Here is a 62,520-nt window from a genome sequence, read left to right on the forward strand (position 1 = left end):
CAGTGACTTTCTTTGCTCCTGATGGCCCTGCTCGATTGTCAATCTTGTGTTTCTTAGATGCAGTGTGCTGGTCTTCTACAGTTACTTGGACTAGGTCATTATCTTGGCTTTCCAAGATAGTTGAGCTAATTTCATGAACTTGACCTTAGAAAGTATCAATAAAGTAGCATAAAATAAACAAGTCATTTTAATATAGTTTGGCGATACACAACTATATAACAGTTGACTAATATAACTTAGTAAATTTATCTTATGCCTTCAGTTTGCTTTCCACTTGTCCTTGTCACGTGCTTCTTCAGGTTATTCTATAAACAAGCACAAACAAATAAGGTAAATTAGCTGTCATCACATGGACGGAACATAATTCATAACATAATTTAATCTTCTCTTACAAGTAGACACACTGACCTTATATTGTCTTGTTGTCTTATTAGCATTTTCAGGGTTAATAGGACAAGCCCTTCTGTTGTGTCCGGATCTCTTGCAAACAATGCATTGCATCTTTTATCTCTTACTATGTGCTGGAACCTCATCATATTCTTTTTTTCTTGTCATCTTAGGCCGTCCAAGAGGTCTTCTCACTAAAAGAGGTAGTATTTCATCAGCAGCAGCATCTACCCATGAGGTCCTATCTGAAATTGAATGAATCATTCCAGAATATGACCTTAGGTAAATATCCTTCTTCAACCATTGACTAATGAACTCAGCTTGATCTTTTTGACTATTCACAATACACGGCATTGCATGTAAGCATGAAATCCCACTAACTTGCCACTGTTCACAGTCACACATATGGTGTTCAAGAACAGCGATATGAGTCTTGTTATTCTCATCCACTTCATATATCAATTCACTAGCTCTACATATAGGGTTTGCACTTCCAATCTGTAAATGCTTCATCATTTGTGCATAAACTCTTCTAGGTATATCACTGTCCCAAGATTCTACCTTTTTTCTTCTTCCAATCATTCTTTTTATCAGCTTCCTCCTGATCTACTCCAGCATTGAGATTATTGGCAACTTCCTTTGAATCTCAATCCATGCATTAAAGGATTCAGTGATGTTGTTAGTGCAATGATCAGACTTACAATTATTGTCAAAGGCATGCCTTGACCAGAACTTTGGTGGTATCCTCCTAAGTGTCTCATAGACACCCTCATCTGCTGCTTTTATGTTTTGCATAGCATCATCAAATGCCATTTTGTTTTATGCTCTTGTTGCTGCCTAGAAGTGTGCCTTAAAGTCAGATTGAGGATGCTTTGACTTCATATTTGCTAAAATGTGTCTAGCACAAAATCTAACATGTGCATTAGGAAACTCTAAGGCAAAAGCATTCTAAATTCCTTTCTGCCTATCACACATAAAGGTTAGCTGCCTTGTATCTTGTAAAAATTCCCTAAAGTGCCTTAGAAACCATGTCCAGCTAGTTGTGCTCTCAACACTACAGACACAGAACGCGAGTTGGAAGATTCCATTATTTGCATTAATGCCAACAGCTGATAAAAGAATCCCTTTATATGGACCCTTCAAATGGCATCCATCAATACCAATGAAAGGTCTACAGCCTTGGTTGAAGCCATCTCTAAGTGCAGGGAAAGATATAACAATATTGTCAAAGTGAGTCTCAGCCTGTTAACCATGCATCCTGAAAACCTTAACCAATGCCAAGGCCTGTGGCATCTTTGTAAGTATGGCCTCAGCATAATTTATAATTAGCTTGTAACTAGACTCATAATCAGCTCCTTGTCTCTGTAAAACCTTCTTCTTTACTCTATAAATTTTATACTTGTGTATCTAGGCCCATACATCATTCTAAGTTCACTTTGAATCCACTCAACCTTTGTATCTAGATGCTTAATTATAGTTGCAACAAACTTGGCAGCAATAAACTCTACAGTGGTTTCAGGATTCTTTAAATCTCTTTGACATGTATGCACATTGTGAAGCCTTTTAACAATAAAGGTTTGCCCAAATCTAGTCTTCGCAACATGTAAGAACCATGGGCACCTAAAATAATTACATCCAACAGTAACTCTCGACTTTTCAAACTTGTGCTTGTAAACCTTAAACTTGTTCTCCACAGTATAAATTCTTATTGCCCATGCTAACTGCCTGAAGTTCCTAAAAAATTGCCCAATAAAGAATTGAATAGGTGCATCACTAGGCATGTACATGTTTTCTCTCATAACAGAATCCATTTTGACTAACACTCGATCAGACTCTTCATCATATTATTCCCCAAACTCATTATCATCACTCTCACAATCAGACAACATACAATCTCCATCACTGTTATCAGAAGGCATACAACCTAAGTCAACGTTGACAGAATATTTTTCAAGAGTATTATTAATGTCTGGAGCACCTAATGGATGATTTGGATCTTCATCACTATCAGTTACACTATAATGGCTATCATCTGAGTTATAATCTACCAGTACTGGTGTTGTGGCTTTTGGTTGCTGGAAATTTTCACCTTGTACAACTTGTGACTGAGGGTTTTGAGTTATTAGTTTAGATTGGAACTCAGGTGGGTGAAAAGGTATATATTCATTTTGAGATGCTTGCTATTCATGCTGCTGGATTGAACCATGCTCGTGCAATGAAAGGGATAAGTAAGAAGATATGGCAAAGTTTTGTTGAAGCTACTCAGTAAGAGTCTTATCTGTACAAAATGAAGATGTGTTATCACTATCACTATTTTCGGCACTGGTTTGGGCAGCTGATGGTGTTTGCGGTTATGGTGATGATCTGAAATAGGTATCCAAAAAGTCTTGATACAGGTCAGGGTTGGTATCTGGTTTGGTATCAATTTTATGTGTGGACTGATATGATGGTACATGTGGTTTAGTCTGTAATTGAATGCTATCATGTGCAACCACATACATCATTATGCTGCTGGTGTTCTTCACAGGGGTTTCATGCTTTGAATGGCCATTGGTGTCATTTTCAGAAGGATCTGTATTGGTGGTTGGAGCATGTGTATCAGGTTTGTTCAAGTCAGTAATGGCTGGAAAGTTTGTTTCAGGATTTGGTTCTAAACTTCCTTCTGAGTGTTGAAACAAAGCCCTTATAGGTACAAACTCATGAGGTGAATTGATTTCTTCAATATACAGTTGCATGTAGTAGAACAACATCTTGTTATGCTCTCTCAGTTGAAAAATAAGGTCATGATCAGACATAATCTCTACTTTCTTATAGTCCCATGGTACCCAAACACTTAGCATAAACTTCTCATGAGGCATCATCTTTCTTCCATAGGATCTAACCAGAACCTTGTTGATTAAAGAAACTCTATTAAACTTGTCTCGATCAATTACACCAAGATTATGTGTCTTACCATTGAATGTACATACAATAGTTGTACCATCACTATCATCCATTTTCACCTGAAATGATCATTTATTTTTTAATTACTTATCATGAACCTGGTGTAATTTGCATGAGCTTTGGATTGATTGCATGAGCATCGTATTTATCCGAGAATTAGAATAAAAAACACTAACTTTTACAACAAAATCACTACCATTTACAACAAAAGCATTAGCATTAACATCCAGATCACAAATATATACCTAAAAATCACTACCATTTACAACAAAAACATTAGCATTTACATCCAAATCACAAATATATACCTAAAAATCACTACTATTACTTATAGATAGTAAACCATACCCCAACGAAAACACAGTTGTTGTGACATATATGCATGAACAATCATCCTAAATAATAAGATTTGGGCAATATGTATACTCATAATCATCGATAGAAATTGAGATCAATAACGTAAACACCACATTATTAAGGTATAAGAGAACATGACTTAAACTTACAAACCACATTAAGGCGTAAATTATGGCTGATTTGATTAACAATGATTCAAGTTTTGTAGATAAGCAAAATCCAGCTAAATATATCTAAATAATTGATATGCAAACAAAATGGAATAAATTAAAACAATTCAGTAAGAAATGAAACTGACCTCAGCTTCTTCAGTAGCACTGTAAATAGATTCACTTCCCTTAAAGACACAAACAAACTATTTTTTTAGAAATTTAGTAATGTCTTCGAAACAGAGCAATATCATTTACTATTGCAACAAAAAAGTATTTAAACCATGAAACAAGCTCCTTGTACATCATAGATGAACGATTTTGGCGCCAATCTATCTTCACCCACCTCGATTTTGGCATCAATGGAGGTATGGCCATCTTTCTTGGCCTCACACGTAAACTCAGTGAATATAAGCACGGTGATGTGAAATGATTTTGGCACAAACATCGAGTTTAACTCTTTTTTAATTTTAAAATTTTGATGCGTTATTCCAATTTTACCCTGATCTGTTACAATTAAGTGAAAAATAAACAGAAATGGGTGCGCGGTGCTCATAGGCAAAATACTTGGGTGCACTATGCTGTTTGTCAAAACATTTGGGTGCTGGGTAAAAATTACCCTTTAAATATTTAGTAAAATAATATGTGCAATATCTAGGTACTTGATAGAGTCACCCATTTCTACAGCAAATTTCTGAGAACCTGGGAGGTAGTTATTTTCAAAATTAACTTTTGAAAATTGGTTTTTCATTTGATATATTTTCATATATCTTAACATAATTCTGACATGATAACACTTTTCATGCTCAAAAGTTCAAGAAAAAGCTAATCAACTCAGGATTTTAAGTTTTAGGAGATAGGTCAATTGGTTTATCCTTTTTCGCAAATACAATAAATCAAAGAATGGATTTATCTTTACACTAATATTGGAATGAGAAATTGTTAACTTTTGTTGTGCATGAGGATGGGTGAGGTAAACATGATTACGATCATTTTTTATTTTCTATACCCAAATGGTCAATGTAAACATGGTCTCAGATCATCCAAATACTGTAATTAAAACAAAAGATTTGACTGATTTGTTTTCAAAGGCAAATAAACACATTTCAAAGATTTGGAATAAAAAAGGGGGAAAAGACAAATAAAAGAAAACAAAACATGGATCTAAAATCTAATTCATGATACCTACCACCACAAGTGCACTATATGTTTTTAAATTTCATTAGGTTTTAAAAGAGTAGATTTATAATCCTGCCCTGAAAAACTTTATGAATTATAAAAATAACTACACCAAATTTTTTCTATCATAAATAGCCAACGACATGACTTTTGGACGTAATTACCCTTATCATTTCTAAACAGAAAAACCCTAGAAGATTACAACAAACAACCCTAAAACTTCTCTCTTTAGTGTTGATAACACCAAACTTCAATTGGTAGCCGAAGTGACTCGATGGCAATGGCAAATTGGAGGTAGAGTATATTAGCAACTACCATTTTACATATTTTATACATTTTCAGTACAATAAATTACAAAATGGTGTTGTGTTGTGTAGGGTGTTGCGATTGAGTTGTTCTGGTATTTGTGGCAATTGTATTGATGGTTGTGTGAAGTTGTAAATTTTGATTTTAACTGTTAAAGGTATTAGATATATTAATAAATTGTTGCATTTGGAGAAAATGATATATTAATAATATATTGCAAAAATATAATGCACACTTAATATTTGATAAAATTCAGCATAGAGTTATTTAATTTTGGTTTTTTCTTTTAAGATTCTAGATTGTCTTTATATCTTTATATATATATATATATATATATATATATATATATATATATATATATATATATATATATATATATATATATATGCATGCTCGTTGTTATTGGCCATCAGCAAGCTTGCTACCGTTGTATCAATCGGCTGCTATCTGAAACAACCTTTTATTAGTTTCTAACATTAACATGTTAGCTACCATTTCATTTATCTCTTCTCTTTCATCACTCTGTTCAAGATTGGTGCAATAGGCTACCATCAAAAAGTGCAGCAACTATACTTGATGCGACAAATACTTATTGCGATAGGTGCTTATCGCGTCAAAACACAATATTTATTTTTTTATTTTTTATTATAATTTTATAATTAATGAAATTTGGATTTGGCTGTTTAAGTGTGGTAGATTCGCGTGATAGATTGGTGTATGCATCCATTTGGTATGCTAGACATCATGTGTGTCTTTATTTAGATGCCTATCACACATGTGGGCTGTGTTTTGGTGCGACAGGTACCTGTTACACTAAACATAAGTGTGACAGGCTGTGTATTGGTGTTGAGAGTGTTGAGATTTGATAATTTACTAAATAGTACTGATTTACTAATTTATTGAGAATATTGTGGATAATTGTGTCTAAAAAAATTATCATTGGCTAGTTACGAATGAAAACGTTAAAGTGGCCAATTTTATAAAGCTCAAAAGTTTTAGGTTATTTATGTAAATTTACCTTTTAAAAGCTCTAGACGTTTTATTTTATTTCATTTTTGACTTTTTCTTCATCGTAGATACATCCAAAGTCATCAATATTCTCAGGAAATTTCTCTTCTGCGTTCTCTCTTATCACTTCACCGTTTTACATTTTACGGATGAAGTTGTACCCCACGTGTAATCATGATCATTTTCTTTTTCGAATGAACATGTGATCGAGATTCAATCTGTCGTAACACCTTCCAAGGCCAATCTTGTAATTTAAGAGCACAGAAGAAGAATCACTTGGTTCATCAAAACATGCCCCACAATTTTTTCTTATATTGTTGATACATACTAGAAAGCTTAAGTCATTTATAACATATGTATCTTCAAGAGTGAAAGAGAAATGTACGTGATTGATCGATTTGGTTCAAAATCTACTAATTTTAATAGGGTTGATTAGTTAGCTCAATAGATAATAAAGAGTAATCTTATTTACACTTGTCAATAATTAGAATACAACATAATTCATATTATTATGGCATCTAATTGTGCCGCTTATCAATTACTAAAGCTTGCTTTTCAGGTTTGTTCGTTATTCCTGTGCGCTAGTTTGCTTTGAATAAATGATACTACATATGTAATTGGGTAATTACTGTTACAAAATTATAAAAGACGAATAATCTTCTTAATACCCTCCAATTATGATACGATTAAATTTTATTTTATTAACCTCCAAATATTCCCTCTATCTTTAATCTACGACCTGCCAAAATTTCGCCGAAATTCAAATTCCAGTTATACCCTTCATTTACCTCGCATCTCCCAGTCCTCTCTGCCTCCCCTAATAACACGTAACGCACCGTCAATCTCCGCGTCGCACGAGATCAGACCCCCTCTCAAAACCTTGTCAAATTGCCACGTGCCCCTCAAATTCCTCACTTTATATTTGTATATTCAGACACAAACTCAGCTCCACACTGTTGGCCATGGAGATCAAAAACCTCCTCCTCTCACTCTTCCTCCTCCTTTCTATCTCCAACATCGCTTTCGCTGTAAGTTTTTTTTTTTTTTTAACTTTTCGTACGAACATTATTAAATCTCATATAAATTGTTTCGTGTTTTATGTTAACCTACTTGAACATGATAATAAGCAGGATGACAGCGATGATTGTGTGTATACGGTGTATATTAGAACCGGCTCGATCTTCAAGGGCGGGACTGATTCGATCATCGGCGTGACGCTCTACGATGCTGTCGGTGATGGCGTGCGGATCAGCAATCTCGAAGCATGGGGCGGATTGATGGGCCCGGGGTACAATTATTTCGAGAGGGGCAATTTGGACATTTTCAGCGGGAGAGGGCCGTGCCTGGGTGGACCCGTGTGCGCGCTGAATCTTTCATCGGACGGATCGGGGGAGCATCACGGGTGGTACTGTAACTACGTGGAGGTGACTTCGACGGGGGTCCACACGCGGTGCGCTCAGCAGCAGTTCACGATCGAGCAGTGGCTGGCGACTGATACTTCGCCGTACGAGTTGAGCGTTTTTCAGAATTATTGCGACTATGTGAGCAGCGGTCAGCGTCGTGAGAGAGTCGTGAAATCTAAGCCTTTGGCTTCTACTATGTAAGATCGTTGTTGTTTGTGATAATACGTGTGCGGAATTTGAGAGGACGAGTATTTTGATGAATAATCTTGTGATAATTATGGTTTTTTTTCCCCTAAAATTAATATAATGTATTAATATGGTAAAAAATTACTAACAATATATTACTATATAACTGTAAATATAAGACCCTGCTTAAGTATAATACATAGGGCCTAAGACTCGAGTTAGGAAAAATTTAACCATAAAATAGCTCAGAATTATAAATTCTAAAATTAAAATGAGACTAAATGACTTCACACACCATAATCATATGAACTTCTAGAGAAATTTTGCAGTACACACACAACACGTTTTTTTCTTTTTGGTGAAGCATGCATGTGATAAAGAGTGGATAAATAGAGAGCCGGAAATTAAGATTTTATTTTAAAGATCTAAACATGAGTTTTTCTGGCACATATCTCGTTTAATTTGAACGTCTCAATTTTATTGGAAAGTAAATTTGACCTCGGCTTTTACTGTCGCATTAAATCTTACGGTAAGATTTTTTATGAAATGGCTTGTATATGAGTTGTCATTATATTGAAATTGGATTTAACTGGTAGGTCAATTACCAACTTGTTCAATGGACAACTGTCGTGTCGTGTAATGTGTGGTGTTATGTGTGAATCATGTGATACACAATTGGTAAGTATGTTAGTAGCAGTTGATGATGGGAGATTGAGAGTTGAATTTCTCGGTTGTCGGTAGGATTAGAATATCATTTCATTTTCAAAGGATTAAGTTTTGTCGTTGCATTCTTTAAATGGGGACAGGTGGCACAAACGTACCATAACTGCTTGTTTCTTGGGAAAATCGAGAGGGCAAATGGGGTTGGGTCGGCCACACTATATCAAATTCAACCTTAATGAGATTTGCGCAGGTAGGTGTGTATAGTCAATTGGAGCAAATGCTAAGAGAATGGCTTCATGGTCTTACGCATCTTGGAATATCGATAAGCACATAACACATGCTTAATTAACTTTCTTCTCCGTTAATCCTATTTTCTAAGCGTGCAACCATGAAAATGTATCAATAATAATTCTTCGTTAATAAATTAAATCTAAGCATGAAAAGGGAAAGAAGATCGATGATTCAATTCTCATCAGTGACACAACGTCGAGATTTGTTTAAGGCGTATCATTCTGGACTGTTACAAAGGTAACATCAAATCGGGAAAAGGGAAAAAGAAAAAAGAAACTGAAAAAAATTGCACACATCAAACTATACATGCGGCGACTTTCCTGTTGATTTCGAGTCAAACAAAACAAAATTCCCTTTTCCTTTTTGTTATAAGACCCGAAATTAGCAGAAAATAATGAAAACTAAACATGAAAATTAACATTATAAACATGTACCAATCCTTCCTCTTACTTAGTCTTCCCCTTCACTTCCTAAAAAAAATCGAAATTCGAACAATTTAGCCTCCCACCATGAATTAATTTCTTCTTATAATTAAGCTCCTCCACCACTTCAACAACCAAAAATTGCAATGCCAAATCAACAGGGAGCCTTCCTTTTTCTTCTGCTTTTGGCCTGTTTTGTCTTAATTTGATCCCTTTCTCTGTCTCTCACTATAAAATGCTTCAAGCTCCGCCTCTTTGTTTTTTGAGCTGTGCTTGAACCTCTTGCAAGGCTTGATCCACTTCCTCATCATCCGGTGCTTCTTTTTTCAAGATTTCATAGTCTTGCATTGAAGCTTCCCATTTCTCAATCTACATGAATAACGAAAAATTAAACAGTAGTTATTACATCAATCATAAGCATTTTTTAACTGTAAACAAGTGTTTTAATTTTTTATTGCAAGATTCAATAAATGTGTCTAATGTAGCATCTTCAAAATGGTTATAAAAAATGAATTGAGCACCAACTCATACTCATACACACACACACACACAAATTGGACGACACCATTGTTTTATAATTCTCGCCCCTTGGACTCAATTAGGTGAAGACCAATTAGGAAAGAGCCATAACTAAATATCTAAGGGTTGGAGCCAAAAAAAAGTACATGAATGAAAATTTGTTGAGGCTCAAATCCAAAAATGAATAAATCAATGGGTAATTGGATTTAAGAAAAGGGGTTTAATTGTGGTACTCAAGGATACCGTATCCTTCAAAATGATAATAATAATAATAATAAAATATGATCATTTAACGGTACTCACACTGTAGGATAGAGTATCCCTGTTACTATATAAGGTTTTAAACTTATTCTTTATAAATTTTACTGTTTAACTTTTTCACGACTCTTTTTTTTTTTTAATTTTTATCACCCTATTAGGTTTGTGATTTTTATATTATAAGTTCGGCTAAACTAAAATCTTGATACTGCCACTGAATGATGGAATGGATGCACAAAATGCAAAAAGGACAGTCACCTTGGCAAAACAATCGGCTCTTCTTAGTCTGGCCTTGCTGTAACCTGGCCGCACATTAAGGGCGGCATTACAATCCTCGATTGCTTTCTCAAATTGGCCAAGCTTCGACCGGCACGCGGCACGATTACAGAGCAAAACTGAGTTGTAAGGATCGAGCCCTAAACCATCTCCGTAAGCAGCAGCTGCTTCTGAGAATTTTGCTTGCTTGAAAAGTGCATTTCCATTTGATCGAGCTGCTGCCACTCCCTTAGCCTTTCTCATTACCATGTTCACTTCTTTGTTATTTGAGTCTTGCTTTGCTGCCTTTTGTATTGCCGCCAATGCATCTTCAAATCTATATAATCGGCAATTAATTGGAAGCCTTATTATATTAACCAATTTTTATTATCCATTTTTAACAATTAGGAACTATTGAATGTTATTTTTTTTCCCTTAGTTTGTTTCTTGGTTTTAAAAAAAATAAATCATATGCATTTTCCTAAAATTTTAAAATGCGGTTCCTTTAGCATATATTATTGGCATATAATTTTTCAATCTAATCTACCCTCAATTTAAGAAAGACAAAAACTAACAAGGTTCAATAATAAACAGATTAAAATTGAATCGTCCACCAATAAATTTCTATTTCGAGAATATTTCTCTCTTATTTCTCTGAATAACTATCGAATCATCTGAATAAGGAAATTTAATAATTGATTCAATTAAATTTAATTTTAGGACTCGAAATCCAATCAAAATCATAGTGCTAGTTATCAAATTTTAAATTATCCTAAGTTTGGTAGGTACAAACACTAGGTTGGATGCCACTAACACAGAAGACTTTTTTCCTTTTAAAAAGAACCAAAATTTTTTTACCCAAAACCAATCATTGTGGGAATAATATTAGTGCTAGTTACATGGGGTAGGGTTTCATGATATTTTAACATCTTTTTGTTTCCTCTTTCCGCAGCTAAAATTTCCCTTTTGAGTTGTCTGCAATTCAAGATTAGGGTCAAAATCACTTTAATAACCTCAATTTTATTTCCTTTTCCACGCAAATTATGCTTTCTAGTTGCATATGTAATTATGCTAAACTCTAATCCGCAATCTCATCATTAAACGCTAACTAAAAATTATGCAACACTAACCTGCCGCACGCCAAATTAACCTGAGCCCTCACCACCAACAAATTGGCATTACCAATAGGCCCAAAAAATCTTGTCGTCTCATCGACATCAAAATTTGGACCATTCTTCAATGTCTCATCAGCTTCTTGATGCTTGTGCAGTTTCAGCAAGGCCTCTGCTTGTAATGCATATATCTTTATAACAAAACAAAACAAATTGAATTCAGTCAGTGATTTTTTTTTCGCATGTTTAATGTTTCAGATTATTAAACAGATTTGCGATGTTAGTAAATTTGATACTGACCTGTGGAGCTGAATCTGCACCACCAGCTATAGCAGCCCTTGTTTCTTGAATTAAAGTGTTCCAATCTCTTGTCCTTTTAGCATCCGTACATTTGTTGAGATGGGCTTGCAGAGATTTCGCTTTAGCAATATCAACCTGATCAGCCTCTGGTCCTGCATGTTTAAAATGATATATTGCCTTTTCCACTTCCCCTAACCTGTAGCACACATCCAAATTAAAGAGCACTTAATTAGATTGAATATCATCAGATGCACCACTTATAAATTTAAGGCTTAACAGGCACGGACACGTGAAATACTAATATGATCTCCAGGTTCGGTAGATTCCAAAATATCGAAATAGGGTACAGGAAATGGGCTAGAATGAAACAAAAATTAGTTGAGGCAAAATGAACACGAAATCTTGGCTCTGAAATCCCGAAAGCTTAAGCTAAGAGTAAGACACAACAATGGACTAGAATTAAAACACAAATTCAAGAAAAGCTCAAGAATTTTTTTTTTTTTTAAACTTTTACCTGAGATACAAGTTTGCCAAACGATGATGAGCTCTATGATAATGAGGCTCAATTCGGATGGCTTCTCTGCACTCGAAAACTGCTTCAAGAAGCCTACCCAAAGCTGTTAATGCAGCAGTTTTGTTACTCCTGTAAGAGGCCTTATTGGGATCAATAGATATTGCAGCATCATACAAAGCCAAAGCCTCTGCAAAATTCCCAGCTTTGTAATCTTCATTGCCCATGATCTTTAAAGTTTCCGGGTCCATTCTTGTCGAAAGAGCCCTGCATAATGAAGTCGGCTCGGCACTAGAAGAAGAAGCAGGCTTTGGAGGATTGTAGTTGTAATGATTTTGAGGATGATCATTTTGTTTCTTTACAACATTCCCCATAACACTATTCGGATACCTATTATTATTTTTATTAGTATTATTATTTCCTCTAACTCCTGAGCTTTCATTTACATGATTATATGGATTCACATTTCCTCCTCCTCCTCCTTGCCTTATGTTCCCCAAATTCCCAAAAAGCATCATGTTGCTTGATGAAGCTCTAACAAGGTTGCTACTCCCTCTTGTTTTTTGATGATCAGCGATCATACTTTCAAGCTCACCCGAAATCCCAATGGCCTCTCTAGGCACTCTCCTTCCTTGGTTCACATACCCTTGATTTGCAGTGACTTTGTTGTTGTTGCTATTAACATTATTGTTAACTGCAGCTGCGTCTTCAGGTTTTTTAACATTATTCTGCTGGGGTTTCGGATGATGACCTGGCGGTGGCTTTGAGCTTGGTTTCGGCTGTGCTTGTGGTTCTTGAACATTTGGTGCTGCGGCATCTTCTAAAAATTGTGTCTCATCAGCACTACTGTTTCTTCTCCGTTTTGAATTTGGTGTGCTTGGTACTTTCACAAGTTGATTGTTGCCGCCGCCATTGCTGCTTCCATTTACCATCGGAAGTGACCCCGTTGAGGTCGTTCTCCGCGGCCAACGCCGCCCAAAAACCGCATTCAACAGGCCACAGCCTGACTTTTTATCCGGCGAGTTCTCGGCCATTGCTTTAATGTTGAATCTTCAGGCTTGTTGCACAAGTAGCTTCCCAAGAAAATTGGAGAAAAATGCAGCTCTTGTTATGAAAAATTGCAATGTATTTTTAATAAAACAAATAGACGAGACATTGGTGCATTCCCAAAATGATTAGCACAAAGATTGAGAATTAAGAAAAGGGATTGGATTTGGATTGGAAATCAATTTGAAACAGGCCTTAGCCCCAGGAGATGATAGGCAAGGAAGCTGGTTAAAACTTTCCTCCTGGAGTGTGGCTGTTAAAGAAGAAAAAGATTGATTCTTTGTTTAATAATTATTCTCTCTCTTTTGGTTAAAAAGACAATGAGAAATGTCATAATTATTTTGAAGGTAAAAAGAAAAAAAGAAAAAGAAAAAGAGAAGAGTGCTAATTTTTCAATTAAATTTGTAATTAGTTAGGTAATGGAATTTTGAAATTTTTTGAATTTTTTTCCTCTTACTTTTTGTGTTTGCTTTGCGTGGTGCACAGAGGGAACCAAGAGACCCGGTCTTTGGATAAATGAGAATCAGTAAATTTTTAGAAAGAAAATTTAAAGGAGAGGAAATGATTTGCTAATTGTTATTTGGTCTTAGCGAGAGTGTTCTGTTAGATTAAAAAACTTTAATTTGCTTACAGCCAATAATACAATGGACATGCCCTTAAAGATAAAGAATTTGAATATATTTATAAAGAGTGATTGGCATGCACGTTGTGGCCAAGCCAGCTATTGGGCGTTGATTTTCAACTTGAGAAATTTAGTCCAAAATATCAAATCATATGTGAAGATTTGAGCATCAAGATAGGTTATAACTTCTATAATGATATGTCAAAGCTTAAATACGAGGGGAAACGAAATCTGAGACCAAAAATTTGTCTCATAGACCACCATAGTTTTAGTCATACATAGCTAAACCCCACTACCTTAAAAATGTACATCTGGATCTCTTTTTATTAGTAAACATCATAGTACATTAATCTTAATGGACATTAAGTACTCGATTTAATTAATCTCTATCCAAATACATGGAATCCCAAACGAAAAGGGATTTTGATGTTTATTTTGAAATGACATGAATTTAATTATCTACTCACCAAAATTTTGGAAGGATTTGTGTTTCTTTTCTCTAAATATCAACGTGTGAGCCCTTAACTTAAGCTAAATTACTTTTAGGTAACTACGATATGTTATCAAGGCATGACTTTACTTTACCTTAAGGTCAATAGTGAGCTAGTTGAGTCTAAATAACTTAATCCTTACGAAAAATTTATATAATCTAAATAAACGTCATACTCAAGTATAAAACATTGAAACTTAAAAATATGAAAGAAGCACCTAAAAAGTTTTTGAAAATATATTTCCAGAAAGATGTTTAAATATTAATCCGATAAGACTTTGATTCCAACGTGGACTTAAAACCATAATTTATCCAAAAATAACTGATTAGTTAAGGTCAAATCTGCTAGTTGAATTTCAAGTTATAAAAAACAGGGCCACAATTTTCACCCTAAAAAGGGAAAATATTTACCTATAATTAATTTCAATACTCTAACCAAAAATTAAATTATTTACACAGAGCAAAGTGAGTCATTTTTATGCAATATTTGGATCAACGCAAATCACAATAAGTCTAAGACCCATTTGGAATTGCTTTTGAAAGGATTAAAAAGTGATTTTGAAAAGCCAATAGTTAATTTTCATAAATTTTTTAAAAATAATTTTTGGCAAAATTACTCCATTCTACAACAGATCTTATAAAAGCAAAAGGGAATAAATTTTTAAAATCAGATTTTGAGAATTAAATTTATATTTAAGACAATTTCATATATATCCTCACGTATATTATAAAAATCAAAATTGCCTTTATTTAATTAAAAAATAAGGTCCCATTTGGGTTTAAGATACAACATAAAATGTTTGGTAAACATTAATTGATGTAGTTTAAAAGTTAAGTTGATTTGATCAATTATTTTTATAATGAAAAACCTATAATATCTTTACTATTTTTATTAATTTTATTATTTAAAAATTATATTTACTATACACTATTAACTTTTATTTTATAGTTATAGCTTCTTTTTTTTATACAACAGCTACAACTTAAAAGTTACAACACATCAACACCAAACAAGATCAAAATCATTAAATTATTATTATTACCAATTATATTGAAATACCAAAATAAAAATAATAAAATAATTTTTTATTATTTTATTAATATATTTTTATATGTGTTATGAGTTTCAAAAACAATTGTATATGTATCTTATGTTTAAACTACTGAAAGAATACAAATGAATAAAATGGATAAATATTGAATAAAATTTATTTACATATTTATATACATGTACATATAATTTTTTTTTAATAATGTACATAGAAGAGTTGATAACTCATAGCTTAATTAATAGCAATTATTTTAAAATTTACAGTATGACCAAATTGATCATAAATAACCTTACATTTGAAATTTATTGGGTCCACCCAATAAACCTAAATGAGGGAAATGTTAGTATTACTACATTACTACATACTCGTGCTCAATTATTATATATGTAGATCTGAACATGAATCAAGCATCCAAAAAAATTGAATGATAATTGAAGGCCCTTTAAATAAAGATTTTAGAAATGGAATAATGTAGATTCAAGGTGATGTGGTTGAAACACATCATATTAGTTAATTTCTTTCTCAAAAGTAAGTTATTAGGTAAGGACTCAAAACTAACCTTCATATTCGAGTCACATCAGTAGATGAATTAAAAGGAATTATTACTCAATGCTACATTTTTCAACAAAGAGGGGGGAAAATATTAATGTCAAAATTAATTCTAATATTCTAACCCCTAGATTTAGCTAACGATTAGTGGCTATCACGACATTTTCAAATCCTTCAATGCTTTACAACTTTGCAAGGTAATTATTGAATAGACAAACCCACCATCACTGTCAAATCTTAGTTTATTATTGTTTTGATCGTTTAAAATCTTAACCAAATAGCTTGTGTGAAAATTACTGCTTAACCAGCTTTTTAAAAAAATTATCTCTAATACAAGGGAATAGATTTAGGTAAATTTGGCAATCAAGAAAATTGGAAGCAAATGAGGGGAAGCATAACGAATTTTTAACGAAGGTATTCATTGCGGATATGAGAATTTAATCAAGTCAAAGGGTCTGAAATAACAAATATTGGAAAAGGAAAAAAAAAATTGAAGATGTCAAATTGAGAAATGAATTTGACTAGAGAATTTAATTGAAGATTTCGAATTCATTTCTCAAGACGTGGGTCAGCCAACTGATATCATATCAAAGAAAAGTGGACGGTAGATGCACGACATTGACCTATATCAATCCTAAATTCTTGTTTGACATTATGAAAAAATCAACCCCAAAAAAATTTAAATTTATAAATTAATTTTTTAAAGAGAGAGAAGGAGAATGTGTGTGAATGTATGGTTTATTTTTCTCTAAAATGTTAAAAACAAAATCTCTAAATTACACATCTCTTCATCCTATCATTAACATCAAACATTTAAATCTATCAAGATGTATTGTAATAATAGAATTTCTGTACATTTAGTAATAGGTCTCACATTTGTTAAAGCATATTTTCATCATACAATTTATTGGTAAACACTAACTTTTACTTGGTAGTTAATGTTTACCACCAACCACCACACTTGTACTCGACATTTGGTGATTTCATTTCCATCATGCATCACCTATGGATTATAATACCTTAATTCTAAGTAAAATACTAAAAATACAAAAGAAAGATAGAGTGAACGGTGTGATAATATTAATTGATTATTTTATTTTTTTTCTCTTATATCATATGGTGTAATAGTTAATTTTCCATTTAAACTTAAAAAGAAGTAGAAACTGTTGCTGAGTAATTCCAGCTACTTACTCGCATCAAAATCAGATGGAATTCATTCTTTTGGACTGTAATCTTTCCACCAAGAGGACAAGAATAAACAAATGTTAAAGAAAAATTATATTGACCTTTCAACCATGAACCTGTTTTCTTCACTATACAATTTATTATCAAATTATATCCTTTTGGGACTGATGCTGCAGCTCAGTTTTGAAAGGATAACAACTAAAATTTTTCATAAACACCCCATTTGCACACTTAGTAGTTGGTAGTAAATATTTATCACCACTCACATATATTAGACAACTAGTGATTACATCCCTTTGCAGCTGTGGCTGTGGATTAAAAGCCACTGCTGCTCAAACTAATCATACCCTAAATAGGTTTCAAGTGCAAGACAAGATCAACCACAAGATAGATAAATAATAATAGCCCTTCCAGTGAAAATTTTCCATATTTCCCGTTAATTTGTTTATATATGTTCCTACCCCAGAAAAGTGATGATATGACATGAAATTGGCCAAAACTTATATATCAGTAAAGTTAAACGAAAGTTAAATGAAGTAACCCAGCCTGGCTAACAAAGCGAGGAGCATTTAAATGAAGTACCCCAGCCTGGCTAACAAAGTGAGGAGTACGGACTTTGTCAAGGGCCAGTTGATTCAAATGACAAAGTCTCATGGAAATTAACATTTCTGGCCGAAAATCCATGGGTAATTGCAGAAAAGAATGGAAGCATATTGAAAACGTCAATCATTAAGTTGAGGTTCTCTTTAGTTCCTTCAGTATTAAACGGCTAGTTCCTCTGCATTGTACTTGGAAAATTAGGTTGATGCTTTCTTCATTTCCTTCGAAATTTCTTCTGCTAGTTCCTCTGCAGTGTATTCAACCCCAAAACATCTCACAACCTCCAAGCTTGGGTTCATAAAGTACCTGCTTGTTTTGAACATCAAATCAACCATGAGCTCAAAAACCAACAAGAACTTATCAATGAGGAAAACAATACAAAACATGGATTTGGGCTCACATGTTGTGGGAAGACTCTACAAGATAATCATCGCCTTCGTCTTCAACTTTCTTAAAGAAAACACGGTATTCCTGAGCCATCTGCCTTATAGCACCAACAGGTCCCGTTAATCCCACTATTCTTGAGTTAAATTCTACAACACTTGACAGAAAAGCATGCCATGAGAAAGTCAGCCAAAGAAATTGTGCATGCAACACATTCTGCAAATTATTATAAATGTAATCATTTGAGGGAACCCGAACCTTTAAGGTAAGCACGTAGGTGTGCAGGAGTATCACGCTGTGGATCGATGGTGACAAATATTGGTAAAATCTTAAGATTCTTTTTTGAATCTTAACACCAAGTAAAAATACACAATGTGAGAGATGTTATCCAAATCCAAAAATAAATATCATACTCTTTTTAATATAAAATTCCAGGTCTGGGCTATTTAACTCGAGTTTTCTTCATAGAATATTTCGATTTAAATTTTTTACTTATTTTGAGTCATTGATCTCATGCAACCCAATGGCATATATGCAAAGTCAAAAGTACCATTTAATGATGTCAATTCCTTTAGTATCTCTACTATTAAATTGCATGAGAAGAATGAATCAAAATTTGTGGCAAAATCTTATATAAAAATTAAGTTAAAATAGTCCCACCCAGAATTTTATTTCTATTTAAATTCACAAACCTAATATATCAATAGCCTTGGCCATCATCTGGACTTGCTCTGGCCCAACATCAGGGGATGATGTATAGCCAAAGTACAGAAGAACCCAGTTCCCTAGAAAGTTATTTTCAGTTACTAGACGATTCTCTGTATCAATTAGAGTGAATGGACCACCTATAATTGGACCCGTCACCCTATTGGGACCAGAGTTCTCGCCCTGTCCTGGTTGAACCAAAAAGGAAAATGGAAATTACAATTAGAAAATCATCCTCCAACTGCAAAACTGAACGTGGTAAATTGCAATTCTGCAAGCTCAAAAATTTCTCGCTGATCCTTGGAGAGAAATTTTTTGACTCTCAGAAAGAAATTTTTTGATTGTATGTAAAGAAGCATTTAGTGGAGAATGGATAACAATCAATAGTTTCCAACAAACATAAGCACTCTTGCAAAGTAAATCCTTTTAGCTTAAATCCACATTCACGCTACTAAAATTAAATAATAGTAGATGAAGTTTTCTTCTAAAACTATATTTTTTATCCTCAATAAATGAGTTTAGATATTCTTCTGGAGTTGCATTAGTTTTACCTGAAAACACCATTGAAGGCAGGGCACTCATTGTCCTAGTCAACAAGCCCAAAAGCGAAAAGAGAACTGAATAAATTCTCACTTCGAAAATGCTAAAAAGTATACATGTAATGGGGTAAAGCGAGTTCAGCATGCCTAAAATTCAGGAAACGAGAAATGCCTACTTAGAAATACCCCTTAATTGACCCAACTACTACTACTTAATGGAGAACAATGACTGTAACATAATAATGTTGACACTTGTTGCAAATCAAGGACAGAGCTCAAAGGTAAATATTCTCAAAAGTACCCAAGCAAGGAAAGTTTAAAATATGATTTAGAATTTCATAACAAATGCCAAAGAGGTCGGAACAATACAGTTTTAGAAAAGGGTCCTTTTGGCTTTCTCGTGTACAGGCAGTCAGGCATTTGTTAGAGAATAGGAAAATTTCTCAACTGCCATCATATGATGTTGTTATGTCTATTTTAGCAAAATGATGTATTAGTGACTAGTTTTGCGTGTATCTAGTATAAAACAATGCAAAATCATGAGATATTTGAAATAAAGTTCGAAGATTTGATAATCAAATAATTCCCGACTTGTCTGTTTCTTTCTTCCATGCCCCTTCAAAAAATTACTTCCTAATTTGTACCAGTAGATATACTGGATTTTTAAAGGCTACTCAAGATCTAATAACTATAACCATGCAAAACATACTGCCATCATTTTCACCTTTTAAATGAAAAACATAGTTACCAAAACAACCACCAGAAATGCTGTAAAGAGCTTCTCGAAAATTGAGACACTTCATCGCTAATAATTTCAAACTAAAGTCCCCAAGGGTACAGCCTAGCCGCTAGGATATTTTGTTTGAAGCAAGAGGATAAATTCAAAAGCTATAAGAAAATCTGTTTGATTCTGAAAAACTTTGATAATGTCTCGAAGTGCATGAGCAGGCATGTGTCAGAAAGACTAACACTGAATATGGGCAAAGAGCGGAAACTGAATAATCCCCTAATTCATAATTAGCCCAAGTGAAGATAAATCGCACCTCAAATTTTTTCTCCTTGACACATTGACAAACTGAAGTTCCTGAATCTCAATCATGAGTGAAAACATAAAAGAAATTGATTCATAAGAATAGAACCTAAAAGTTACCAGCATACAATCATGAAATTTCCAGATCCAGGGGAAAAATAAAAGATGGGTAGGAAGACTGAAACTTAAAACAGTACCTTTCCTCACAGCTCTTCGTTCATCATTATAATGGACAAAAGTAGCTATTCCAGCTAATCCCAGTAAACCACCAGCTGGCTGCAACAGCAAATTGATAAAGAAATAACAAGTCCAATTTGTTCAAGTAATAATAATCTCTCTTCCCAAGTGAAACTTGACAACTAACGTTATTAATCCTGGTACTTGAACAACTATCAATAACAAATAACAAAGGTGTCTAAGGCAGCATACAATAACATAAGTACTCCACGAGCGAGAAGCTTTCGTCTCTTGAGGCGATAAAAAATAATCAGCTGGGTTTCTATGACTCTGTCTTGACGATTTCGTGTAGCTACAAGACTGAGTTCTCTTAGATAAATCAAACCTACACCAAATACAAGCAACTCAGCTGAGACTCGTATAATCAATTGTCTTCAAAAATTAACCTACGCCACCAAAACTGAACGTGTTTCTTTAACAATGGTTAAGACTCTAGCATCAAACTCCTATTTCATCCATAAACCCTAAACCAAAAGACCCCATCACGCAAAAAATTCCGTACGAAGTTCAATTTTTGCACAGATATACAAACTTTTTGCACATTAACAATTAAATTTAAGAAATTTGTTTTTTGGCGCTCGGGGGGTTGTTTGCAAGAGCAACTATGCATCACTAATAACCGTAGCAACAAGCTAAATGAAACAGAGTTATAATGAAAAATTAAAAAATGAAAGTAAAACAAATGGGGTTTTAAGGGTTTAAGAGATTGACCTTCGAATAAGATTGAGCGGCTGTCTGAAGCGGTGCTTGGAGGAAAAGAATAGAAAGCGAGATATGGGCATTGTGTTTTAGCAAAATTTGTTCTTAGGCTTCGCAGCAATTGACAGTTAAATTGAAAAATCAAAACTCGTGTCGATTTTTGCCAACTTAAACGCTTAACATGAAAATTTTGCCTTATTGCCCAAGGTTTTTGTTTTCCTAAAAAAAAAAAAAATTAATAAACATGGAAGTTCATTAATAAATAAGGACGTTCATTAATTTTTATAGAAAGAAACCCAAAAAAAATAAATAAATAAAAGTAGGACAAAAATCACATAGATAAATCAGGTGGGGTTTTACCATATTTTTAATTCAATAAATGATAAGACAGTTTGCACGATATTATTTATGAGTGATGATACGGTCACAAGTTTTTATATAAATTTATCTTGTACAAACTGATTTGGTATTAATTTTGAATGAAAATAAAAAAATAATAAAAATAGATCATGTCGACCAAGAGATATTTAATTCAATCAATTTTATTATGCCACATTAATTTGTACAAAAATTTGTGACTATATTATTACTCATTATGTATATAGATGTTAAAATTAATTAACCAAATTGTCTTTATTTCTATTATATTCTCTCTCATTTACTATTAGAATTGATTTAAGTTAATAACTAGTGAGCCAAACAATTAAATATTGAGAAATTACTAAACATACCTATATTTGGTGAACAAAATTCTTATACAAAGTGGCGTGAATTGTTGGATTTTTAATCTAACATTATTAGATCCTTAATTTAACGTTAGACTTATATGTGAATAATTATGTGTTACCGATTATCGTATACAGTTAAGCCCAATTAAAAGTGATCTATTAATATTTTTTGGTAATATGAGTTTTAATGTATCTAATAGGACGTGGGTATTTAATGTATAGATACTTAAGGGTAATTTCTATTTTTATAATGAGTTGAAGCAAGGATAGTAAAAGACAACAGTAAAAGTTATCTATATAAGTGGTTATGGTCTGTAGGTCACACGTATCATTCTATTTTTCCTAACATCCTATCATTAGAGAGAGTACAGAGAAACTTAAAAGATCTTTAGGAGAGCGTGTTGATCTAGAGACAAATCATACGACTCTAAAGAGTAATTAAGCATTATGGATTCAAATACGTTTCTGCATATTTTGCTATTGATTCTTGATAATACAACGTGAATTTCTTAAATTATAGACAATGGTTTTCACCAAAGTTTTAATTATGTTCTAACGAGTCGTATCAAAGTCTTTTCATGTTGAATCATTGAGAACAACTTGTAATTGTTTTCTAAGATTAAGATTACAAAATTTTGGAATGCGATTTTCAATATCAACAATTCGATTTTTTTTTTCTAAAAAATTCAAAAATTCATAATAATTTTTGTTTTCAAAAATTTGGTATAAAAAAAATTAGAAATTCATATTTAAAGTTTAAAGTTAAAAAAAATTCAAATTTAAGGTTTTGCGGACGGCGATAGTAGGAAGCCGCGACCAAGTGGGTGAAGTGGCCGTCACTTTTTCCTCATGCGGTGGCCATGGCAGTAGCATAAAGAAAAAAAAGTTAAGTGAAAAAAATTAAGGTTTTGGTGATTTGGGGTTGTTTTAAGATTCGGTTCACGACCCTGATTGGTCCAGCCCTAAACCGATCAACGGTTTGACCAGTCAATAGTTGATCGGTAAAACAATTGACCATTTGCCTTTTGAATTTGATCTGAATTTTTTTGGATAATTTTAGTGCAATTTTAAATTCCAATATTGGTATGTTTATATATTTTGAAATAAACTAATTGAAGTAAAATGTCACCAAAGTGACTTCTTTTGTGAAAATTTAATTTTTATAAATATAAACGGTTGTATATATGTAAATTCTGTGAATACCGATTAGCCCAAAGGAAGGTTCGTATTTGATAGAATTGCATGTGCACCTAAAGTAATAAATGCATGACGATTATTTGGTTTTACATGTGAACAATAATTCGGCTTAAAATAAGATTTATTGTTTGACATGTTCTTATTACCAGTGTTTGATCACTATATCAAGATATCACTTACAATTTAATATTTTGTCAAGGATAAAATATTAATAGATAGTCTGGTTTCTCAAGATGAGGTTTACTTTTATTTAAATTTATTTTTGTTTTAAAACTTGTATAAGCTTGTTTTGTTTGGTTATTTGTTGTTCTCTGTTCAGTTATGTATCCTGCTAGTATTACTACCAACATCAATTCTATTTATATGCTAAATGACTCTAACTTCAAGTCATGGCAAGAGAATCTTTTAACAGTTCTCGCAGTCATGGATCTCGACCTTGCATTAAGGGTTGATTCTCTCTCATCTTTGATGAAAGTACCCTTGATGATAAAAGGGAAATAAAAATGAGAAAGAGATCAAATTGCATGTGTATCATGATCATAAAAAAGGTCATTCCACAAGCATTCAAAGGCTCAATATCTGAAAAGATAATTACAGTTAAAGAGTTCTTTGCATAAATTGAATAGAGATTTGCTAAGAACAAAAAGACTAAAATTGGTACGATTTTGACAAGTTTAACTTCAATAAGGTATACAGGTAAACGCAATATTAGAGAGTACATCATGGAAATGTCTCATCTTGCTTTTAAACTAAGAGTACTTAAGCTTAAACTCTCTGATGACTTGCTAATGCATTTGGTTTTAATATCCTTACCAACATAATTAAACCAATTTAAAGTGAGCCATAATTGTCAACAAGAGATATGGTCTATGAATGAACTTATATCATATTGTGTTTAAGAAGAGGACAGACTGAAGAAATATAAAGCATAAAGTACTCACCTGGCCTCCACCTCCAGGGGCAAGGAGAAGGGTAAGAAAAGGAAGAATGATAAGGAAGCTGCATGCACAGCACCTTAAGAGAAACAACAAAAGAAATTGACTAATCCAAAATGCATTAGTTGTTTCTTTTGTGAAGCTGAAGAGCATGGTTTGGTTTGTTCTGAAGTTAATTTAACTTTAGTACCAAGACACGCGTGGTGGATAGATTTTGGTGCAACCATTTATCAGTGTTCAGTGTAGGATTGCCTGAATTGCCGAAAGCCTAGTGATGGTGAAAGATAAATCTATTTGGGCAATGGCAATGAGATTAAAGTTGAAGCAATTAAGAAATTTATATTATTATTAAAGACCAAATTTTATTTGGATCTTAATAAAATATTTATTATTCCATCTTTTAGATGGAATTTGATTCTATTTTTGCTTTGGACAGGTCTGATTTTACTTGTTCTTTTGAAAGTAAAAAATTCAATTTATTTCATAATTCAAAACTAGTTGGTTTCAGTTCTTTATTCGACGATGATAATCTTATACGCTTGATACAATTGTTTCATTTAATGAATCCATGCAATTTAGTACATGAAGTTTAAAGAGAAGTTAACTAATGAGAATTCAGTTGTGTTATAGCACAAGAGATTGGGTTATATCTCCAAATGGAGAATAGAGAGACTTATGTCAGACGAAATTCTCGACCGTTTAGATTTAAAAATTTTTTATATTTACGTTAACTGTATTAGGAGGAAACAAACCAATAAAAGGATATTTGAAGCTAACAGAACCTTTGATGTCTTAGAACTCATACATACATATATTTTGGGCTATTAATTATGGTTACTGGAAATGCTCAACAATATTTTATGACGCTCATAGACGATTTTTCAAGATATGAATACATATATCTCTTTCTTGAAAAGTCACAATTCTTGCATATGCTAAAAAAATTTTAAGCTAAAGTTGAGAACCAACTCGGCAAAATCATCAAAAGCGTCAAACCATACCATGATGGTGAATAATATGACAGATATGATGATTCAAGTGAATAACGTTTAGGGCCATTTGCTAAATTCCTATAGGAATGCTGTATCGTCCAATAACACATTATATTGGGTTCGCTCACTATGAATAACGTTGCTGAAGGACGAAGCAAGGCGCTTAAAGATATGGTAAAGTGTCATGACCCAACCCAGACCTGACAAGATATTGTCCGCTTTGGGCCTTAACAAGGCCCGCACGGATTTGTTCTTGGGGCGCCCATACACCCCAAAACGCGTCTTGCCAATTAAGGTGTGGATCACCCCTTATAAACCCAGCATCTCTCCCGTGCTTTGCCGATGTGGGATTCGCCCAGGGTGTTACATAAAGAGTATAATTTGTCACTCTATGCAAAAACGCTTACAACTGCAACATATATTCTTAACAGGGATCTAAATAACAGACTGTCAAAGCCCTTTACAAGCTTTGGACGTATAAAAAGCCTAGTCTAAAACACTTGTAAGTTTGGGGATGTCCAGCTGAGGAAGGACCTTATAGACTTAATGAGAAGAAACTAGACTCAAGGACAATGAGTTATTATTTTATTGGACACTTTGAAAGATCCTGAGAGTACAAGTTTTATGATCCTACAATTAAGTCTATTTTTGAGTCAAAAATTACTCAGTTCTTTGAGGATGTCGAGTTTGCAGGGAGAGATAGAATTAGAGACTTTGTCTTTAAAGATGAATACATTGATATTCCTATAAATATTATTGACATTGATCAAGATCTCATTTCTGACTTTGTTCAAGACCTAACATATCAAGATAATGTTGGAGAGCCCCCAATACAAGAATTCGTTTTAGAAAAACGAACTCTACCACCTCAAGAATCTATGGCATTGAGGAGATCCAATAAAGAAAAGAGAAATGCGGTGCCAAATGACTACATTGTATTTTTGCACTGCATTTCTACAAGAACGTGAGGTAGACAATGAAGTGATAAAGGATGATTCGATTATTTCTATCAAGCTATGCAAAGTTCTAACTTTCATAAGTAGATTGATACCATTAATGAAAAGATAAAATTCATAAAGAACAATGACGTGCGGGATCTTATCCCATTGCCAGATGTGCGAAACCTATTGGTTGTAAATGGATATTTAGACTAATGTAGGAAGCATCTTAGATGAAATAAATTAGAATTTACTAAGAATTATAATGTTCGGGTCACTTTAGTATTTAGTATTTTTTTAGGATTTATCTTATTTTATTATGCTTATTTAAGTCATATTTGTAATCCTAATTTAATTAAGATTTTAGATTATTTCTCTTATTTGAGGAAGATTAGAATTAAATTAGCTACTAATATATATAGGCTTATTATTCAGAGTTTATGGTAACACTCACAAACATTTGATTAATAATATTCAGTATTTCTCAATTGAGATATTTTCTCCTTTGTGAGAGTCCCCTTCTTAAGTTTCAAGAATGTACGTTAGACCAAAATCTAGTATTGCTTCCGCCCTGCGTCAAATTCCTAGTAAATTCTATGGGCTCAAGCAAGCATCTTGACAATGGATTCTAAATTTTATCAAATGATCATCTCATTCGGTTTTTAGATGAATTTAGTAAATGATTACATATACCATAAATTATGTAGGAGCAAGTATATTTTCTATTTTTATATGTCGATAACATTTTGTTTGCTAACAATGATATAGGCTTATTGCATGACATCAAGATATTTCTAACTAAGAATTTGAGATGAAAGATCTTAATAACGCCTCTTTTGTATTCAGAATACACATACACCGGGATCATTTCTAGGATGTTATTGGATTATCACAAAAAAACTATATAGAAAAGATTCTCAAGAGATTTCGCATGCAAGATTGCAAGCCAAATGATATCCTTGTGCCTAAGAGAGATAAGTTTAGTCTCAATTAGTGCCTCAAAAATGATTTTAAGGAAAAAATGGAAAAGATTCCTTATACGTCAATAGCAAGAAGTCTTATGTATGCCCAGGGCTGTATACGACCAGATATTGTATATGTTACTGATATGTTCGGCAGGTATTTAATTAATCTAGGAGTAGGCCATTAGAAAGCAGCTAAATAGGTGGTCATACAATACCTATAGAAAACAAAAAACTACATGCTCATGTATTGAAATTCAGATACTGACTTCGATTTTGCTGGATGCCAATGTAGGATAAAGTCTACATCGGGCTACATCTATTTACTAGCTGTAAGTGCTGTCTCCCAGAAGAATGCTGAGCAGGCTTTTATAGCCTCTTCTACGATGGCAACAGAGTTTATAACATGTTATGAAGCATCCAATCATGGTATATGGCGACGAAATTTTGTAGTGGGGTTACATTTAGTAGATATTGTTGATATATCACTCACGTTATTTTATGACAATAAATCAGCAGTGCTATATTCTAATAACAATAAGAGCTCGACGAAGTCAAAATATCTAGACATCAAGTTCCTAGTTGTTAAAGAAAGAACTTAGAGTGGACATCTATTTATAAAGTACATCGACACAAACTCCGTGATTATGGATCTGCTTATTAAAAGACAACCATCAAGACATTCGATGAGCACACTGCTCATGTGGGTGTCGTGTCATTAAAGAAAATTCAGTTTTAATAGGAGTTTGTGATTTCATATGCTCTTATAATATATACATTTTTAAATATTTCGGTTTATGGATATTTAAGGTTGTTTTCTATAAAAATAAAGTTTTGGTTTATTCATGCTCTGATTTTTTATATGGTTTAATGTCATTAATGTTTAAGGTGGATCAATTGGAAATAGGAATGTTAAGATTACATTGTATGAAATTTTCATGCTACACATCCATATCTTGATCCATGTCATTTAGTTGTATCGACACAATAACTACTGATAGATCGAGTTATGATAGTTATAATAAAGGTCGGATTAGTTATAGATACATTTTGATAATGACAGTATGGTTAAGCTCATACAATTACCTTTGCAAAACAAATTATAATGCCACATAACTAGCCTAAGTGGAAAATTGTTGAATCTTTAATCCAATATCGTTGGATTCTTAATCTAATATTGGGCTTATACGTGAATAATTATGTGTTGCAGACTCTCGTATAATATTAAATACAATTAAAAGATATCTATTAAGATTTTTCGGTAATTTGAGCTTTCATATATTTAATAGGGTGTAGGCTTTTAATGTGTAGATATTTAAAGATAATTTCTATTTTTATGATAGGTTGAAATATGAACACCAGAGGATAATAGGAGAAGTTGGTTATACAAGTGATTATAGTCCTTAAGTCACACATATCATTCTATTCTTTCTAACATCCCATTATCATAGAAAGAGTATAGAAAAACTTAAAAAAATTTCTAAGAGAACGGATTTATCTAGAAGATAAACTACACATAGGGATGACAAAAATCCCCACGGGGACGAGTACCCTCGGGGATTTTCCCCATTCGGGGAGGGTATGGGGATAATTTCATACCCAATTTCTTATTCGGGGAGGGGACGGGGATGAGGTGGAATCCCCATCCCCTACCCATTTCCCCATTTTAATTTTTAATTTTATTTTAATTTTTTAAAATTAATAGTAAATAAATTATAAATATTGGTAAAAATAAAAAATATCAAAATATTTATATTATTAAACTTTTAGGCCTAATTAACTAATTAAAGTCCTAAATTTTTATTTAGGACATTAAAAAGACCGAGTAGATTCTATTAGCCAAACATTTTTTTTAATTTTAATATTCTTTAAATATTTTAAACTTAAATCTATTTTTTATTTATTTTTAGATGTTATAATTGCCCACAGCGAATCACAATTTTAATATCTAATCTAATCTAATATTTGTTTTTAATTTGCTCCGATTTAACTATTGTGTTGTAAAGGGAATAGTCCACATTTATAAAGTGCCCACGCCACCATTGAAAAAGTTAATTTTCAATCTAAATTCGATTTTATTTGTAACAATTTTGTATTAAACTATTAATTTGTTCATGATAGTTTGTAAAAGAAGTTTGTATTCCTTGCATGTTGCGTTACTTACTAATTTAATGTATGTGACTTTTGTAATAGATATTAATGTAAGATATATTTTGAACTTTACTTTTATTTGAATTTTTTATTTTAATATGATTAACTCAAAATTGAAAAAAAAATGTATTAGTTATTCGGGGATCAGTGATCCTCGGGGATCCCCTGTTATTATTCGGGGAGGGGATGAAGATTCTCTCAAGTAATTCTGACGGGGACGGGGAGGGGACGGGGACATACACAAAATATCGGGGATGGGTACGGGGATATCGGTCCCCTCCCCTCCCCTCCTCATTGCCATCCCTAACTACACAACTCTAAAGAGCATTTAAGTATTATAAATTTAGATATGCTTCCACGATGGCTTTCACCAAAAGTTTAATTATGTTCTAACATCAGTGTAACTTAAAAAAAAGTGTAAAACCTCAAAATCGAAGTAATAAAAAAAATGAATTCGATTATTTAATTTTATAATTTTCAACTAAATTAATAAAAAAATACACAGAAGCGGGCAATTTAGTCATTTGAATTATAATAGAAACTATACAGCATATTAATAATGAGGACATGACCACTCATCGTAATCTTTTGAAGTTTTTTCATCCTTACAAATCTTTAGAAGTTTTTAGGTGATAGAATTATTCTAATTTCCATTGAAAAAAATACTATCTTTTGAAGAAAAAAAAATGATTTGTTCAGAAAATAGATTACTTTTAATTCCTATTAGAAAAACAATGAAGAGAAACACTAGCCCACAAATATTTTTCGGCACATTTCAATAATTTCACGACATGTGATCAATTTCCGGAGATTTGTATACAATAAATAGTTAATTTCATGTTCTATAAAATAACAGAAGTTCAAAAATTGAAGCTTGAATCAATATTCTACTAAATTGCTTCATAATCAACCGAAATGAGAATCCATCGCCCATCAATTTCAACAAATAAACAATTTGTTCCGAGTGAAGTGAAATAAGTACTGCAACATATTGTCAATCTCATCCCAATTTTGCATGTTCCAAGTCAAACTTTCTATTGTAACACCTCGAAATAGGCACATTTGCATCATATAAAATGAGAAAAGATAGAAAAAATTAAGCAAAGGAAAATTTAGTGGCTCAAGTTGCATTCTGTATGAGATTAGAGCCGCTACTACATGCTTTCAACCATTTCCATAGGCTGAGAAACCATATATGCTTAGTCTTCATTTTGTGAATTGCATCAGCTGGATCCAAACCTTTGGGGCATGTTGCTGTGCAATTCTTGATAGCTCTGCATCTATACAATTTCCTTTCATCTTCTGTTAATGCTTGCAATCTTTCTTCTGTTAATTCATCCCGGCTGTCAGAGAGGGTTTTGTTTTTGTGTTTTTTTTTTTTTTTGGGGGGGGGGGGGGGGGGCGCGGGGGCACTTTGTTAGACAGATCACATTATCCAAACGCTTAACCTGATAGATAGGATCAGCCGTCCAATATTAGTATGTTACCTGTCGCAAATCCATCGATAAGCATGGAGCAAGGCGGCGGGGCCAAGGTACTCTTCAGGGTTCCACCAATATGAGGGGCATGAAGTGGTACAGCAAGCACATAGTATGCATTCATACAGACCATCTAGTTTCTTTCTGTCTGCGGGTGATTGCCCATACTCTCGCCCATCTTTGGGCACCATGTTTGTCTTCAGCCAGGGCTCAATCGACCTATATGACATAACAGCAAAGTACAACATATATACTTGAAAGCACAACATATTTATGTACATGACAATGGTGTGTAACAAACCCATTGGAGGTATACAAGCATGTGAACTAATGTTTTGCTCGTGATTATTTTTCAAAGCATAATATACCTGACAGCTATAATTTCATTTTGAAGCAGCTTTAAATTAAGAAACGATAGCATCTCAATATCAAACATATCAGACAACAAGATCTCAAATAATAATGTAAGTTCAGTATGGTCAATTGAGTTTAATTAAGACCCATTTCGTTAACTAATTACGACATGATTAGCTTACTTGTACTGCTGGTAGAAATTGGTGAGATCAACAACAAGATCTTTGATGACAAACATGTGAGGCAGAGGAGTTATAATAGTTGGCTTGCTAGTGTCGCCATCGATTGGCTTAAGGCATGCAACAGTGTTGGTGCCGCCAATGTTCATCGCGCACGACCCACAAATCCCTTCTCTGCATGACCTTCTATAGCTCAAGCTCGAATCAGTCTCTGCTTTAATCTTCTGCAATGCATCCAAAACCTAAACAACAAAAGATTTTCAATTCCAATTGTCTATTCCTATTCATAGAAATTAACTATACTCGAACTCTACATATATGCGCACTTGAACATAATAGTGCTTTTACTGAGAAATTAACATTTAATTAGCTTTAACCATGAAATGAAACACCCAATAAAGCAATCAATTAACTAACTTATTACCATAGGACCACACTCGGAGAGATCAACATGATAAGATTGAAGAAAGGGCTTGCTATCAGGGCGGTCAGGATTCCATCTATAAATCCTGAACTCCTTCATCACCTTCTTTACATTATCTTGCACAGTCACACGAGATTCCAAAGCCACTTCAGCACTTTCTTGTGCTGCTGGATGCCCTTCAAGCACCGGAAAATCTTGCTTCTTGGCCTCTGCTCGGCCAAAAACTCCGGCCACTTTGTTGTATCCACGGCGGAGGAAGCTGCTTCTCAACATATCTGCTTGTGTGATTGAATCACCGAAAGCTTGGAGTTTGCTTATAATTTTTAGTGCTTCTGCATGGCAAGCGACACGTGGTTGCATAAGTGCATACGTGTTTGGGTAATATAAGCACTGATGTAATGATTCATCAAGCTAAGTGATTATTCGTCTTTTGGGCTCATTTGAAATTTTGGGCCTGCTTTGGACCCAAACTTAAGCTCATCCCAATTCCCAAACTGGCCTGGTTGCTAATTACCTCAAGCTGTCCCGAGTTAAAATGTCGAACTAAATTAAGATAAAACACAGATAAAAGCTGGCTCCGATTTTGTCAAACATTTTGCTGAATGGTGATCAGTTGGTCAGTGCCTTGGATCCTGGGATGAGGAAAATTTTGGAAGACAAGTCAATAGTCAAATTCTGCCACAAAATTATTTAACATCATCACCAGGACCACTTGACTTTTAAAAATGTTTGATCCCAAAACTCAAATAATAATAATAATCCCATTTGAAAATTCAACCCTAGCAGCAGCCTCCTGGCTGTGAATCTGTCATCCGTGATCCTTAAGCCCAACATGTCGCAAAAGCTTGCACAACGTGTTTTCAAAAATGGATTGAAATATTAAAAAGCTGAAATTTAAGCAAAAACTTGAGGCTGTTAGGTAAAATTGGGCATAGACTTGTCTAGTATGCCTTCGTTTCAACATCATGGAAGTGTTCAAAGTTCAATTTCTTCTCGATCCGTGTCAATTTTTATCCTCTTAAGCATGAATAGACAATTATCATACATCTTGATCCAACTGCTAGTATATGCTTCACTTTCATATCAAATCCAAAAAATAAAACCCAAAAAAAAAAAAATTCATTTAGCTCAAGAGCAGACTTCTTACACGAGTTTTGTTATTTGGTTCTCTTAATTATCCACATCTGGAAATAGAATTTTCCTGAATATTATATATTTGTACACCTCCTCTCTAAGTATAAAATCGACTTGAATTAATGGCAAGATACCAATAAACATCTGACAAATAATAAAAGCCAAATTATATAAAAGTTTGGAATTTGATAATTGACATACATGAAAAATACAAGAACTAATCATGGTTAATTAGGTGCGCTTTCACAATTAAGTCAAAAGAAAGGAAGAAAAAAAATGAAATAGTAAAGGTAGAGCGTAGTGGAGTCTAATCATAGATGTAAGTAGTCTAAAACTTCAATTATTTAACTGCATCATGTTAGGTAGACTTTGATTAAGATCAATTATGCTGAGTTATTCCAATCAAAATATTGAAACATATAAATTGACCAATGACGGAAACGACTTAAAATAGAATTAATCTTCAACTTATTAAGATAATTCATCTCATCTCTCACTTTTTTAATCCTTTTTTTCCTTTTCTTTTGGTGGAATTTTCTTGTATACACGATTTATTCGTACTTTCTACAATTTTAAAAGTTTCGAATCATCTTTAAATTGTCACCTTAGGAATTCTTTAGCATATTAAATTTTTGAAATTGAATAAAAATCTATGATCTCATAGATTTTATTTTTTATAAAATACACTCATACATGTATTCCGCATTTTTTTAATTTCTTTTTCTAGTAACTTTAATTCGTATCCTTTTTTTTGTTGCTTGGATTCTACATAGGTGGTGAAGAATAATACCAGATAGGGATCCACAAAAAAAAAAAGAAAAGAAAAAAGACGGAAGAAAATTATTCTTGTGTGCGTTGTAGAAATTCTGATTTGGGGAATATATTTTTGGAGAATGAGCAATTGAGCATTTTTTAATATGTCTAATACTGTAGCTATATACAATTTAAATTCGTTACTCTTAGTTCTAATTTCTGAGCATATGCTACGGCTTTAAATTATTTGCTAGGAATAATCATGAACCAGCTGTATAATTATTATAACATATTTAATAACCACGTACAATTTTTTATTCAAAAAAAATATTATCCATGGGTCTCTATCCAAATTATAAAAATATAAACAGAAGCATGAATTTGCATCTTTATCTATCATATTATACATAGAAAAAAAAATTAAGGATGAAAAAAAATACTTGCAATACTTGGAGCATCACGCATCAAAGAAAATACGTACTTGAAATATATTTTAAAATCACTTTTTGAAAAGGATAATTTCTTTATGAAGAGATATTATAATAAGGATTTTACTAAGTTAAAATGGTGGTAACTTACAGTCCCTTCAAAGATTATGCAGGTCCTACTATCTGTTATAACTTTTTACATTATTTTAAAGGAGCTATAAGTTACAATAAAGATTATGCGGGTCTTACCATATGTTATAACTTTTTATATTATTTTGAAAGAGTTGTAAGTTACAGCAGTTGTAACTTAGCAGTACCCTTATAACAAATATACTATCAAATACATCCATATACTTATAAATATTATAAAGATATAGTATAATTTCTTATAATATAATTCACGATTGTACTATAACAGGGTTAACCTAAGCATGCCTTTACTCTTTAGGGGCCTACATAAGTGCTTTCCAAATAGTTTTATTAGTTGATCACTGAGCTTGAATCCGAAGATTAGTGGGTAGGAGTTAAAAATAGAATAAACGAAAATTATCCCCCAACCACCTCAAGAATATCAAAAGTGCAAGAAATTACCACAAGCTTACGATAACATCTTAGAACCACCTCAAATTTTAGTTTTATGTCAACTAACCACTTTTCTTTTAATTTTGTTAGCTATTGTTAAATAATTTAAAGGTAAAAAACTATTTTATGATGAAACGAAAGGGTAAAAGGGTTGAATATAGTTGAAACAAAGTTTTTGAATAAAAAAATTTATTGAACAATTATGAATAGTACAAATTAGAGTTTTAAACCTTTATATAATAACCCCAAATATCGCAAATTTACTAAAATAGACAAATCTAAAATATTTTTTATAATAAAACTCTCCTGATCAAAATAAGAAAATGAGAACAAACGACACTCAAATACGGGTTCTAAAAAAAGGATAAAAATTCTAAAAGAATTAGGAAAAATAAAAAAAATCTTAAAACTAAAAAACGACCAACAAAGAAACATAATTTTCGGTTCTACATTGGGGTAAAGTAACACAAAGATAGGTTAAATATGTCTCGTGGCAAGTTTCGAAATAATATATTATACGCCGAAAATAAATATCTGTAGCCCAAATTATGCACTTCGGAAGGTATCTCACTTGTAATACACAACTATCTTATATCATTTTGCGATTAGATTTATTTAATGAGGAAAAATAATGTTTTAGGATGTTTATGGTAAAATAGTATTTTACCTTAGATTCATTAATGATGGGTAACGAAATTAATGGAATAGTAACTAGTTGATATAGAACCAAAATTTAAGGTGGTTTTGAGATAATATTTAAAACTTGAGTAGCTCTTTATACTTTTAATAGTCCTGAGGTAGTTGAAGGATAAAATCCCTAGAATAAAATAAAATAAAGTTGAAGTGGCTCGATGCATCCAACCCTAGGTTATTCTTAAAGAAAAAAGAGGAGAGGCCGAGAGGGGGGGGGGTGTGCGGGTTTGAAGCTTAGACCTACAGCTTTAAATGCAAGAATAGGTTATTAAGCCTGGAGAATCAAGTAAAAGATCGCAAAGAATTAATGATAATATCTTTTAGCCCATGTTTCCTAGCTAAATTTAGCTTATGCCTTACATAATTGGTTCACACAAGGCAATCCAATTCTTGCAGGGATATCTCAATTCTGAAGCAACTTCTAAAGCAAGTAATACATTTTATGTCTGCCTTCCTTCCTGAAAAGCTCAACAATTTATGCTACTTGCAACTAAAAAAATAAAAATAAAATACTGCCATTGACGAGAATGTAGTCAAATGGGACTTGTTAGGTCAAGTTTGGACGACAACCGAAGCAGATAATTGGGGTTTAACGGTTAATAATATTTCCACCAAATTGTACCCATAATTAGCTTTGGGTTTGCTACATTGCTTGTTTTAGTTGGACTACATTTAACAAAAATTTATCAATAGAAAACTACTTGAAACATGTTCACAATTAGATAAATATTTTATATAAAGTACTATTTAAGCTACGCAGCCAATAAATAATTCATTTGGTTAACAATGCTAGTTCTTTGATCCATACAAGAACGTAGAGCTTCTATAAAAAAAGATTTTAGACCCGTTTGGGGCAGCTGCGCAGTATATAGAGTTTTTACATGTAAAGTTATTATAAAAAATTTAATACAGTAAAATCTCAATAAATATATGTTTGAGAAATTAATAACCTTGATTAAAGACTTGGGCCAGTATACTAAATAAAAAAATGTCCCTAAATGCATAAAATTATTATTTTTAATCCTTTAGGGCCCAATGAAAATATAAATTAGTAATGAATAAAAATATAGAATTCCATAACACTGAACAGTTTTTTTCCCTTATGACTTTAATAATTTAAATTTAACTCTTTATAAAATATGCATTTAAAGATAGGGCAAAACTATGGTACCACAGTGGTACCATAGCTAGACCCTTAAAGATATTTATTTTTTATTTTTTTATTCTAAAATTGAACTCAGTCACGTCTTTAATTTTTAGCACAATATGCGCTACATTAGGTATATATGTATATGATTACATAAATTAAATAAAGAAAGAAAGAAAGAAATTATATAATTACAAGTTTTTTAAAACTATGTTATACTATTATGGATAATAGTTGTTGGAGATATTGTTGGCTTGAGGAAGCACGATTTGTGTTCTTTTATTGGTAAGTATGTACATATACTAATAAAACTCTTCTTACAATAACAACAAAAAAAAAAAGATCTAAATTTATATCTATTAATTTATCAATAAATTATAAATTATTCATTTATTAATAAATAAATAACTTCGCTAAAATAATCTTTTTTCTTAATCTTAACAATATTATTTTATAGAGTACCCAAGTTTTTTTTTGCTGTTGATAATGTATAGATTTTTTTTTCCCTATAAGGATGATCCATGCCTTTTATTTAGTAATGGAATTCTTTCAATACTGTCTTAAGAATTTGAAAAGAAGAGCACTTCTTTCAATTAGTTATTATCAAAGATTCTTTTTTTTTTATTATTATTATTAAATCACAACCCATAGATATTGCAATCAAATATCTTCTAGAAATTGCCAACAATTCATTAATTTGGTTGGTCGCCACCTCTTACCTTTGATTCTAAAATGGAGGGTTCGAGTCTCCCCAATCGTTGTGAGAGTATTTTCTTGATTTTTTATAGTGGGCTTCAGTTGTTTGTTAGGTTTCGATCGAACATTTATACTATGTATTATGTTTGAATTAAGATTCTCTCATAGTAGGAGAGGATCCTTATCCATCGAACTTTAATTGTATTGTATATAATAATAATAATATATGCATTTAGAGTTCAAATTCCGCTAGCCCATTCGCAGTTGCCTAAACTGTGGTTAAGAAACTACGACTTTTAAATAGGAATTGACAAACTATAGATAAAACAATTATAGTTTAGAAGTCTATCAAGCATAGTACAGAAGACTATTTCACTTTTATTGAAAAAATTGTTAGTATTACTAATGTGTAAAAAAAAAAAAAGTAATTTTATTTAGAAGCAATCATTTATGAAAATTAATTTTAAGACACATCTACAATCTCTTTTAACTCTTCCTCTTTGTCTCTGATTGTCCAAGCCCATAACTGGAAACTTGAGATTTGTTTGGAAGCCCAAAGCTGCAAGCCATCTCCATTAGAAGCATTTTACATATATATAGAGAGAGAGAGAGAGAGAGACACACACACAAACACACACACACACACACACCACCGATACAAAGAAGTCAATATTGTGGCTAATGATAATGCAATGAACCGAGAGCTCACCCTACTTTTTGTGGAGACTCTCTCTTACAATCACTTCCTTGTATATTTTATATTTTACATTAAAAAGCACTTTTATCAGGAGCTGAAATTATGACACGGGGGTGAGGAAGCCATCAAAGAATATGAATATCCCCATCAATTCAATTCAGATCAACGGTTCAGATGATCAAAAAAGTGACTGCTGCAAAATCTCGTGTGAGCCACAGCTTCTCTGAAAAGGATCGATGTCCCATCAATCCACATTTTTGAATTTGATAGATAGCTAGCTAGCTCGCTCGCTCGATCGAAATCTTTGTAGTTGGCCGAGAGATTGCGCTCCCAAACAAAACAGTTAAAAGTTAGTAGTTTTACAAGTTCAAGTAACTTAAATGAGACATAATTAGGTAAGTGATTTGAAAGTGTTCATATCGCCACGTAGATCATTATGTATCATCTGATTAAAATAGAAAAAAAAAAGAAGAAAAAATCTACTGGACGATGTTACCTTCATTTCATGTGGTGAGCGGCAAGGCACGCGCGCGCGCGCGTTAGCTTGTTGAAACTATCAAACAGTGACACGTGGCAATGCCGCCTGCCAAATTGCGCCTGTGTAATTTTGTATGACTCAATACAATTTTATAATTATCAACCGTAAAGAATTGTCATGCGAATATATATTTATGGGTAATGATAAATATCTAAATTTTTTAATCTCAAAAATTATTTTAAATAATATGTAATTTATTAATTAATTTATAAAATTTAAATAAATAAATTATATTATTTTTACTAACTAAATGATGAATGATACATCATTTAATTTTTTTTTAAAATAAATAATTTAGAATATACAACACCATTGTATATTTATATGTTCGACAAAATAATTTAATGAATATTTACATTAATTGACCAAATGGTGAATAATTATATACATGCTATATTATTGAAATTGTAAATTAATCAAACAATTTCAGTATCACTTACTATATTCTTGCTACATTTTTTTTTAATCAAATATATTGTCTTTATCATCAACAACTCTAAATTGTACATTAATGGAGTTAGGGATCAATAATGGCAGCTTTTGGAAGCATTAGGTGCACAATTGGAACTTGGAATACGTAAAAATTCAGGATTTAAGGGCTGGGGCTTGGTCCTGTAGGGCAAATACAGACCATAGGTTATAAAAATAAATAAATAAATAAGACGTAGAAATGATAAAGACGTACAGTATCAATCCGAACCCAAGTTGTGTAATTAAAACATGTCATTAATTGTTATAAATTATCATTAAATATAGTTTCTTTTTGGTTTTGATAGTTGCAGCGAACTTTGTTGTTGTTGAACTGATCTATCCATCGAAACGAATGAGATTATTTGATCATTTTCTTGTGCTTTCTTTCAAACAATACTTAATAAATTAATTCTCATTAAATATAAGAAAAAGTGATGAAATTGGGAAGAGTAGTGAGAAAATTATCAGGAAAGTGAGAGAAAATATCAGCAGAGATCATGGACAAGACTGTGAAAGATTCTCTGAGGTTCCTCCATTATAACCCTAGATTTAAATTATTATTATTATTATTATTTTTATTTATAGTTCCTGAATTGGTCAAAGGCTGTGGGTGTTGGAGAACATTAATCTATTTTTGATCTTTATTAATTTACTATTAGTTTGTTATGCAAATTAACTAATCTAATAATCCCTTAACACTGAAACCATCAGGCAATATTAATATAATTGTTGCACAAAACATGAGACAATTATTAGATAATGTTTGATGAATCAATTTTATTTTTCATTCTAAATTTCTTTTGAAAGGTAATGGCTGTGATGGTTGTTATCTTTTCTTTATACCATTCAACAACCATCTCCTCTAATTTGTTTGCTTGCCCACCTCATTATTCCCACAAATTATATAAAAAAGGGTACTTGTTATTCAAATTTCATTTTTAATTTTCTTTTAATTTGGGAAAAAAAGGAAAAAATACTATCGACTTCACTCAACCTCAAACATTTTTCTTGTTTTCACACTATGAATCAAAACCACAACTCTCTCAGACTTTGACCAGTTAGATATTGCAACAAGCTAGCTCACACTTTTTTGGTTCTCTCTCACATGGCTGCCCCACTCTTGTAATCCTTTGGCTCCAAATCCATAACCAGAAACCTCTCAAAAGAAAAAAAAAAATCCTTCCTCTCTTCTTTTTCTCTCACTCTTCGTAATACAAAACCCTAATTTTCTCATACCCTTTGGTTGCTCAAAGGCCAAATGTTTGCAGATCAGAGCTCTAAAGGCAACAACAACAACAACATGGGTACTTTCTGATACGTCTCATATCTCTTTGCTTCCAGAAGATCTCTCTTTGTCTCTTTCCTTGTATTTATTTACACACCGTGCGGCTTTAAATGAGTCTCTTTGTGTGCAAGCAACCAAGCAAGTAAGCAAAGTAAGCAAAAGAAAATCTCAGTTTCTTGTCTACCTTTCTTTTTTATCTTCTTTTTGGGGGGTCTAATGGATTCTGGTAATAGCAATAGTATGCAATCTTCAAGTGGTGGTGGTGGTGATGAAGAGTATGATTCACGCGCTGACTCCATTTCTTCTTTCTTGAATAATAACTCATCAAGTTACCCCCCACCGCCGGCGCCGGCACCGGCGCAGCAGCAGCACCACCACCACCACCACCTTCACCAGCCTTCTTTGTTTGACCATTTGTCATCAAACTACAACTTTGATCCTTTATCAGCATCATCCTCATCATCATCAAGATTATCATCATCACTACCACTCAATACAAACCATCACCCAAATTCTCTCCTTAATCTTGATATGGTTTGGTCCAAAAGCTTAAGATCTGAGCCCAATTGCACCGATCTTGGTGGGTTGTTTGTTCCCTCCTCTTCGTCGTCAGCAACTGCTTTTCCAGCTTTACACGTTTCTCCTCGAGAAGGAGGAACTGAAAGCGTGTCATCAAAAGCTCCATCTTTTTTAGCGACGGCTCCAGGGCCTGGTCTAAATATCGACCAATCCCATATCAACCTTAACAACAGCAGCAACCAGCACAGTACTATGATGGTTCGGAACCCGAAAAAGAGATCAAGGGCTTCAAGGCGTGCTCCAACAACTGTGCTCACAACAGATACTACCAACTTTAGAGCTATGGTTCAAGAATTCACTGGGATTCCTGCACCACCCTTTACATCTTCACATTTCCCAAGAACAAGGCTTGATCTATTTGGTAATTCTTCATCAACTTCTTCTAGCTTGATGATGAGATCAACTATAGGTTCCCATCTGGATTCTTCACTGCCACAACCACCTTCTTCTTATAATCTTTTGAGACCATTCGCTCAAAAACTTATCAACCCAATCCCATTTTCTACCTCTAATAATAGTTCCATATTTATTGATGCTATTGCTTCTGCTTCTACTTCTACTCCTAATGCTACTGCTACGACTACCTCTACTAACATTAACTACCAACAACTACCTTCTCATCAACAAAATCTTTTCGGTATGAACATGCAACATAATAATCCAATTCTCAACTTACACTCACTCCTTCAAGTCCCCCCAAAATACCCACTTGCAAATTCCCCCATACTTGAAACCAAACCACCACCACCACCACCACCACCACAAGGCAGCTCTTTAGAGGAGCTTGGATTAAGTCATGCTGCTGCTGTTAGTGCCTCCCATCTTAACACAAACCTAATGAGTGGACTTCAAAGCTTAGTGTCATCATCAGACAACAACAACAGTCCTACAAGCTGGCATGGCCATGGGACTGGAACCGGCGCAACGGCTGCCGTGGGGTCAAATGAAAATGAAGAAGCAACAGCCGGGCTATTTGCAAATGGGAAACTGAGCAGATTCTCACAAGCTTCATCAGAATTTCATAGAGACAAGGGACAGGAGAGTGTGAATGTGGCGGCCGCTACAACAAGAACTGAAGGTATGGTGGAATCATGGATATGTTCCTCGGATTAATTAGAATTATTATTGATTGATTGATATAGTTTTAGAATCATGCAATTTGATTATGATGATGATGATGATCACAACAATTAAAGAATATGATATACATAGTTATTATGCATGAAGAGATAGATGGAATCTTTATGTTCTCCATCATCTTAACCATGACTTCCAACATAATTAGAGCACCCTTCTTTTTTTTCTTTTTTCCCCCTTTTTATTCTTAATTATATGTAAATAATACTTGGTCCTTTTATTTATTTATTTTTCTTCTTTATACACACACACACGTTCTCTCCTAATACAAACGATAATGGCCTCTTTTCAATGTGCCTGCTCTCCGCAATTTCTCATTAATATAATATTTTTATTTTTTAAGTTTTTGATGATTTTCTTGATGGGTCTGCAAGAATGGAATTAGAAACAAAATCATGAAACTGTCTTTTTCCCCTCTCCATAACCTCCTTTTTCTTTAGATATTTAAATTTAATAGTTTTTTTCTTCTACACAGGTTCGCACTTTTGAAAATACTAGTTTATTGAAATAATACTGTGTTGTTATTTCAATAATTCTGTGTCATTATTTTATCGTAAAATACTAATATATTGCTTCGAATATATTTTGTAAAATAGAAACGTTTACACATGAAAATTTTCATATATTTAAAAAAAAAAAAAGTGAACCGAAGCAAATCAAATGGCATTGAAGTTTTGGCTGGTTTATTCTATCATTATCTACCATTGGGAAATTCACAGAATATATACAGTGGTGTTCATGCGGATTTCCGTTAAATTGTGTTAAATTGTGAATAGAGCTAAAAGATAAGAAAAATATGAATTTTAATATATATATATTTTATTTTTAATATTAAAATTTATATTTTTTTTCATCGTTTTATTCTATATGCATAAATTTTTTATAAGAACGTCCGTACCTAAACATGACTGATATATATTATATTTGCTTAAAAATCTCTATAAAACATATTTCGGAGTGATTGGTGGCATGATTTGGGGAATCGTTAGCCGCCGCAATCTTATTCAAATATCTATTCATGGATGCATAAATTTCTTTTATTCTCACAATTATTGTCTTTTGCTTACTTTGATGATATATAGATATGCCCAAAATTTTATTTGATAATACACGCCATTATACGAATAAAATACTCCAATTCTACTAAGCCAATATTTTAGAGTTTGGCACATTTCGCACGTACGTTAAAATATCTGTTCGTGCTCGGACTTTTGGACAGAACTGACCTTTTATATAAATTGGTGTTTAAAGTACAACCATGGGAATTCGAATTTCTTGCTTTCCAATTTTCCTTTATTGCAAGCAAAAGCTGGCCAATTTCGATCGCAAGATGAAAAATTTATTTGGCTGTTGAATATTTTGATCACATGCTATAAGAATATGATACCCTTTTAATAGTTCGTGTTTCTCGTGCTCCTTGTGCGATGCTTAAAGAAAATGTAATATGGAAAAGTAATAACAGTTAATGCTTCCTCTTCTGTGTGTGAATGTATCACAATGATACCAATTTGTAAAAGCTATTAGTTTATGCAAGTGTTTGGTGGTAGTGCTTACAAAAGGGAAACTAGCCATAGTAATTTTCGAATTCTTAATGTTGTGGTTTGTGGGAGGGGGGTTTGGTTTGTGGAGGGGTGCTTCAACTTGAAAAAGTTGAAGCTAATATAATTACAAAGTGATTAGTAGCTTTTGTCTTCTTTTATTTTGGAGTATGATTTAAGTTATATATGTTTGATGATTATATCATTAAGAAGACATATGATACGTGGACTACTCAAAGTTATTGGTTTTGAATCATCTGGCAAGGTGAGACTTAAACATCACTAAAAGTACTTGAGTATAAGCACTAATTCCCTCTTCATCATTATACACTGACCATTTATATCTTTTTCCCCTAAACAATGCCCTGGCATGAGGCTAATTAATTAAGGTATCGCCCCAAAGAAAATAACTTCTAAAAAATAATTACATAATATGCCATGTAGAGGTTTCTGCCAAGCAATTGCAGTAATGATGTTATGAAAGCTTTTCCTCCCCGCCAGCGCCAAGGGAGAAAGAGGCTGAGGCACGAGAGAATTTATATAATTGACAAGTTGACAAGCATAATGTTGAAATGTTTCAAATTTCTGAAATTTTCTATAAAAAAAAAGTTGCAAATCCAAACACTCCTGAAAATGTTGTCATTATCAAAAGTAAGGGGTAATGAATCTTTTGCATGTAAATATCTCTAAAAGTTGATAATCTTTTTGATTTCTTTTGATTGAGAGATCATGATCTTTTTCACTTCCAATTATATAAATCCTTTTCACTATACCTTTGGGTTTAAATTTTGAATGATAGCTTGTAGCTAGTTTCAAAAAAATTTGAATCTTTTTGGGGCGAAGGTGTGAGAGACAAAAAATGAAAAAAATAGATATAGATGAACCTTTTTGGTCACTACATCTTTTATAAATCTTAGAAAATAAATTGAAATGATTAACCATGGGATTTTGGGAGATTTAAAGGGGGGCCCAGAGTGGTGTTGTGACCTGTGATACGGGCAACTTTCTTTTAGCATCATGGTGGCCCATGCCAGTGAATGAATAGCCTTTGCTCTTTAGCAATGATGGCTAGCCCACGGGAACAGAATCGATGTAAAATTGTCAAAGGCTGAAACAGTAGTGTGGCTAGCTAGTTAACTGGCAAAGAGCCAAAGACAATCTATTTTACTTATAAAAATGCCCTACAAATTTCGAGCCTGAACTCAAAAAGGATGCTCATCTTTTGGTATCCCCAACACCTTTAAGGCATATATTCAAGTGCCCATTATATTAGTAGAAGAGGACAAACTTTTGTGTTTAATTTACAGATAGTATAACGCCGAAATATTCCAAAGTACAAATATCTTTGATTAATTTTACCTATATCTAAGTTCTTTTGGATCATATCTACAAATAGTACGCACAAAGTTTGTGTTAGATATTGCTAACAGCACAATTGAACTAATTGATCCAGCTTGTTTAACTTTTGACTATTTCATTCTTGGGAGTTTAGGTTTCTATGTTGATCTTGTTGTTAATTACGTGCCAATTATACATCAACTTTGTCGGAAAAGAAGTTCTCAAATAAATGCCCTCATTAAACAATATCTTAAGCCTAAAATTGCTTTTGAGGAGTTCCAAAATCCCTCTTTGTTCTTGGAATAATCACTCAAATACTTGGAATGGATTGTATACAAATAATTTGGTAATAAGCAAATGATATGGAATGATCGGAGAATATTATTATATCCTCCATTTCTTTTTAATTCACCTTAACCCTTTTAATCTCTTCAGGTTTTGATGTAAAAGCTTATGAATTTCACTCCACTCAAAAATTAATTTGTGAGTTAATAGTTACCATAAGTTTATATGGAGAGCACATGCGGGGTTATCTTTTTAACACTGTAGAGTTGCAATCCTAGCTTCTTGTTAAACGTTGCTCTTATATAATTAGTTGATGAGGTTCTTTTTATGATAACTCGATGTGTCACATTTCAAATGGTCCACTTAACCTCCTTTCCTAAAGCAAACTTAGATAGCTCAATGGCAACTAAACCATAATGGGAGTGCTGGAATAATCATGGTATTTTTTCAGTTGATTGCAAAAACATATGATTAAAGTATAGAGTGATTGCGAGATGACGAGAGTATGTGCGGTGGGTCTTTGAAGACTTGGGCGCGAGTCTTCAGCCTACACTTTTGGCTGCAGCCACCGCACCTTTGATTTGAGATAGATGCCTGAATAAGGGCCATTATTCAATTAATTAATTACATACTATTTGGACATAGGTTTGATATCACCGAACCTTCACATAAAATCTCTCCCAATGTCGTCATTTTTCTTAATTCTATGATTTTTTTTAGCGAACTTAAATACCATTTATTTCTTGTAACACAAAAAATCAATAAAATAATAAAATAATTTATCCCATAAAATTTTAATATTTTATAATTAAAAAAATAAAAAATTGAACCCACAGCCTTGTGAGAGACTGTACCTTACATTACATGTAAGGTAACAAAATTTCTTAGATATTTATTTTTTGTTGGTACCTGAGTTATGTCTTTTGGGTAAAGAAGATTCTCCTTTAATGGAGAGATGATGAGGAATCAAACTTCAGTTTTGTAAGGACAAATGACATGTTTCATCATCCCCTTATTGATAAGTTTACTTAAGATTACTTTACGGGCTGTAGTAATAAATGAGCAGGTAATATATATAGGTACCCAATTCATTGCAGAAACCCCAAGAAGGTCCTACGTATATAACCGCTCTTTGCTCTTAGGATTTAATTATGTAATAGCTAGATATGGCATTGGCATGTATCGAACCCATAAAATGGCATTATTTTGGATTACCTGTAACTTGCATCTGGATAGGACACCCCTCAAAAAATTAAAGCACATAAATTATGGGTCAGTTGCCCTTGTCATTGAAACGTAATTAAGACAAAGGATAAGAATCTACATTAACATTAAGGCACGCACAATTACAATGGCCATATATACACCTTTAACTTGAGAGACATGTAATAATTTAATCGGAAAGAAGTTAAATATATTATAATATAATTTGATGTCAAGCTCAAAATCTTTTTATCTAAAACATAACATAAACTTTTGCAATTCGTCTGTCTTGAATTTTAACAATAATTTCCGATATCTTAATCTGTGTTTTATTACAAATGATTTGAATTGTTGTAATCTGAATTAAGTAAAAATAACAAACGTAACATTAATCTTTTTATAGTATATTATCCAATTGGTCCTAAAATCTATATCAGAAATACACAATTAATTTGATCAATTAATGCAATTCATTACCTAGCTATAGCACACTTGTATTTATGGGCAATTATGGACTTCAAATTTCAAGAAGGGGGACTCTATCACCTAAACTAGCCATGGGTACCATTGCTTTGTATTCTTTAGGGTGGTTCAAATATTTCTCTCCATGCTCCTATATATACGGCTATCTATACCAATTAAAAATATTACATGCCATTGTCTACGCTATGAAATAACAACACAACAGTCTTGATTCCATTAATAAGATAATGACTACATAACTACTCCGTTTTCTAAATTCAGTATTTTTTTTTCTTCAATCGAAGGCACTACAATATCAATTCTTATCACACAATAATGCTGGTGATTGAAATTAAATGTTTACTGGTTACAAAACTGGCACTTTTAAGTTATAAAATTTTCCTTGTTTTTTCTTTAATTGAGAAGATTTATAATAAATAATATTTATGAACAGGAGGATTGAGGTGAATTTTAAATTGTTTTTATCTTTAAAACAATATATGATTTCAATAAAAGTTGAAGAAGATTCAACGGATATATATTACAAGAAGTTCTAATGTATTCCATTTTTTTTTTCAAAAAGGAACATTTACTTCCAATAAATCCTTTTTTTTAATATCCTTAGGCAAGGGGTATAGGTCTCACTTATAGTTGGTGTAAATTTCTAAACTATACTCAAATACCTTTGGTTTGTGATATAAGGATATGAATTTAGATTGTCATAGAACTTGAAAATTATAAGATTTATAGGGGATCTGATCTAATGCGCATGATCTCACATATTACGGCGTCTAATGGTGTGCGTGACAAACTCTCATTAGGGAATATTAAATCTTACAACAAATCTCTCTCAATCAAAACTCACCACGCATGTGATTGCGCATCATAATGTATGTGATGGCTCACATTAGATTAAGCTCTTATATGTAGAGTGTAATAAGTTCATTTTCGTTTGAATCTTATAAGGAAAAAAAAAAGATTGGCCTTCGATTACCCCTCACCTTTTAAAATTAATTTTAAAAAAAAATCCTTCACTCTATTTTTTTTAAATTATCCTAAACTCATATGTTACTTGGATCTCCATCATATCTTGTGCACCAAGTGGGCCAGAGATGATTTGCAGCAGGCCCATATTGTCTGCCATTAGAATTATCAACTGTAACCAATAGTTTATTATATAAAAGCTAAAAATTCAACTCTTTATGAAAAGATAGGCAGCCAAGAATCCAACATTGTCATTCTTCAACAGTTTGGCTAGGATTTAACATTCTGTTAAACTGATTTGTAAAGCTACCCATGTAAATAAATGATTCATAATTAATGTTGTTACAAGAAATGTGAAGAGTTAAAAGAGGATGATAGAACTATGAATAAGTAGAAAAGATGCTAGAATCATGATTTTAAAATTACATGTATAATTAATTGTTATGCATCCAAATTACTTTATTGGTAATTATTTCATTTTGTGCAATTTGCATGATTTTGAAATTATTGAAATTTCAATGGTCCTTCGGATTGCACCCCATATAATCAGCAAATAATGACAGTTTGTTTTTGCTAGTTCGGATCTCATTTGCATAAGTTCACGACGGCTCAAAAGTTTAATCATAACCCTTCTGTTATTTATTATAAATAAGAGAGTCATTTAATACATGATGAGGAATAGATATAAGGACGTGATAAGTTTAACCATTCATCTGAAGTAACAGACGGATGTCAACTAAACATTTTGTTTTTCATATTTGAGATGAATCCCATAAGGTATACAATCCACCACCCTTGACTCTACTTCTAAATTATTTAGAAGGTAATGTATCGTCACAAATATTAGTACAATAAAGCTGGTCGTTACAGATCAAAATACTTAAATTTTTTTTTAAATGATATAATTGTTTCCTCCGCGTACACTGCATCTCAATATAAAAAAATCCAATCAACTATGTCATCTTTTTCGGAACTAGTATTAAAAATCTTCTCATCATCATCAATTGTTTTGCAATCCATTGCTCATTTGCCCACATGGGAGAGGGAAATAGGAAAGCAAATTTGTAAATTTTCTTTTGTGTAAAATGGATGAGATTTGTCTCCCAACAAAACCTTTTTGGGTGCCATTGACATTGAAAATGTGAAGCAACAAGAGACAAAGAAAAGGAGGGTTTGAGTGGACCCTTATCAAAGCCAAACCGTCCTTTCTTTCATCATGTTTGCTTCCCTCTTAATGATGCCATTTGCCTGTGCCCATATTAATGAAATCATGGCTAGTGACTCAGCACAGAAACTCTCATCATTTCTCTTTGTCCGACTCAAAAACCCCCATTGGGTAACTTTAATTTTATTTTCTATGCAATTTTATAGCTTGCCCGTTTCCATTTTTCACCCCAAATCTCAGTTCATCCCAATGAAAAGGAGTGGAAAGTTCACTACGTAAGCCAATTGTAAGTTGAGAAATCTCAAAACGTTTTTTTTTAATAATCTAATAGCATTTATTTTGGGAAGTTTTTTTAGTAAAACAAAAACAAAAACAAAATTTGAGAGCAATTTATACATCCCTATTTGAATCTCCCATTCTTACTTACCTAAACAGACAAAAATACCTGTAAAAATATCACTAGAAGAGCTATCCAGCCCATGCAAACAAGGCCATTTAGTTCTGGACTTTGACATTTTATGATTTTTTTTTTGTTTTGTTTTGACAGGAAAAATTTAGACACATTCCTTTTAGAGCAATTTTTTTTTTCTTTCGCTCATGTGTTTTTGGATTTGAAAGAGAGGAGAACAAAACGTTGGGTAAATTAATTAGTACTGCATGCTCCTTCGATTTTGGGTATTTTCATATATTTTCCATTTATGTTTGTACTGATTTCTATGGTTATAAAGTTAAGAGTTGATGCCAAAAGATATCCTTCACTTCTTTTACTTGAATGGTTGGTATTGCAAGGAAAATAGCATATTTTTTGAAATTTTGGATTAATCTATATGGAAAAAGGGCAGGTAAATAAGAAATTAAAAAGTGGAAAGTAAATCTAAAGGGGAAGCAAAAGAAAAGAACCAATATGGGGTTACAGACAAATTAGAATCCGATCCACACAAGCATGTTTTGTCAATGAAAAAAAATAAAAATTAGAAAGAGAGTGATGACGATAGGATAGCGATAGCATATAGGGTTGAAAAATGAATAGAGGCCAATTGAGTAGGATGTGATTAGATGGATTAAGAACAATACTTTCGGTGAGTCACTTCCCATTACATTAATCATCTTAAATATATATTTGATTTGATTTGATGAGCATGGTAAAAGTTTTGACATCAATAGTCTTTAGGCGATCATTTGGAGCCTGGTAGTGGGGCATATATTTCATGATCATATACTGTTCCTTTATTTTTGTAATGTGCGTGCTTGTGATTTACCCACTACAGACATACAACCACAAGCTTACCTTGTAAACACACATGAACCCGACCCCGAAACAGCACCTGGTTTTGCATTTTAGGATCCAAGCCAGAAAAACCATCTTTAGTTTTAGGACCGACGTCCAAATAGATTTCTTTGTGATCCAATTTAGAGTAGAGCTATTAGCATCTCCCGGCTTACACCCTATTCGAACTTCATGTTCACGTTTTTTTCTTCCTCTTCCTTCGAAGAAACAAGTCTCTTACAATTTTTCTTTTTTTCTTTTTTTGGTTGATACGAATCATCCACTCACTACCGTTAATAGGTATTCTCTCCCAATGCAGATCTTTGTAATTTCTCTTTAGAACAAAAGAAAAAATAAAGAGAAAAAAATGTTAAATATCGAATAATGACCAATGTATATGGTTATTGGTTATTGATAGTATGAGATTTATTCTTAACAATAATGGTGTATTTACTAATTAATAATCCAAATGAGTTGGAATCGAAATTGGCTGAAATTGAAATAAGGAATGAGAATCAGAATAAATTGTTTATTTTAATTATGAAAATAAGAGTTTGAATGAATTGTTACAAATAACTAAACTGACCTTAGTTGATTATTGTCATTACTTATTATAATAATTGTGATGATGATGATGATGATAATAATAATAATAATAATAATTGTTGTTGTTGTTGTTGTTGTTAATATTACTGTTACTATTAATACTACTGCTGATGTTGCTATTAGTAGTATTAGTAGCAGCAGCAATAATAATGATAAGTATTAATTGTAACGATTAATAATACTAATTAATATTAGTAGCAACAATATTATTATTAGTGTTATTATGATTATGATTGTTATCAACAATAAATTTTTCATAATAAGAATAATTATATAAGGAAATATAAAATGAGAATTTCAAAATTTAAGTGGGGATAATTAATTATTTTAGGAAATGAGACTTTCATTCCTCCCTTCCCTATGGGAATGAGAACTCTACTAATCATTCTCAATTTTAATGCTGTGTTTACTTGTTGGAGTGGGAGTGAGGAGTGTGGATTCCTCCTACTCCAGCATTTACTTCCTCAAAATGGGAAGAGATTGGGAATCCCACTCTGTGGGCCCCACTCATTTTTGGAGTGGGGAGTGGGAGTGGGACTCCCATTGGGGGAGGTGGGAGTGGGAATCCACTCCCACCTATTCCCACTCCCACCTCTTCCTTTTTTACCCTTTTATTTTTAATTTAATTTAATTTAATATTTTATAATTAATAAAATAAAATAAATAATATTATATTTATTTGAATAATATTATTATATTTATTTGAATAATAATATTATATTTAACTAAATAGTAATTTGCATTGATTGTAAGTTAAAATTATTTTAAAATAATATTATTATATTAATAGAGAATTAATAAATATAATATTATTATATTTATTTAAAAAACAATAGTACTATATTTATTTAATAATAATAATAAATAGTTTATTCTAAGAAAATATTAATTTTGTACTAAATAATATAATATTATTTTATATAATAATAAATTTAATATAATTATATTAAATAAAATAAGGTTTCATTTTATATTAAAATTAAAATTAATAATTTATTGTTCATAATTAAGAACATTAATAATTATAATAAATTTACAAATATAATAAAATAAATATTATGCATTAAATATATTTTTATTAGTTTTGTAATTAAAAACTATAATTCTTTAAATAAGGATAAAATTGTAATTTGAAACTATTTACTCCCAATCCAAGACAAAGTAAACACATAAATTAGATTCTGATCTCTATTCCATGCTTCCATTCCAGTGTAAGTAAACAACCTACTCCCACTCCACACTCCCAATTTTAGGATTTCCACTCCTCAGGATTCCCAATCCAATCCAAAAAGTAAACTCTACCTAAGTGAGGCCACTGCTTTGATTCTCATTTCATCTTTTATTTAAGTAAGTAAATACATAATTCATGCCCATTCTTTGATTCTCATTCTCATTCTTAATAAGCAAACACACCATAACAAGAAAGAATAAACTTTTTAGAATCTAAAGAAATCACTACGTAGGTTGAGGAATGTCGGTGAGTTTTGGTTTCACGCTTACAGAGAAAATGCTCTTTTATCTTTTGTGTATTATTGTAAATTGAAATGCGGATAAAATTGTAATTATAACAGGGGGTTTGATAAAGATGTTCTTAAGGGTGCCCATTGTGTCACTCTCCAATAAAATGGTCGTTGGGCCCAACTTCCTTAACCCAAATTTGCTTGGGCTGAACACAACCTCATACAATCCACGTCATTGTGTTTCATTCAACCACAATCTTGAACATTGAAACTATCCCATGAAAGAATAAAATACAATAGAGTAATGTAATACTTAATTGAGATACTTAATTTGTATATTAGTTGATGTGGTAAATTATTTGATATTATTTAATTGATTTAGGAAATAATTAGTTATTAATTTTTTTAATTAATAAAATTTTATTGATGTCACATCAATCCGATGCGAATTAATTATTCTAATCAAGCATAATATTATTGAATACAGTAAAAGAAAATAAATTAAAAAAAAAACTGAAAGTGGTGATAAATTTTTGTTGGGTTTTTTAAATCAAGTTGCATTTCTTTATCATCATAAAATACAACTTGTTAATGACAGAATGATAAAGAACCAAATTCGAATTTAATAAAACAACTAACACTATTATAATAAGACCTTAAGTAAGAACCAATGGTAAAGGAAAGCATTTAACAATGACTTAGGAAAGAACCTTTAACTTGGAAATATAAATCTCGTTAAAATATGTTGTTGTAATGCACGATATTAAAATAAGATTTCAGCAGAACCAATGGTAAAGGAAAGCATTTAACAATGACTTAGGAAAGAACCTTTAACTTGGAAATATAAATCTCGTTAAAATATGTTGTTGTAATGCACGATATTAAAATAAGATTTCAGCAGCACAGTGTCCTTTAATCCTTATTTATTCTCCGTAGAAAGCAAGTAACATCATTCTCAAACTCTTTTAAGATCTATAATTGGCCGGACTAGGGATGGCAATGGGCACCGCCCGCAGCGGGTTTGCCATTACCAAACCCAAACCCGCACAAAATTTAAATTACCAAACCCACCCGCAACCCGCAGCGGGTTTTAATTTTTTTTAAAAAACCCACCCGCAGCGGGTTTTAACAATTACCAAACCCGCAATGGTATCCGGCGGATTTTTTGCGGGTTTCCGTATTTAAAATCACAAATATTTAATATATAAATTTATAATAATAACCTCAAGTTCCATATAACATATTCAATTTTATATTTAAACAGTGTAAATGAAAAATTAAAATTTCCACATCAATTCAACACAAATTCTCAAATTTAAGTATAAATTATACAAATCTATTTAAAAAACACAAACTAATATCTAAAAATAATAATTACATTTCATATTATCATTTAAAACAAGATCAAAGAGAATATATTTATTTTATTCACCACCATAAGCACCCATCTAACACAATGCCTAAAATAATAATCAAGATTAATATTTTCAAATACTAATTCGAAGGGAAATGCTTTTAGTTTTCTTTAGGTTATGACTTTAGAATAAGAGATGAGCCATATACACACATACACAACTTTGAGCCTTTTGCTATTTGGTAATTTGATTAATTACATTATTTTCTTTATATATTTTTATATTTAAATTAAATTAAAAATATTTGAAAAAATTATTGCGGGTTTGGTGGATATCCATGCGGGTATCCACCGGGTATAAGGTTAATACCAAACCCACCCGCATCCATATGCGGGTTTTAATTTATAATACTAAATCCGCCCGCAACGGATAAAATTACCCGCAACGGGCGGGTTTTGGCGGGTGGGTTTGGGCGGGTTTGCGGGTTTGCGGGTACAATTGCCATCCCTAGGCCGGACCCACCCTTAAATTATATTCTCCCTCCCGCATCCAAAGCCAAAAAACAGAGCACTCTGCACCAACTCAAAACAAAATACTTTCCATGTCATTTTTCATCAACAAACACAATGAAATCAGAGACTTTAACATTAGTTCTAGTGAACTTTGCAGCAATAATGGAGAGAGCTGATGAATCGATGCTACCAGGAGTGTACAAAGAAGTTGGTGCTGCTCTGCATACAGATCCCACTGGACTGGGCTCGCTCACTCTGTTTAGATCAATTGTTCAATCTTTTTGTTACCCTTTGGCTGCTTACTTATCTGCGCATCACAATCGTGCCCATGTCATTGCTCTTGGTGCTTTTCTCTGGGCTGCTGCCACATTTCTCGTCGCCTTTTCCTCCACTTTCTTTCAGGTCTGATCTGTTTTTGATGGAAAATTGTGCTCGCAAATTGATTTTGTGCATGATTATGTACCCAGATCCCATAGATTTTGAAACATTGCTTAAATGTTACTCGGTAATTCCATGTTGAAAAGATTTGTTAGACTTTGAACATACAAAAGAAAAAAGTTCTGCAGTTTCAGAAACAAAAATAAAAAGTTTTGCATTTTCGGAAACAAAAACATGCTGTCAAGAATCAGTTTTCATTTTCTCGAGGGGTGCATAATTTGTCAATTGGTTCAATAGGTAGCAGTTTCAAGAGGCTTGAATGGTATAGGACTAGCCATTGTGATTCCTGCAATTCAATCACTTGTTGCAGATTCAACTGATGAAACCAACCGCGGGATGGCCTTTGGATGGCTACAACTAACAGGATACCTCGGCTCAGTCCTTGGGGGATTCTGTTCAGTACTGATAGCTTCAACATCATTCATGGGGATCCCCGGCTGGAGACTTGCTTTTCACTTGGTAGGACTAATTAGTGTCATTGTTGGTGTTCTAGTTCATGTCTACGCTAATGATCCGCGTTGCTTGGCAAAGGATGGTACCAAAATAGATCATAAACCCCGTAGGCCCTTTTGGGCTGACATCAAGGACTTAATCACAGATGCGAAGATGGTAATCAAAATCCCAACATTCCAAATCATTGTGGCTCAAGGTGTATTTGGTTCATTTTCCGGGTCAGCTTTCGCGTTTGCCGCAATGTGGTTAGAACTCATTGGTTTCTCCCACAAGTTAACAGCATTTCTCATGACTCTCTTTGTCATTGCATTCTGTCTCGGGGGTCTATTCGGAGGCAAAATGGGAGACATTCTCGCCCAACGCTTACCAGATTCCGGAAGAGTTATTCTATCACAAATTAGTGCTGCCTCAGTAATTCCAACTGCTGCAGTTTTGCTGTTGGTCTTGCCTGATGATCCATCCACTGCATTCTTGCACGGCCTAGCCTTGTTCATCATGGGATTGTGCATGTCCTGGAATGCTCCCGCGACAAACAAGTACGTATGATATACCTTTTGTAACGCGCTGTTACAATGTCGATTTACTAGTACTACTGTATAAATTGTGCCTATAGTCCGATATTTGCAGAGATAGTTCCTGAGAGATGCAGAACAAGCATATATGCATTGGATCAATCTTTCGAGTCCATTCCATCATCATTTGCTCCGGCTGTTGTTGGGATTTTAGCTCAGCATGTGTATGGTTACAAGCCAATTCCTCAGGACGCATCAAATTCTGTAGAGATTGAAACGGATAGAGAGAATGCAGCATCACTTGCCAAGGCAATTTATGCGGCAATGAGCATTCCGATGGCTATATGTTGCATCATCTACTCTTTCCTGTATTGCTCTTACCCTAATGACCGTGTGAAAGCAACAACGGATGCACTGAAAGAGTCAGAAATGCAGAAGTTAGTGGCTGATTCGATTGAAAAATGTTGTCATGTTCATGTTTTGGAAGTGGAGATGAATGCTAAGGAAGAAAAAGGAGATAGAATTGATAGGGAACATGAAGGAGAGCAAAAGTCTTTGCTTTCTCATTAGCTAACATTAATGTCAAACGGACTAGACTGATGAAATTGATTCATTCATTTGGTAGATCATTTTAAGTTCATGAGCAAAGGGGCTATGCATTGTCTATATATTCAAGGAAATTGGATCAAAATATGAGATAACAGTTTGTAAAATGTGCTCTGTAGTAACGTTAATTGTCACTTACGTCCACCGACTTAATCAGTCACAAATTCGAAGCATTTTTTTTTGTTTGTTACAATGCAATAATAATTATTAAAAAATTTAACCCTCAATTTTAACTTGTTTTATCTTTTAGATGAAAAGAGATGACCAAAGAAAAATTACGTTAAATTTACAAAGAATAGTCCATTTACAATTTTTTATTATTTTAGTAATAAAACATAGGAGTTTTAAACAAGAGAAATTATTTCTGCATCACCTTTGTACATCTAACCCCCTCAAAATTTGACATATTTTTTGTACAACCTTTGTTACTAAACTTGTATCAATCAACTACTTTGACGTTAAAAATAACCATTTTACTTCTAAATGACTTAAAAGATTATTTTATTTTACAGAGTTTTGAAAAATAAAAAATTATAATTACAAGAATACCCCTAAATTCAATAAAACAAATAAATCTCAAAATCTAAGATGATAATTTTTAAATGAAATTATAATTATAAAAAATTAACATCTTATAATTATAATTTCATTTAATTTTTGTAATTAAATTAAGTATAGAGAAGTTTACAAAAAAATAATGTGAAGAGAAAAGCTCCCTATAATTATTGTAAACTTTTTTATAATTAATATAAAAAACTTCCTTATACAAATTAAATGAAATTATAATAACAAAAAAATTAACATGATAATTTTTAAATGAAATTATAATTATTAAAAATTAACATATTGGATTTGAGATTTAATTATTTTTATTAAATTTATGGGTATTCTTGTAATTATATTTTTTATTTTCAAAATTTTGTAGAATAAAATGGTCTTTTAATTCATTTAGGGGTAAAATGACTATTTTTTAGTGTCAAAGTGTTTCATTGATACAAACTTAAAAATAAAGGTGGTGCAAATAACATGTTAAAATTTTGATTTGGTTAATTTACATATGACAAAATAAATGTGGTGTAGAGATAACTTCCCTATAAAAAAATAATCTCTCTAAAGAAAATGGTCAATCAACTGTCCCTATTGACTACAGCAAATATTATGTCTATTATAGATCATAATAGACAATATGTTCTATTGTTGTAAAACATTATCTAATGTCTATTGTAACAATCTAATAGATTGTCGATAGTGTCTTACATTGGAGTATTATTGTTCAATTCATAAACCCTACTTTCTATAAATTGACCCTAATTAAAGCTATTTTGCAATTTTTTCTTATTATAATTGACCGAATTAATTTTTTTTAAAAATAATGTATAAGTTCATCTAATATTCTAAGTTTGGATCCAAGAATCACTCTAATCTTATAGTCACGCGAAATTTGAACTTCAAAATAATAATGAAAGAAAATGATGAAAGGACCAAACTAACGCGAACAAAAAGATTGGGTACACTTTTCTTGGACATTTAAATGCAAGTTGCATTTCTTTTTAACCTTAAAATATGCATTTTAATGATAGTGTTTGGGAGAAATACGTCGACGAGATCAGGCATGATGAGCAGATATCTGATGGCAGAGTTCTGCGAACCGGTGTGTCCCGTAAGAGCCTGGTATCCTGGGGAGCAGGAGCAGAAATACCCTGCTCATCCACGAGCACGTCAGCCGCGAGTCCAATCTCCTGTAAGAAGCATAAAGCCATTCCTGCTGTATTCCTGCTAAGGGTTGATTCGAGGAGACCCGGTCAACGACAGTTGGCGAGGCATGCTCTCCAGCCCGAGAATCTAGGCACGAAGGCCACGCAACCACCCACGACTACGGAAATGGGGAATCCACGTTCGAGAGGTGGGAGGATAACAGACGTAGACTGCGGAAAACTGGGATTCAGAGGAAGCCTATAAAAAGGTAGCCAACGAAGGTAAAAGGGTTAGCAATTTTGATTCTAAAAGAGAGAAAACAACCTAACAACCATAAGATTTGTGGCAAGCGTTCCCCGAACCTTCATATCTGACTTGAACGTCGGAGGGTTTGCGCCGGGAAAACAACTGGCGTACTCTGACCTGTCTGTGTGCGCAGGAACCTCTGGAGAAGAAGCTTTACGAGGAGAGATCCTGGTCGTGGTGAAGTTGATCGAGCAGAGACCCTGGTCGTAGAACGAGGAGAACCAGAATCTCGCATCAACATTTTGGCGCCGTCTGTGGGGAGCTGAGCAAAAAGCTTCTTTTGATAGCAAGAAGAGAAGGGAAGTAGCTGAAAAGTAATGGAGACAGGAGGAAGTAGTGCACAAGGGGGTGATATGAGGCTTAACGATTCCGTGACGCTGAGGGAGATAGCTAGTGAAGCATGGGAAAAAAGCCATGTTCGACCGGATGGAACGGATGGAAAAGCAGATGGAGACCTTGACAACCATCCTGCATGAGTTGCGGGGCGAACGAAGGGTAATCCAGGAAGAAAGGGTGAGAGGTGATGGAGTGGCACCAGGTCCCGATAATACGAGGAGAAGTCAGACCACCGGGAGACTTAGTGGTGAAAGATGTAACATACCCCTGCGAGGAGAATTCCATAGAGAGGAAGAGCAGTCCCCGGCAAGACAGATTTTTGACGAGGACGATGGGGTGGCGAATGCAGAGGAAACAGTGCTGAGGCAACATTTGCATGATATAGAGCAAGAGCGGGATCAAGTTGCAGCACATGACCCTGGTCGTGCAGTGCAGCTGGAGGAGGAGGTGCGCAGACTAGCGCAGATAATTGACGACATGCAAGGAATGAGCAGAGCTCCTGGTTGAAGGATAATGCTGGACGGAGAATCACCGCTCGCAGCAGAGATCATGAGGGCAGTTATTCCGAGAGATTTCCGCCTCCCAGACCTTAGATATTCGGGAAGAACTGATCCGTTGGTACACATAGAGCGCTTCAACGACATAACTGGGGTACAAGAATTATCTCAATCCCAAAGGTGCAGGGTGTTCCCACTATCCCTTGAGGGACGTGCACGAGAGTGGTACAGGAAACTTCCTCGGGGCAGCATCAAAACCTTCGAGCAGATGTGCCAGAAATTTGCAGAGCAGTTTAGTGGGGCAATGGCACCAGAGGATGACATGATGGAGCTGAAAAGCATGAAGCAGGGAGAGCAAGAAACCCTTCGGGAATTCATCAAGAGGTTTCATCGTGCTGTCCTCGATTTGGGAGCCTTCAACCACCCTCAGGCGTTAAGGGGATTGAAAGAAGGGGTGAAGAAAGGAAGGCTGTGGTACAACTTAAGGAGCCCAGTTATTCAGACGTATGCGGTCGCATACGAGCAGGCTAAGAGAGACATTGAGATTGAAGAGGAGAAGGCCGCACGGATTAGAAGGGTTGGGGAGGAGAGAGAAGAGAGCATTACCAGGGAATGGACCGATCAGGAGGAGGGACCACCAGACCTCGGGTAGTGGAGTAGGAGGTAGGGTAACTGCTTACCAGCCTCATCAGAGGCCACCACAGTACTAGCTCAGCAGGGCTCAACCTCCTCGTTCCCCAGCTAGGGAGCCTTGGAGAAGGTATGACTCGGCATATGGTGGTCTTCATCAACACTCCCACGGTAGTAGAGGGAGCAGACCAGAAGTGCTGCCACCGCCTCCAACTCAGAATGGAGCAAATAGAGAAAGGGCAGTGCACCTGATCGACCAGAACCAGGACTATGGGCGGTATACTTCCTTGAAGATGTCCCTGGACGAGGTTTACGAGGTCATAAAGGATCGAGGATTGCTGTACCCCCCTTCCCCAATAACAAAGCTACCCAACATGAGGGATATGGGACGCTATTGTAAGTTCCATGGCACTCATGGCCACACCACAGCAGATTGCAAAGATCTCAAGACCCAGGTTGAAGATTTGGTGAGAAATCGCTATCTGGACGAGTTTATAGATGAGACCTTCCCAATGGTAGCCTCAACAAGTGAAGGGGAGCAGAGTGACAGGAGCTTGAAGCGCGAGTAGCCTGCAGTAAGGGTGATAGCTGGGGGCCCGACATTGGCCGGAGATTCCAACAGGTCGAGGAAGAATTATGCTAGATACGCCATGACCAGCAAAGAGGTATTGTTCAACACCCCAACAGCCAAACGAGTAAGGGTCAGGCAAGTGCCAATCATGTGGACGGATGAAGACGAGGAAGGGATTCTATACCCCCACGAGAATGCTTTGGTCATCAAGGCTACGGTCGCTAGCAAGAAGTTTGACCGGATATTGATTGATACATGGAGCTCAGTTGATGTGCTATTTAAGTCAACTTTGGAGAAGATAGGAATAGCAGACCGGAAGTTGGAATACACCAATACCTCCTTAAAGGGGTTCGGAGGGGGAAAGCTGGTCCCTCTGGGCGTGGTCGAGCTGCCTATCACGATTGGAAGCTCCCCGACGGAAAGGACAATGATACTGGACTTTGTGGTGGTGGATGAAGAAGGTCCTTACCAGATGATCCTAGGTCGGCCGTTTCTAAAGATGAGCAAAGCGGTATTGTCCATCCATTATCTGGCTCTCAAGTACCGGGTGAACGGGGTAGTTGGTGTGGTACGAGGGGACCAGAGAATCGCTAGAAGCTGCTACTCCTCGGCAGCAAATGAGGCAATGCAGATAACATCCCTTAACACCCGAGTGGAAAGCAAGAAGGGCAGACAAGAACCTGTAGAGGAGCTGGAGACAGTAAGCGTGGGACCAGAGAATCCGGGAACGACGATCAGAATCGGGTCGAAACATAAGGAAGAGCAGAAGCAGGAGTTAGTGAAATGCTTACAGGCTCATGCAGATGTGCTCGGTATTGAATCTTGATCTACTAACGAAAAAGAGGGATCAAGCAGCCAAGCGATCAGCCATTTACCAGCAGAGGGTTGCTCGGTATTATAACCAGGACGTGAATGTATGGCAGTTCAAGGTTGGAGATTGGGTGTTAAGGAGAGTAAATCAGAACACAAAAGACTCGAGTTAAGGAATGCTCGGTCCAAATTGGGGGGGGCCATATAGAGTCAGGCAGCTAGTTGGACCAAGAGCCTATAAGCTGGTCCGCATGGATGGCCACGAGGTGAAGCGCCCATGGAACGCAGCACATCTCAGGAAATATTTCCAGTAAGAGTTGTTAATATTTTCAAGTTCTTTCTGTTCGTATTTGCGGTAATTTATTTTATGTCCAAAGCAAGTTCATGTAAAATCAAAACCTGCAATTAATGGAACGTCGAGGAATGTCAGTCACTTGAAACTGTGATAAATCTTCTAAGGCATGCAAAGGCTCGACAAAGTCTCAAAGCCTGTTTTATGGCGAGACAGAAGCCAAGCATGCCAGGATCTGCTCGACCACGTGAAGGCGAGCAGAATCCCCAAGCATCGAAGAAGTCACTAAGGCATGCAAAGGCTCACCAAGTCTCAAAGCCTGTTTTATGGCGAGACAGAAGCCAAGCATGCCAGGATCTGCTCGGCCGCGAGAAGGCTAGCAGAATCCCAAGCTTTGAAGAAATTACCTAAGGTATGCAAAGGCTCGACAAAGTCTCAAAGCCTGTTTTATAGCGAGACAGAAGCCAAGCATGCCAGGATCTGCTCGGGCGCGAGAAGGCTAGCAGAATCCCAAGCTTTGAAGAAATTACCTAGGGCATGCAAAGGCTCGACAAAGTCTCAAAGCCTGTTTTATGGCGAGACAGAAGCCAAGCATGCCAGGATCTGCTCGGCCGCGTGAAGGCGAGCAGAATCCCCAAGCATCGAAGAAGTCACTAAGGCATGCAAAGGCTCGACAAAGTCTCAAAGCCTATTTTATGGCGAGACAGAAGCCAAGCATGCCAGGATCTGCTCGACCACGTGAAGGCGAGCAGAATCCCTAAGCATCGAAGAAGTCACTAAGGCATGCAAAGGCTCGACAAAGTCTCAAAGCCTGTTTTATGGCGAGACAGAAGCCAAGCATGTCAGGATCTGCTCGGCCGCGTGAAGGCGAGCAGAATCCCCAAGCATCGAAGAAGTCACTAAGGCATGCAAAGGCTCGACAAAGTCTCAAAGCCTGTTTTATGGCGAGACAGAAGCCAAGCATGCCAGGATCTGCTCGACCACGTGAAGGCGAGAAGAATCCCCAAGCATCGAAGAAGTCACTAAGGCATGCAAAGGCTCGACAAAGTCTCAAAGCCTGTTTTATGGCGAGACAGAAGCCAAGCATGCCAGGATCTGCTCGACCACGTGAAGGCGAGCAGAATCCCCAAACATCGAAGAAGTCACTAAGGCATGCAAAGGCTCACCAAGTCTCAAAGCCTGTTTTATGGCGAGACCAGAAGCCAAACGTGCCAGGATCTGCTCGGCCGCGAGAAGGCTAGCAGAATCCCAAGCTTTGAAGAAATTACCTAAGGCATGCAAAGGCTCGACAAGTCTCAAAGCCTGTTTATGGCGAGACAGAAGTCAAGCGTGC

General features: G+C 33.9%; 6 protein-coding genes across 6 annotated transcripts; 3 read left to right on the plus strand and 3 right to left on the minus strand.

Annotated features, from left to right (window-relative positions):
- Positions 1-7,245: 7,245 nt before the first annotated feature.
- On the plus strand, positions 7,246-8,059 carry LOC18037067 (PLAT domain-containing protein 3). Its single transcript, XM_024180605.1, has 2 exons — positions 7,246-7,357; positions 7,460-8,059. The coding sequence occupies exons 1-2, from the start codon at positions 7,292-7,294 to the stop codon at positions 7,931-7,933; spliced, it is 540 nt and encodes a 179-aa protein (XP_024036373.1). The 5' UTR covers positions 7,246-7,291; the 3' UTR covers positions 7,934-8,059.
- Positions 8,060-9,273: 1,214 nt separating this feature from the next.
- LOC18037068 (TPR repeat-containing thioredoxin TTL4) lies at positions 9,274-13,451 on the minus strand. The gene is made up of 5 exons (XM_024180808.1): positions 12,253-13,451; positions 11,739-11,934; positions 11,457-11,629; positions 10,330-10,663; positions 9,274-9,663 (listed from the first exon to the last, which is right to left on the minus strand). The coding sequence occupies exons 1-5, from the start codon at positions 13,281-13,283 to the stop codon at positions 9,535-9,537; spliced, it is 1,863 nt and encodes a 620-aa protein (XP_024036576.1). The 5' UTR covers positions 13,284-13,451; the 3' UTR covers positions 9,274-9,534.
- A 4,153-nt stretch (positions 13,452-17,604) lies between these two features.
- On the minus strand, positions 17,605-21,544 carry LOC18037116 (protein SCO1 homolog 2, mitochondrial). Its single transcript, XM_024180963.1, has 8 exons — positions 21,401-21,544; positions 20,882-21,014; positions 20,466-20,728; positions 19,435-19,469; positions 18,871-19,071; positions 18,437-18,526; positions 18,195-18,327; positions 17,605-18,100 (listed from the first exon to the last, which is right to left on the minus strand). Exons 1-8 carry the CDS (start codon positions 21,469-21,471, stop codon positions 17,992-17,994), a joined length of 1,035 nt encoding a protein of 344 aa, XP_024036731.1. The 5' UTR covers positions 21,472-21,544; the 3' UTR covers positions 17,605-17,991.
- An 8,901-nt stretch (positions 21,545-30,445) lies between these two features.
- LOC18037039 (succinate dehydrogenase [ubiquinone] iron-sulfur subunit 3, mitochondrial) lies at positions 30,446-31,999 on the minus strand. The gene is given in 5 exon segments (XM_006428110.2): positions 30,446-30,484; positions 30,487-30,634; positions 30,779-30,988; positions 31,306-31,544; positions 31,727-31,999. Coding segments are annotated over 5 exon segments (909 nt in total).
- A 7,892-nt stretch (positions 32,000-39,891) lies between these two features.
- LOC18036915 lies at positions 39,892-42,038 on the plus strand. The gene has a single exon (XM_006428111.2). It carries the CDS (start codon positions 40,367-40,369, stop codon positions 41,840-41,842), a length of 1,476 nt encoding a protein of 491 aa, XP_006428174.1. The 5' UTR covers positions 39,892-40,366; the 3' UTR covers positions 41,843-42,038.
- A 12,078-nt stretch (positions 42,039-54,116) lies between these two features.
- On the plus strand, positions 54,117-56,147 carry LOC18037235. The gene is made up of 3 exons (XM_006428113.2): positions 54,117-54,443; positions 54,717-55,468; positions 55,546-56,147. The coding sequence occupies exons 1-3, from the start codon at positions 54,156-54,158 to the stop codon at positions 56,012-56,014; spliced, it is 1,509 nt and encodes a 502-aa protein (XP_006428176.1). The 5' UTR covers positions 54,117-54,155; the 3' UTR covers positions 56,015-56,147.
- The last annotated feature ends 6,373 nt before the right edge of the window (positions 56,148-62,520 follow it).

The sequence above is a fragment of the Citrus clementina genome, unplaced genomic scaffold (genome assembly GCF_000493195.1).
Source record: "Citrus clementina cultivar Clemenules unplaced genomic scaffold, Citrus_clementina_v1.0 scaffold_7, whole genome shotgun sequence".
NCBI classification, from domain to species: Eukaryota; Viridiplantae; Streptophyta; class Magnoliopsida; order Sapindales; family Rutaceae; genus Citrus; species Citrus x clementina.

What these genes read in the sequence shown, in the direction of transcription:
- LOC18036915 (XM_006428111.2), top strand. Translation starts at nt 40,367, where the DNA reads ATGGATTCTGGTAATAGCAATAGTATGCAATCTTCAAGTGGTGGTGGT.
- LOC18037067 (XM_024180605.1), top strand. Translation starts at nt 7,292, where the DNA reads ATGGAGATCAAAAACCTCCTCCTCTCACTCTTCCTCCTCCTTTCTATC. An exon ending in TCTCCAACATCGCTTTCGCT is followed by an intron (nt 7,358 to 7,459) that starts GTAAGTTTTTTT and finishes GATAATAAGCAG; the next exon opens with GATGACAGCGATGATTGTGT.
- LOC18037235 (XM_006428113.2), top strand. Translation starts at nt 54,156, where the DNA reads ATGAAATCAGAGACTTTAACATTAGTTCTAGTGAACTTTGCAGCAATA. An exon ending in TTTCCTCCACTTTCTTTCAG is followed by an intron (nt 54,444 to 54,716) that starts GTCTGATCTGTT and finishes TTGGTTCAATAG; the next exon opens with GTAGCAGTTTCAAGAGGCTT. An exon ending in AATGCTCCCGCGACAAACAA is followed by an intron (nt 55,469 to 55,545) that starts GTACGTATGATA and finishes TTGTGCCTATAG; the next exon opens with TCCGATATTTGCAGAGATAG.
- LOC18037116 (XM_024180963.1), bottom strand. Translation starts at nt 21,471, where the DNA reads ATGCCCATATCTCGCTTTCTATTCTTTTCCTCCAAGCACCGCTTCAGA. An exon ending in CCGCTCAATCTTATTCGAAG is followed by an intron (nt 21,015 to 21,400) that starts GTCAATCTCTTA and finishes TATTTGGTGTAG; the next exon opens with GTTTGATTTATCTAAGAGAA. An exon ending in GTAGAGTCTTCCCACAACAT is followed by an intron (nt 18,101 to 18,194) that starts GTGAGCCCAAAT and finishes CAAAACAAGCAG; the next exon opens with GTACTTTATGAACCCAAGCT.
- LOC18037068 (XM_024180808.1), bottom strand. Translation starts at nt 13,283, where the DNA reads ATGGCCGAGAACTCGCCGGATAAAAAGTCAGGCTGTGGCCTGTTGAAT. An exon ending in GTGCAGATTCAGCTCCACAG is followed by an intron (nt 11,630 to 11,738) that starts GTCAGTATCAAA and finishes TTTGTTATAAAG; the next exon opens with ATATATGCATTACAAGCAGA. An exon ending in GAGCCGATTGTTTTGCCAAG is followed by an intron (nt 9,664 to 10,329) that starts GTGACTGTCCTT and finishes TTATTCATGTAG; the next exon opens with ATTGAGAAATGGGAAGCTTC.